The sequence below is a fragment of the Lethenteron reissneri genome, chromosome 32, assembly GCF_015708825.2.
Source record: "Lethenteron reissneri isolate LAM-NWPU_2019-01 chromosome 32, ASM1570882v1, whole genome shotgun sequence".
NCBI lineage: Eukaryota > Metazoa > Chordata > Hyperoartia > Petromyzontiformes > Petromyzontidae > Lethenteron > Lethenteron reissneri.
This window is the reverse complement of record NC_083810.1, coordinates 3067598-3139686: the sequence shown is the minus strand read 5'-3', so window position 1 is coordinate 3139686 and position 72089 is coordinate 3067598. Positions and strand designations below refer to the sequence as shown.

At 41.7% G+C, this 72089-nt stretch overlaps 2 protein-coding genes across 2 annotated transcripts in view; both read left to right on the top strand.

Annotated features, from left to right (window-relative positions):
- Nucleotides 1-13987: 13987 nt before the first annotated feature.
- On the top strand, nucleotides 13988-61046 carry LOC133349892 (polycystin-1-like protein 2). The gene is made up of 28 exons (XM_061563732.1): nucleotides 13988-14013; nucleotides 15258-15333; nucleotides 15654-15828; nucleotides 17568-17755; nucleotides 23223-23542; nucleotides 24626-25740; nucleotides 27035-27189; nucleotides 29820-29990; nucleotides 31236-31489; nucleotides 33859-34026; nucleotides 37458-37580; nucleotides 37865-37952; nucleotides 38649-38749; nucleotides 40302-40547; nucleotides 41708-42179; nucleotides 43150-43256; nucleotides 44347-44607; nucleotides 46350-46520; nucleotides 47847-48001; nucleotides 49950-50102; nucleotides 50285-50759; nucleotides 52362-52506; nucleotides 52746-52936; nucleotides 54704-54872; nucleotides 55578-55754; nucleotides 58985-59179; nucleotides 59691-59969; nucleotides 60333-61046. The coding sequence occupies exons 2-28, from the start codon at nucleotides 15276-15278 to the stop codon at nucleotides 60737-60739; spliced, it is 6519 nt and encodes a 2172-aa protein (XP_061419716.1). The 5' UTR covers nucleotides 13988-14013; nucleotides 15258-15275; the 3' UTR covers nucleotides 60740-61046.
- A 3260-nt stretch (nucleotides 61047-64306) lies between these two features.
- LOC133350127 (uncharacterized) overlaps nucleotides 64307-72089 on the top strand; it is a 12697-nt gene continuing 4914 nt past the window's right edge. Inside the window, exons 1-8 of the mRNA XM_061564155.1 lie at nucleotides 64307-64397; nucleotides 64518-64587; nucleotides 66493-66646; nucleotides 67640-67827; nucleotides 68055-68374; nucleotides 68597-69714; nucleotides 70845-70999; nucleotides 71757-71930. Of these exons, the coding sequence (XP_061420139.1) occupies nucleotides 64395-64397; nucleotides 64518-64587; nucleotides 66493-66646; nucleotides 67640-67827; nucleotides 68055-68374; nucleotides 68597-69714; nucleotides 70845-70999; nucleotides 71757-71930 (2182 nt within the window). The 5' untranslated portion in view covers nucleotides 64307-64394. The remainder of the gene's footprint in view (nucleotides 64398-64517; nucleotides 64588-66492; nucleotides 66647-67639; nucleotides 67828-68054; nucleotides 68375-68596; nucleotides 69715-70844; nucleotides 71000-71756; nucleotides 71931-72089) is intronic.

Sequence of the window (72089 nt, the reverse complement as noted above, 5' to 3'; positions counted from 1 at the left end):
TCCCACCTCTGCCAAATACCAACAACAACCGCCATTCGCCACTAAGCGGTGGTGACGTCACCACGGCGCTTGTGCCAGGCTATGTGCACGTTGAGGCCACGTTAAGTGTCGAACGCCCGCTGGCAGGAGGTCACGGGACAGACCCAGGTGCCATGGGTCGACTGACTGAGATGACTGGCCGATGCACCACCTGTGCCCCTACTGTATCAACTTGCTGTGCTTTAGCCACCCGGCGCTCCGTTCATTGTTATGAGTTAGCGTAGCTTCTCTGCCCTCCGTTGTTGTTGGAGGGCGACTGCCTCCAACTGCCCAACAGCGTCCTTCACGAGCCTCCTCCACAGAGGCTGATCTTGACACCGCTGGTACCAGTCATCGGCAAGTCCACTCAGCTCCACATCCTATTGTACCACATCACTCCATATCTTCTCTAGCCCATTCCGCGCCCATCTAGCCCTCTCTATCCGGTCGAACACAAGCTATTTAGGCATGCAATGGCTGGGCATGCGACCCAGCCAATGCAGCCTTGCCTGCCGGAGCAGCTCACTGGTCATAAGCACACTGTCCAGGTATGGGAAACTCTCCACTCTCTCCACAACTGCCCTATCACCAATTGGGAGTTGTGGGGGTGGAGTGTCTGATGGTACAAAATACCCAGGCAGGTGCCTAGTTTTGGTGGGGCTGATGGTAAGGCCCATTCTCTTAGTGGCACGTTTCAGGTTCAGCAGCAGCACCTCAAACTCCTCCTCTGAGTGAGCAGCAATTACCAGATCATCGGCATACATAACATGGTTGACCAATAGGGAGCCATTCCTTGACCGCACCCGGGCATCAATCAGCCTCCCATTGTATCTGTACCAGATGGAAATTCCTCCGGTACAGCCATATAAGGCTTCACGAACTATGTGGTCGAAATATATGTTAAATAATGTGGGAGCCAGAGGACATCCCTGTCGCACCCCAAGGTGAACAGGGAATGGCTCCGACTCCCGGCCACGTAGTTTTACCTGGGCCCGCTCACTATCATGAAGGTCCTTAATGATCGTGAGCAGAGTCAGGGATTCCGAGAGCACGAAGAACAACCGAGAGCCCAGGCCTACTGATGGTATCATAGGCCTTGACTAGGTCAATAAATTAAATCACGACGTTTCGAGTTAGAAAGGGGGTGTGGGGTAGGGGGAGTGGGGCGCTGCTAGAGGGATTAAGAAACGAGCAAGGCAAAAGTGAGAGGGGGGAGGAGCCAAGGAGGAGAGATAGAGAGGGGGTGTGGGGTAGGGAGAGTGGAGCGCTACTATCTATCTCTCCTCCCTGGATCCTCCCCCCTCTCTTACCTATATAGCCTCTTGTCACAGCAGCTCTTTTGCCCACTTCAGCAATTGTTTCTTGCTGTGGTTGTCCCACCTGATGACGGACGCTTGTGTTGCGCCCAAAACGTCGTGATTTAATTTATTTTATTTTATACCTACGTGACTTTACCGAAAGAAAACTTCAAATCTAGATTAGGTCAATAAAGCAGAGATGTAGGTCTTGTTGGAATTCTCTACACCTCTGCTGTAGCAGACGGACAGAAAATATGTCATCTGTGCAGGACCGCCCTTTCCTGAAACCACATTGAGGCTCAGCAAGCCTCTCCTCAGCGGGCCTGGCAAGGCGATGTTAAATAATCCTTGCCAGGACCTTTCCCAGCACACTGCGAAGTGAGATGCTCCTGTAGTTGTTTCAGTCTGTATTGGTCTCGCTTCTTAAAGAGGGGGAACACCAGAGCATCCTTCCAATGCTGCGGAACCCGTCCAGTGGTCCAGACTGTTATTATAATGTAATGTAGGGCAGCCTGTGCACAAACGCCACCCTCCCTCAGTATTTCGCTTGGGAGATCATCTCTGCCCGGTGCCTTTTCTGCTCTCAGACTCTGAATCGCCTTCAGTACTTCCTCAACAGATGGCATCTCAGCCAGCCACATACCACCACCACATACACAGAGCACATTAACTCGAATTGCTCTGCCCACCGTAAACTTTACTCTTTTGATTTGTGACCTAACTTTCAATTTGTGTGTTTTATAAACTTTCATGAAACCTGCCACAGATATGATTACTAACTTGAAGGAAAAGTTACTTTAAAACGATGTGTTGTATTATTTAAATTGTATTGCCTGGAAGCATGAATACATTTTATTGTGTAGTTATACAAAATATGCATGGTTTTATTTTTTTAAAACAAGCACACTTTGAAGATTGAGTACATTTAAACCACCACTTAAACGCCTCAAACACAATGAGATAATACCACCAATGATTATCAATCCCAATGCAATACATTCCAAAAGCCAATAGGATTACTGGGATTCATTTGCCTTACTACTCTACTCTGAATGCAAACAATGTCTAACTATTTGACCTGAAATGCACTTCAAGGTATTGTATTTTGTTAGGCACGAGGCATTCCTCAAACAAGTCAATAATACGGTACAACCACATTATATAAGAGCATAACATAACAATGACAAAATGTCGATGAGGCACATTCAAAGCATTGAGTTGTTTTTCTTTTTATAACCATGTTCACTGTCAAAACATTTACACACTCAACATAATTCATGTGTGCAAAATAGAACACATCTAGTGCGAGTATCTGCGAATTTTAACGACTAAAACATTCTGGATTTACACGGGAAATGGCAATGTCAAGTGTTTATTCCCCTTAGAAAATGTAAGAACTCTAATCAATGTGGAATTTATAAATATTAAATATTTAGTATTTTTTTTTAAAGATGGTCCTTTTACTTTTGTTCACGGGCTTCTTCTTGTACAGCTCATCTGTAGCGTACATAAACGTACGGGAACAATTTTACCCTCCGTGTCTCAGAAGAGACGTTCACTAGAGATCCGATTGCACTCTGATATAGGGGTTATAACCCCAGTGGCTCAGTCAAGTGTCCCCCTCCAAAAACACGCGTTTTTGTAGACCTGAACCAAGTGGAAAACATGTCTATGGTTGGAGCCATATATTCCACTAATGGTCAATCATGATTTTGTTAAACAACATGAAAAGTAGCCAACATTAACATTTGTAAGAGCAGAAAATAAATATAGATTGAATGCATGTAACATAGGAGATAACATTGTAATGCTAGTGTCTGCCAGCTGGGACAAGGGAGAACAAACCCATTTGGGCTTGTGCAAAATGGAATTGTCTTCTTATTCACCCACTTGCTTATGGCGAAATGGGATTTATGATTTGTACTGTGGATATTGCATCGGTGTGTGTATAATGGACGATGAAACAACATGATACGTTTCTCAATAGGTTCATTTCAAATATTATATCCTGTTACGAAATTAACCACTTTGTACTGAATACCTCGAAATGTTTTCTTTACGATTTGATAAACATTCCACTGTTTTGGTGTGTATCCACACGCGTTTTATGCATTTATTTTGATCTAAAAGCTTACAGATCCTACACGTCTTGGTGTGGCTCTTAAAATTGTGGACAGGTAAAAAAAAATCATCATAGTTTCAAATGTGCATTACATTTTAAGTCTGAAAGTTTTCATTAAACCCGAAAAAGCCTAAAGACGCTTTAATATTCATGATTTGCACACAGCACCTAAGTATGAATGTAACAACAAATTGTGATCTCATTAATATTCACTGTAGTGCTCACACAATCCTTTCAATGTTACTCAGCACGTAGCCATACATTATCCTAAAATATGGCTTGCATGAAAGCATTGTCACAGCCCCAATCCAAATATTAAACCAAATGATAATTATTTACACGCCTCGCCAAGCCAAGCTAGATTTAAACTCCATGGGATATGAAATACATTTTCTCGATATTTTTTAAATTACAAAATTTGCACACTTGAAATGTTGGTATGTGCAAAAAAGTGCACCAACTGAGGCAAACAAACGGTATGACGTTATACTATAGAATACAATGTCTGTGAAAATTCAACATCTGACGGTCATGAAAAGTGAATACTGAACAAGTAAACCCGTAAAAACAAAGTTTTTCACTCTAAATCCTTTATATGCGTGGCGGCTAGAGTTCTCTCGTCCTCTGGCTTGAGATGGCTGCAATCTATGGATCAGATGATTCCCAGTATTAAGCAATTGGTAATTAAATATTTAATTAGTTTTCCCTAAACAGTGTAAAATTTAGGAAAAAAAATTTCACGAAAATTAATTGTCACACACAACGAGTCTGTGTGGAAAATGTCAGCTCGATTGGATCACGGGAATTGGGTTAAAAAACGAGTGAAAGATTTGCACGGTCCTAAGCAAGCAAGCGAACTTAATATAAAGGATTAAAAAATATATTCGCCTGTGGAGGACGCGGGGATCGATCCCGCGACCTTTGGCATGGGAAGCGATGGCACTACTAACTGCGCTACTCCACCACGGCCTGTGGAGGGGTTACGCTCTGGGCTCTTGCACTGTGATGTTCAGCCAAAGCCATGAATGCGTTCTATTTGAATATATGTAAAATAATTTTTTTTGCCTAAAAAGTGTAAAATTTTGGGAATTTTTTTTCATGAACAATAATTGTCTGGCACAACGAGTCTGTGTGGAAAATGTCAGCTCGATTGGATCACGGGAAGTGGGTTAAAAAACGACCGAAAGATTTGCACGGTCCTAAGGAAGCAAGCAAGCACGCGAACTTAATATAAAGGATTTAAAAAGGGGACGCGCTACTTAAAATGGCGATTAGAAGGTGCATGCCACGTAGTGGATCACTTGGCGTGTTGCAGTTGCCTCAAACCTGTGCTTGTGTGCGACTACCCTCTGCCGGAAGAAAATCTAATCTCTTGTCTTTCTGTAATAGAGGTTTTTGGGTTAGATCGCGTAAATATGAATGTGCCGTTAAACCCGCAACCATCCGACACAGCCAATTTTGCACGTAAACAAAAGTGCGAATTCGTTTCTAGTACAGCACACCGGTGTGTTGGAGAGTAAACCCATACCATTTACGATTCCAGTACGACGTTTCGCCAGTAATTACAACTAGCATCATCAGGCGGCAGCCAGAGTTATGGAGACATTCTCCTATACCGGTCTTAACTAGAGGGATAGAAGTGATGTCGTCACTTGTGAGCCAAAGAGGTGCGAAGGCCAGAGGGAGTTGGTTAATGTATTCTGTTCACTTTATTAGGTTTCTCAACAACAACAATTAATGACATGCCCTGTAAATTAATGATATTGTTACTGTATTGGACTTTGTTAAAAACAACAATTGTGTGTATGTTTTTTGTGTATTTTTGTGACGATGTAACACACTCTACGCGCACAACGCAAGTGTTCACATTGCTGCATGTGTAATGGGTTCTACGGAGGCACACACTTGACTTTGGAGGCCACACGTTTATTATAACACCCCAACAGGGTTTCTACATAAACGGGTCAGGTCAGTAACACACTGTCTGACCCAGGAACGCAATCATATTTTTCCTGTAAGGTCTATTATTTGTCGAAGGCGGTTTTTCTGAACACGGCATTTTCCAGGAACGTAACCCACACGTTGGGCGAGGTCTGCCTAGTATTATATAACACAAGTTTATGTTTTATGTATGTGGCTTTGAGTAATTTAACCACAGGATGAAACAAAGGGTCCATACATCGCTTAAGATGATCTCAGGGTAACCGCTGTTCATCCATAATTGGCTTAAATCTGGGCTGCTCCCCCCGTTATCTCAGAAGATGTTAGGCTGAGTTGACCGTAGAAAATCTTAGGACCACTTTATATCTCTATCTTCACTCATTGTCACTCTGCACGACAGCTCTCAGGAGAATGATCCGAAGCAGTCACTCACAATGACCCCCTCTCTACACCAAAGACGCCGAGCTATTCATGTTTTGGCGTTTGCATCTTCCTTGTGCTGTTGGTCTTTTGTCGTTTTTTTTGGTGTCAATCACTGGTGAGACAAATGCTTGAAAGAGGCTATTTCTGGCGTAGGCCAATCAGTTTCAAGAACAATGCCCACATTATCCAAGCACATTTGTTTGCACGTTTAACAAGTATGATGCGTGGTTAGTGCAGACTTGATGCCTTGTAGTCGGTGTCTATTTGTTGTTTGAACATTATTGCCAGAAATGCAGGTGAGTGTAGCAGAATAAAAAAAAACCTCTGCTGGACTAACACGTCGCAGAGGAGGAAATGCGTTTGGTGTTGCAAGCTCAGAGCAAATTCGTAATGTAAGACGGGGCTTGGTGTCAGGTGTGTGGGATTTAAGTGAGATGAGCAATGCGGTAATTTCGTAATTAAGGATGTAAGAGTTGTTTGCGGAAACTTACACAGTCATGTGCTTCAATTTGCTTTGTTCATTTTATTATGTTGGTTTTGTTTTGATGGTTAGACTTAGGAAGAAAAACTGTTTTTAGGCGGAGGTAAGGTGGTCCTGTGTGTATGGTGAGCGGTAGAGTAGCGGTTAGTGCGCTACGCTACGAACCCGGCGACGCGGTCTCGATTCCCGCTCAAAAGCAACATCCAGTGAAGATTATCTGAACCGGTCCCATAGGTCGACTCAGCCTCAAACGAGTACCTAGTCCGGTGTGTAAACATCGCCACTAGGGAGACAAAGGCGGCCAGGCGTGGTGCTGGCCGCCCACTCCGTCATAGGTGCTCGGTAACAGCACTTGCCCCAATAGTCTGTTAAGGCTTTACGGGGGATCTTTGTCTATGGTGGTGGTGTGTTGGGAGAAAATTATACAGTATGGTGTTGTGACCCCCATTATTTAACTGTGTAAAACTTATGTATTTTTTTGTAAGTATGGTTTATTTTAAACCGAACTTAATATGTAAAGGGAAAACAAATTTGGGGTCAATTAATCGGGGGTTACAAGACATCTGACCCACCACCGTGTATAGCGAATGGTAAGGTTTTTAACATGAGTGGTCAAAGTTTAAAGTTTATTTTGTTTAACCACGTGAGAGCCTGAGGATGTCTCACATGCAACAGTGACATAGATGTGGTTTGAGTGGTAGTGTAACGCCATGACAATGTGGGCGAAACTAAAATACAATCATTATCACTCACAGTTTGGTTATAGTAAATTGTTAGCCAACACATATCTTATTTTAAAAGACCTTCACCTGTATGTCTCAAAAACCTCTCGGGTACTTCCCGACATGGTAGAAAGCTTAAATTTGGTACATAGGTAGCTTTTATAACAAAAACAACAGGAAAATCAGAAAATTCGAGCTTTTTCATTTTAAGGCCCCAAAATATCGATTTTGAGAGACTATTAAGTTCATATTTTTTTGTTCTATCCAATTAAAAAAAGAACGGAATCTTTAAATTTGAGCGGTTTCTGATGGGTACGTCTTTAAATATAAGAAGTTAAATCAAGTCGTCAACAATTTTTGCTTTTTTTGTGGAAAAATACTAATTTTTGGAGTATTTGTTAGTGTCTGATCATAGATAAAAATTGTGAAAAAAAATCATATTAGGTTAATTATTATATTTATTGAAAACTTATACCTGGCGAAGACAGGCTTTTTGAACTAGTATGTAATATACATATGAATTAATCACTATATTTTATTTGATCAAATCCTAAGATACATTAATATTATGCAAAAGAGAGATGATATATAGGTTATGGTAGAACTTCTTTATCTGTTCAAAAAGTGAGGAGACCCCGTCATCATCATTATCATCATCATCAGTCATGATCATTCTACTGCTGGATGAAGGCCTTACCAAGCTACCACCACCTCTCATAATGCTGCGGTGTACTAATCCACCCAGCTCCTGCACACGTAATAATGTCACAATTCCATCCCCTCAGTGGACGCGGAAATCCTTGGCTGCCACTGCATCACCATTATTTGACCATCATCAATACCTAGGCTAAATAACCTCGGCATTGATTTATAACTTGTGTTGCCATCTGACCAATCAGTTGCTTATCTCTGCAATACAGTATACCCCACGATAAAAGAAGAATACAGGTAAACATTACTGGCACCAATTTGTATAAAGCAATTTACAGGTGTACAACATCGACAACAATAATACATTGGGAAGTTTTTTTTTAATCGTCATCGTCTGATACTAAGCCACACAAATAAAATACACTTGTTAAATTTTACTGGTTAAATGTTACCCGTTAAATGTCTACTGACATTATCTCCTAGAACCACATGGATACCTCTTAAAATCCCAATTTTATACAAGTTTGTTCAAAGATGAAGGGTCAGGCAATCGACCAGCTACACAGGAGAACTGAGTTTAATCACAAACAGCTTAGGGTCTCAGACACAGGTATTAGTACTACGAGCTATGTGTAAAGTGAAACTATATCCTCTGTAACATGAACAATAAATATGTCCGGGCAAAGCCAGTTAATACTATTTGCCAGAAACACATGTTTGCATTCAAATTTTAATACAAATGTTCAGTGGACTTGGCTTAGTTATAACAATGAGACTTAACCGCAGCCATATCATTTGCAACGGGACTTTTTACGGTATAAAAAACACATTGACATGAAGCACATGGTTAGAATATATTAATTTTGTTTGTCGCAAAGAGGGTCAGTGGCGTAGGGGGCATTGTGACATCAAAACACCGCAGACATAGAGTTTTTATTTATTTCACATTTGCATTATACTGCATACATAAATGAGTAATTGACATGCATAGCAGTCGAGTATGCACCAAGTAACAATAGAATGCCCAGCCATCATCATAATGATAACAGTAATAAACGATTTCTAGATTTGAAGCTTTCGTGACTGCAAGGATCCATACTCTTTGATTTTTTCGGTGAAGTCACGTAGGTTAAAAAAGGGAAAACAAATAAATTAAATCACGACGTTTCGGAGGCAACAAACATAGACACAACTTCAACCGAGAGGATGGTTTTAAATTAAGCAATCATTGGAAAGATGCCATCAACCAAACCAAACTTTAGCTGCCTCATGCTTACGCCATCTATATCACAATGCTTCGGCTGCAGCTCAAGCCGAGGCTGCAGCGCTGGTCTTTACCTCTCCACCTCAGGACCCCCCTCCCACGGCCCATCCTGGCTCCTCCCGCTCTCCCTTAAAACCAGCATTTAAGGTCGTATCTCTTGGAGCTCTCTTCGCCTGTTACAGTAATTTTTGCAGTGACGGTTCCACCTGAAGATGGAGGCTTGTGTTGCCTCCGAAACGTCGTGATTTAATTTATTTGTTTTCCTTTTTTAACCTACGTGACTTTACCTAAAAAACCAAAGAGTAATAAATGATTTATCCACTTGGGAAAGTCTCACTGACTATTGTGCGTTCATGCGGTGACGGTGCTCGTGTGCGACGACGGGGCTCATTTCTCATTATACTCGTTTACATTAACATGCCAATCTCTCCCTTTAACGCAGCTGTTGTGCGTGCGTGCGGCGACGGGACTACTTGCCATCTCTGACCCCGCCTACTTACCCTTGGGTGACACCCACCTCAAACCTATATAATATAACCTCGTATTGCAGCAGCCCTTTTTTGTTCAACAGTTCTACTGCTGTATCTTTCCACCTGATGACGATTGCTTGTGTAGTGGTGATACGCGCTGGGATTAGGGATCGTATGCCAGCGCGTAATGATTGGCTGTGTATGTGGTGACGCGCGCTGACGGTGGAGGATCAGGGGTCAGCGCGGGGTCGTGGGTTACGGGGTGCTGATTGGCTGTGTGCCGGTGACGCGCTGAGAGGGAGTGATCAGGTGACAGCGCGGTGTGATTGGTGGTGTAGTGTTAACACGCGCTGGGGGAAAACGGATCGTAGAGAGAGCGCGTCGTGATTGGTTAACTAAGGAGCGATGCTCACGTAGACGTCCGCATCAGCTCCGTCTCCCGTGAGCAGGGGCTATAAAAGGGGATGCACACAGGCGTAAGGGCAGTATGTAACCAGCGAAGAATGAAGACGGGGATCGAAGAGATAGGGCCCTGCGGTACCTAGTCCCGCTGTCCTAACGGGACCGGGACTCTGTGTAACCCAGAGGCGAGTGTATTGTGTGTAGCCATAGGTATAGGGTCTACACGAGCCGAATGCATTGTGTGTAGCCAGAGGCATAGGGTCTACACGAGCCGAATGCATTGTGTGTAGCCAGAGGCATAGGGTCTACACGAGTCAAGTGTATTGTGTGTAGCCAGAGGCATAGGGTCTACACGAGTCAAGTGTATTGTGTGTAGCCAGAGGCATAGGGTCTACACGAGTCAAGTGTATTGTGTGTAGCCAGAGGCATAGAGTCTACACGAGTTAAGTGGAGTGTATAGTACAAAGAATAGAGACCACACGTTGTATTGTGACACGTCAAGGTTTAATAAAAGTGTGTTACCCGTCAAGAAGTTCCTGCCGTCATTTCCAATACTTCAACTGGTGTCAGAAGTGGGGTCGTCTCCAAATGGCGGACAGTTCCCTGCTAGCATTGCGCCGCAGGACGGGGGGTTCCGAAGGTGACCATGAACGAACTGGCTCCTACGTACTTAAGCAAGGCCTGTTAATGAGATGGGACAGTTTGTCCCGGCGGCACGCGATTGTGGTGCCTTCTGCTGTGAGGGGGAAAGTTGTCTTGGCCGCACACGAACGCCTCTTGCATTTGGGAGTTAACAAAACGCTTGCCCTGCTTCAGCGTGACTATTATTGGCCGGGAATGGGGAGTGACGTGGTGAATATTCTGAAGGGTTGTGTTGAGTGCGCCAGACGGAAACCACCGCCTGTGGCAGCTAATCCACCGCTGCAATCTATTCAGGTCTCGCGCACTAACGAGCTCTTTGCACTCGATATTCTGGGGCCTTTTCCAGTCACGCCTAGAGGTAATAAGTACCTGTTGGTGGGGGTCGAATATTTTACCCGGTGGCCTATGGCGTGGCCACTCGCCAACCAGTCGGCGGCGGCTGTGACGGACGCCTTTGTCCAGGGCTACGTCCTGGACAAGGGGGCTCCCGAACGCTTGCTGACCGACCAAGGGAAAATTTTTCGAGTAAATTACTGCAAGAGGTGTGCGACCTGTTGGGTACTAAGAAGGTGCGTACCTCCCCGTACCACCCGCAGACGGACGGGATGGTGGAGAGACTCCACAGGACATTGACTTCTATGCTGTGCCAGCAGGTGTGTGAGGCACATGTTGATTGGGACCTGCAGGTCCCTGGGGTCCTCGCCGTGTATAGAATGGCCCCCCATGCAGCTACGGGATTTTCCCCGTTCTATCTGATGTACGGTCGGGAGGCCGACCCGCCCATGGAAACGCAGCTGGGCCTGCCCGCACCACGAACTAATTCAAAATTGGCAGAGCATATTAAATTTAATATTCATAAGCTGACAGAGGCGAGGGAGGCCGCACGGCTTAATTCGCGGGCTCGCCAAATTGCAAACGAGCGGTTGCGTGCACGAAAGGTGTCCGTGCACAACTGGGAACCAGGTGACAGGGCCTGGCTGCATTGCTCTCAGGCACCTTTGGCTACGTCGCCTAAATTGTTGAAGCCATGGCGGGGACCCGTGGAGGTCGTGCGGGTTGCACGCCCCCAGTGCGTTCAGATAAAATGGGGAAAACGCCGTTGGTACGTCCACCCCTCCCGACTGAAACCGTTCTCGCCTCCACATGGCCTCCCCTTGTGTCGTGAGGGCCGAGCATGTGACGTGACCGACGACCCTAAGGGGGAAATGTCTTTGCCTGATCCTCACATGTCTCCGCCTGATCCGCTCCCAGGTGTCTCGGAACTGACAGCTGCCGACCATCGGCGGCCGGATCTTCGCGGCGGGGCCGGTCCTTCCAGGCCCGATCCGCGCCGTCTAGAGCTGCCGGAGCCACCGGACGGTCGCCAGCGTCCCGTCCCATACGACGGACCGGCCAGACGGACTCGCGCTAGGTCGCGCTACTTTTTATGACCTACCACGTGAGGAGTCGAGGCAGCCGGAGCGCCTCGTCACTGCGTTTAGTCACAGAGACACTTGGCGCGTTCGGTTTCTGGAGTTCGCTTTTATTGTGTTGTTCGTCGGGCTGTATATTGCTTCTTATTTAAGTGTTGTTGTTGTGTTGTCGTTGTTGCGTTACGGGGCACACTGGGGGGTGGGGTTCTTTTTTTTTATTATTGCGTTGATGTTGGGTTGTGTTGTTGGTTAACAGCCGGGCCGGCTGCAAGCTATGTGGGAGGGGGTGATGTAGTGGTGATACGCGCTGGGATTAGGGATCGTATGCCAGCGCGTAATGATTGGCTGTGTATGTGGTGACGCGCGCTGACGGTGGAGGATCAGGGGTCAGCGCGGGGTCGTGGGTTACGGGGTGCTGATTGGTTGTGTGCCGGTGACGCGCTGAGATGGAGTGATCAGGTGACAGCGCGGTGTGATTGGTGGAGTAGTGTTAACACGCGCTGGGGGAAAACGGATCGTAGAGAGAGCGCGTCGTGATTGGTTAACTAAGGAGCGATGCTCACGTAGACGTCCGCATCAGCTCCGTCTCCCGTGAGCAGGGGCTATAAAAGGGGATGCACACAGGCGTAAGGGCAGTATGTAACCAGCGAAGAATGAAGACGGGGATCGAAGAGATAGGGCCCTGCGGTACCTAGTCCCGCTGTCCTAACGGGACCGGGACTCTGTGTAACCCAGAGGCGAGTGTATTGTGTGTAGCCATAGGCATAGGGTCTACACGAGCCGAATGCATTGTGTGTAGCCAGAGGCATAGGGTCTACACGAGCCGAATGCATTGTGTGTAGCCAGAGGCATAGGGTCTACACGAGTCAAGTGTATTGTGTGTAGCCAGAGGCATATGGTCTACACGAGTCAAGTGTATTGTGTGTAGCCAGAGGCATAGGGTCTACACGAGTCAAGTGTCTTGTGTGTAGCCAGAGGCATAGTCTACACGAGTTAAGTGGAGTGTATAGTACAAAGAATAGAGACCACACGTTGTATTGTGACACGTCAAGGTTTAATAAAAGTGTGTTACCCGTCAAGAAGTTCCTGCCGTCATTTCCAATACTTCACTTGTATTGCGATCGACACATCGTGATTTATTATTTATTTTTCTACTACGTGACTTTACCGAAAGAACCAAAGAGTATGACTTTCAAGAGTTTTTTTTTTCTGGAGAGTCTTGCTTTGCGGTCTATTACTCTTACTATTTCAAGGAGCATGTTGAATAAAGCTTACAAAAGTTCCTGTTGGATTCCTAGCATTAAATGTGAATGCCAGAGGCTTATAGAGCCATATGGCACAGATTCCTAATGGCACAGATTTGGTCAGATCATTATGTGGCCCCACCCAAAAATTAATCATCATCATATGGTTTGGTGCCGAATTTTCCACAGGGAATAGGTGGAGTTCCATTCTTCACAAAGCAGGAAGGCCGGGCGTGTGTCAGGGAGGATCGGCTGCGCATGCTTATTGCATAACACATCATTCATTACCTGAGTGGCAACTTGAATGCATTTTCTAATAATGAAAATGTGTTTACAAATTTTACAAGACATATTCACATCGCACAAAATACAATCACCTATTTGTAAACAGTAATTGCCAAGACCATAAAATATATCCAAATTGAAACATAAACTCCACCCTTGGTTGACATTGCGTCTGAATTAAATTAAGCCCATAATTGGAATTCCTCGCCTAACTCAGGGCTGTTGTGTTAGGATGATAGTTTTGTTTGTACCTAATGTTTCAAATATTGAACACATTCTTGCACCTAAAAGTTACCCCAAGCACAGGCTGAGATGACAAAGAAATACATAATCAGCTAGACATTGTGGTACTGACGTCCAAATACATTGCCTTGTTCCTGCTGTCTAAAGAAGCTAAATGGAAGTGATAATATCTTTCAAAACTGCAAGGAACGATGCTTCTGTGTGTGCCCAACCCACTGAGTATAAGGTTAATCTAAGGTTTGTAAAGAAGCACACTATTTGGTACTCTGGTGTAATTTGACACTCCGTATACAGATTGTTTTCTCCGCAAATAGGATGATGGGCTCTATAAATACGCACACCTTACTGAATTGCTTCTAAGACAGAAGACTGGCGTAAGGAGTCCATCACTAGAGGCAAGTAGACACATATGTTGAACTTACCTCGCACCGTACGTAGGTAACTGCACTATTCGGAGATATATCCAGTGTGTTGAAATATGTGAACTACAAACACATTTATTGGGTCTCTTATGGGGAAAGTGTATAAGTGTTATACTGTAGTTTAAAATAAAATCACGTGCACATCTGGAAATTATTTTAATGAATGCAATGTTTTCAGGCAATAATACTTTCTTAACTCGGAAAAAGGATAACATGCATGCTCTCATGACCAATATTATAATTCACAATTGAATTATTAAACTGATACGAAAATAATAAAATCGTGATAGTTTAGCATTTTGCACTGTGCTGACTGAAGATGAGATTCCACATTTACAAGAGCAATATTTTTAGTGTACTAAGATGGCTTTATGTTGGTATATTTAAAATGTAATGAAATTATTTTACGAATAATTAACATGAATCCATTAAAACGGTATTGTGGTCTACACATAGCCAATTCTTTGCTAAATAACTAATACATTGAGTGGTTCTTTATATTTTAAGCAAATATATTTACGCGTCCAAAAGAGTTATTTTAACCAACAAATAACATACCAACCAATATTTAAAAACATTTTAAAGCAAGGAAATACAATAGGTGTGCAACAGTTAATCGAAAAACTATAGTAAGTGTGTGTTTCATTGAACCTATAAATGTTTCTTTTAAATAATATATTTAAAATGACTTATCTGGCCTCCTGCAACTGCAGTGGTCACGTGAATACGTTACAAATATAACCCTCCACCACCCGATAGAGACAATCAAATCAGGTTTGTCAGGTGGCCACATTCCGGTTTTGCAGGTAAACCAAATCAAATTGACGTGTTTACCCACGTGACAATTTGATTTGGTTGGCTCTGTTTGGTGGTGGAGGGCTATCGCTAAAATTTGTCATTGTAGCTAAACAAGGATCTAACCCAAAATAACCTAATTATGAATCATGATATTGGTCGGTAAAACCTCTTTAAAATTAACTATACTAACAACAGAAACACAAATACGAAAGTGTCACTTCTCGAAAGTGCAATTCGATGCATAAAGAACCCATGTTAATAATCATTTTACATTACACCACAAATCTATATTTAGTTGCCCTGTAATTTAGCTTTCATACAATATATGCATAATTAGCGAATGTTGTGTATTGATGTCTATGAAATATCTTGTGTTTTTTGCATTCATTAAGTCAGCTTTTTTTCTCTCCATATATAAGAATCACGACTGAACAACAATGAAGATGGAACATCCATGTGCGCTTGTCAAAATGATCATTATTATTTTAACATATGGTAAAGTCCCACTTTAATTTTCATACATTATTATAACATTTGGATGCAACGATAGTGTTACAAAAATAATGCTGAGTGTCATTCATGTACTATATGTTAACTTAAGTTATATATACCACGGAATTATAACGTAGGCATAAGATACAAACCATTAAAGTACATCTATTGTTGTTCACGTTCAGCGGACAAAATGGTCAAATATCAAAAAACTTTTTTTTTACGTGAAATAATTTTAATATATACGATTGCCCTGCATTTTTAATCGCACTAATGCATTTTTTTAAAAATTGCTTTTGGTAACGCGATTGATTCTATTTCAGAGATAATGTGCCCAAAAGTACAGGGGAAACCATCCAGTGGAGTGTCCATCACTACTTTGCAGGGATTTATCACCAGTGACAACTACCCGAGTCCATACCCCAAGCACTATGACCGTACCTGGACTATTTCAGGCCCTTCTATGTCCAAAGTCACAGTAAACGTTTTAGATGTGGAGTAAGTAACATTCGCTCTGTTCTCTATATGCACGTGGGAAACCTGTTTTGTTTAATTTGGCATCAACTGATTGTTATATATTTCTTAAGTCATAATAATGCTTTGTTAAAACTTGTTAAACATTATATCTGGGCAATGCATATAACTAATGAGTACGGTGTTTTCTTAATCCATGTCCAAACCTGTAAATGATAAGAAACCCATCACAATGGAGCAATGTATGTTATTTTGGCCTTGTTGTTTCATGACAGCATCTGTTTAGGCAAGCAGTGTCAATCTTCTAAGGTCGCATCAGCAGAGTTAGACTTGTGAAACAAATCGTGTTATGTTATCAGATATGAGAGACTGAAGCCATCCATATAAACCATGGGGCCCATCAGCACAAACAAAATATGCACGATACAGTATTTATTTTGCTCTGTTGATGGCATTGGAATAAAAAAAAAACAATCTTCTGTCTCATCCACACAAAATATAATAGAAATATTAGTCTGGAATGCACAGAGGCTGAGAGACTCAAACAATATAATCCTTATTACAGGTCGATTCTAGTATTGTCAGTCCGTTAAGTGATCAGGCTCAGTTTAGTGCAGCCCAGTCACATGTGTTTCACTTAATACAATTCCAGGCCAGAGGCATTATCATCAGAAAGGAAAAGTTACAAACATCTCACTCATCTGCACAGTTACTGGAACTGTACGCATTTTAACGTGTCTGCTTAATGTTCCTCGCATGGCTGACGTTGAGATAGAGCAATAACTGAGACTTTACCTTTACGTGGTTGAGCCAGACGATTGCGTCAGGAGTAACAGAACGATGCAATTTTCTGGTTCAGCCATCTCCGGTAATGAGGCATCGAACGCAGCCGTGTGATGTAAATGGAAGGTCATGTCACCGTCAGACATGTTGCTCCAATTGTCATAAGTAGTTCCTGAATCAGAATAAATAGTTGTTCTGCATTCGTAGATTAGTTAAATAACATTGCGATTCATTGTAATAATTGAAAAATATTAAATCTAAATGAAACAAGAGAGCTGTGCAAGATGGCTCGATATATATATCACCTGCTCCGATCTATTTCAGGCGTCGTCTTCGACCTTGGCCCTAGTGGTTGGCCACGGGCGTCCAAGGTCTAACGCCTTCTAGACTTGGGGTGTTTAAAACTGGTGGCGTGAAACTCATATTTAATGCCTTAGCTCTGTCTGTAGTGTGACGTGGTTGAGGGGGGTCACGATAACTCTTGTAAAGATAATCCAGCATACATAACAAGTTGAGCATTACGTTGTATTACCATCAGAAACATCGCCTAGAGGTAACCAACCATATTTATCAAATTATTGTCCAAAACCTGAACTTAATAAGCCTTGTCGACCAAGGCAGCGATGCGATCTCACGACGCCACACGCCACGGTGGGCCTTGGCACTTGACCTTTGTCTGGGCGTGGCGCTTTGGCTACAGGCCTTGATTGACCTCATCCTTGGCGTCGTTGTGGCTCTGTCCTTGAATGAAGACTGCCAAAACGAATAGTTTTGCCCCAATGGGAGAAACAAAAAACCCGTGATACACATTCAACACTCCACAATGTGAGCAGCCTTCATCGGCAAAATAGGGAAGGTACGTAGAGAGTACTTAACTGGATTAGAAGTTACAATGCATGCCATATGACCCCCGGCTGATTTGTGTGCATATGCCTTGTATACAGTGCTACGATTTTTAATCATATGATTTGTACCCACAGATTGAATGTGCAAAGTGATAACATCTACATTTATGAAACGAATACAAATCCTCAATTAGGGATTTTGCAAGTATATTCATATCGATCATATCAAAACACTTTAATGATCAGATTTACGGGTGGCAATAATCCAACGCATAGAGGCTTACATGCTAATTATACTATAATTACACTTCTTTTGGAAGATGGTAAGTGTTATTTTAAATACAAGTATGCTGGATAATACTTTACTGTTACCATTATGGACACTGTTTACTCGTCTGTGGCAATACAACGTTTTCCAATTACCTTGCTATTCATGTCAATTCATAATTAAAGAGCTTAAATGTGAGGAGGTCATCCTGAGTGTGTGATCACCATCGTAATTATAAAGCAGAAAATACATTTGTTTTTTTGTGTGAAGCAGCAAAAACTCTCGAACGCTGAGCTCTGGCGTCATGAAATTCGCACAGTTGATGCTATCTGGAATTTCTAAGTCAACGCGACTATTTTCAGTTCGCTACGTCATTCCCTTCCCGAGTTTCCAAAATCGACCTTACGTATAAGTGGGTTAAGGTTGAATTTCCTTGAGTGAAAAACATCCGATTTAGAAAAAAATATCTCGCGACGTTCATTCTTAAGAATTTGTTCAGTCAGAGATTCTTATAATTGTAAAAGTGTTCTCATGTTGTTTCCTCATCGCGTGCTTCATTCGTGAAAGATTTACAATTTAAACTTGATTTGAAGCTTTCGTGACTGCAGGAATTATTCTTTGGTTATTTCAGTAAAGGCACGTAGAAAGAAAATAAATTAAATGATAGAATACGACGTTTCGATCGCAACACAAGCAACCGTCATCAGGTAAAAAACAAACCTAGTGAACTTATAAATACAATGCAATACAACATAGAAAGTCGGCTAACACAACAGTCAGCACCTCACCTAGTTGATTACGTTCTTCCAAAGATTGCTAAATTTGAGAGAGAGACAAAACACAGACACGAGGACACACAGAAAGACACACAAGCAGTGAGAGAGACAACACAACATAGACACACAGTGTGTGTCTATGTTGTGTCTCTGTGTCTCTGTGTCTCTGTGTTGTATCTCTCTGCTTGTGTGTCTTTCTGTGTTTTTACTACGACACGTAACACTGCCGAAATTGATTAAATCCCGGAGTACCAAGCAGGCCAGTACATCTCCAGTAATGAAGCTGCATGGCGCATTTTCGGATTTCCGATCCACGAACGATACCCAACAGTTGTGCATCTTCATGTTCACGTCGAAAACGGTCAGCGTATCTATTTTAACCAAGGTAATTTGCAAAATCTTCTGGCAAATCCACCAAACACAACATTGACAGGTTTCTTCGAGCTATGCAAAACAGACGATTGTGCAAAAACACTGCTTTATTGCGAAATTCCGAAGTATTACGATGGGACAAGTAAAAGAAAGTCTTCAGTCGACGCAAACAAGGTGCAATTGTTGAAGGACATGTCTGCATTCAATCTGGCGACGCTCTTGGCCGTGTTTACACAGTCCACATGATAAACTTCGATTGCTACTACTTGAGAATGTTGTTGCACAAAGTCAAAGGCCTAACTTGCTTCAAGAATCTCCGGACAGTCGATGGAGTTGGACACAACACGTATCATGCAGCTTGCCTGGCATTGGGACTACTAGAGAACGACAATTAATTGGACGAGACATTGAAGGAAGCGAAGGAATTGGATTCACCATCAAAAATTAGAACTCTCTTTGCAGTCATCCTGTTGTTTTAACCATCAAATCCTAAAGCACTTTGGGAGAGCCATTAAGACTGCATGTCTGAAGACTTTTTTAATAGACTTCGACGAGATAATCCTCAAATGACTTTGGAATTCACTGATGACATCTATATTGAGGCGCTTATCATGACTGAAGATAAAGTGAGTGAAAAAAGTATTTGATCCCCTGCTGATTTTGTACGTTTGCCCACTGACAAAGAAATTATTAGTCTATAATTTTAATGGTAGGTTTATTTGAACAGTGAAAGACAGAATAACAACAACAAAATTCAGAAAAACGCATGTCAAAAATGTTATAAATTGATTTGCATTTTAATGAGGGAAATAAGTATTTGACCCCTTTGCAAAACATGACTTAGTACTTGGTGGCAAAACCCTTGTTGGCAATCACGGAGGTCAGACGTTTCTTGTAGTTGGCCACCAGGTTTGCACACAACTCAGGAGGGATTTTGTCCCACTCCTCTTTGCAGATCTTCTCCTAGTCATTAAGATTTCGAGGCTGACGTTTGGCAACTCGAACCTTCAGCTCCCTCCACAGATTTTCTATGGGATTAAGGTCTGGAGACTGGCTAGGCCACTCCAGGACCTTAATGTGCTTCTTCTTGAGCCACTCCTTTGTTGCCTTGGCCGTGTGTTTTGGGTCATTGTCATGCTGGAATACCCATCCACGACCCATTTTCAATGCCCTGGCTGAGGGAAGAAGGTTATCACCCAAGATTTGACGGTACATGGCCCCGTCTATCGTCCTTTTGATGCGGTGAAGTTGTCCTGTCCCCTTAGCAGAAAAACACCGCCAAAACATAATGTTTCCACCTCCATGAGTTGATGCCAAAGAGCTCCATTTTGGTCTCATCTGACCACAACACTTTCACCAAGTTGTCCTTTGAATCATTCAGATGTTCATTGGCAAACTTCAGACGGGCATGCATATGTGCTTTCTTGAGCAGGGGGACCTTGCGGGCGCTGCAGGATTTCAGTCCTTCACGGTGTAGTGTGTTACCAACTGTTTTCTTAGTGACTATGGTCCCAGCTGCCTTGAGATCATTGACAAGATCTTCCCGTGTAGTTATGGGCTGATTCCTCACCGTTCTCATGATCATTGCAACTCCAGTTCTTTCGTGTTTCTTCCATTTGCGAAAAATCGCACCAACTATTGTCACCTTCTCACCAAGCTGCTTGGTGATGGTCTTGTAGCCCATTCCAGCCTTGTGTAGGTCTACAATCTTGTCCCTGACATCCTTGAAGAGCTCTTTGGTCTTGGCCATGGTGGAGAGTTTGGAATCTGATTGATTGGTTGCTTCTGTGAACAGGTGTCTTTTATACAGGTAACAAGCTGAGATTAGGAGCACTCCCTTTAAGAGTGTGCTCCTAATCTCAGCTCGTTACCTGTATAAAAGACACCTGGGAGCCAGAAATCTTTCTAATTGAAAGGAGGTCAAATACTTATTTCCCTCATTAAAATGCAAATCAATTTATAACATTTTTGACATGCGTTTTTCTGGATTTTTTTGTTATTCTGTCTCTCACTGTTCAAATAAACCTACCATTAAAATTATAGACTGTTGATTTATTTGTCAGTGGGCAAATGTACAAAATAAGCAGGGGATCAAATACTTTTTTCCCTCACTGTAAAGTTTTGGAGATGATTGGAAAGTCTTTGTCAGAGATCGGCATTAAAAGTCCTTCACGATAGCAAGCAGTAAACATGACTTGAGAAATGCTTCGAGAGTTATCATATGTCTCTGACAAAATGCTGAATTACGTCGTGCAGAACGAGCCACTGTTGAATGCAGAGCAAAAAACAATTTATCAGGAGGTTCCACGACGACATTATAGAAATGAAGGCGGAGTACGGTAATTTTCATCGACACACCTGGAGGAACTGGAAATACTTTTTTTTTATCAACTTTTTTGCTGGCCCGCATCAAAGGAGAAAAGAAGATTGCACTTACTGTTGCATCTTCTGGCATCGCTGCAACGTTGATGACTGGTGGACGAATATCGCATTCAACACTTCAAATCCCGATTGACTTGGTCTATAATGAAGTGCCCGTTTGCAACACCAAGAAGCTAAAGCGTTATTCTGGGATGAAATCTCGATTATGCATAACCACGGATTTGAGGCAGTGAACAGAACACTGCAAGACATTCGTGGCGACAAAAATCTTATGGGCGGTTTGATTGTTGTCTTTGCTGGTGGTTTTCGCCAAAGGTTACCAGTGATTCCAAGAGGCACGATGGTTGATGAGATCAAAGCCTGCCTGAAATCATCTTAGCTTTGGAGAGACGTCACAACAATGAAGCTCACGACCAACATGAGAGTTCAGCAATCTGATAGCTATGACTCCAATAATTTTCTCAACATTGGCAACGGCAAGGAAGCAACAAGTGAAACTGGATAAATCCAGCTTTCCTAAGAATTCAGCAAAAACTTGTCTTACTCTGAAGAGTCTCATCAATTGTTTGTATCCAAACATCGGAGCAAATCTTCTGGATCGCAAATTGCTTAAGGAACCTACAATTCTGCCACCACTAAACGTCAAAGTTGAGGAAATCAACAAATCCATTCAAGAAATGATTCAAGCACTTTCACGAACATTCTTCTCCATTGACAAATGTATGAAGACGAAGCAAAAAGCTATCCGGTAGAATTTTTGAATTCTTTGAATCCAAACGGAATTCCGCCACACAAATTAATGCTCAAACTTGGATCTCCCATCATGCTGTTAAGAAATTTGGACCCACCAAAACTGTGTAACAGATAAAAACTGATGTGAAGGCATTAAATGCTCATGTCATCAAGGCATCGATTCTAACTGGTCCATTTGAAGGCGAGCACATCTTCATTCCAATTATTCCATTGAATCCAACTGATTTGCCATTTTCCTTCAAACAATTACAATTTCCTGTTCGGCTTGCATATGCAATCACCATTAATACATCGCAGGGATAGTCACATAAAGTTACGGGCTTGGATTTGAAAGACGAATGCTTCTCACATGTTGGAATGTCAAGAGCAAAGGCTCCAACAAAATTATACATTGTCACCGATGAAGAAACAAAAACCAGAAATGTTGTGTACGGCCAAATGTTGAAATAATCACTCTATGAATAGATAATTTGTGATGACTGAATTAGTTAAATTTATTTGTTTCTGCTTTTTAATTTCTTGCAAGCATCAAGTTATTTCATGGTTTTTCAGTGAAATATAAGGGAATATGAAATTAATCCAACACAAGAATCCAAGTCCCGGGCGAAGCCGGGTAGTAAAGCTAGTTGACTATACAATTTAGTAAGGTGGTGAATAAGGACATAGACTACAAATGTAAGGAAGAAGAGATCATACCTGTGAACCCCCTATCAGTGCATATCGTATTATAGACCAATTCAGAAGTTATTAGTCATCCGGTGCCCTTATAAATCTCAACGTTCATCCTACAAAGTCCCATCACAAGGGAGAAACACAACGATAATGACAAACACGTTTTTTTTCTGCCCTATTGAAATGGCTGTACGCCGTATGGACCTAAACACTCAATTTCCCTGTACAAGAATACGGTTAAACTGTATGGGTTGACAGGTATAATAGATTGCCGTTGTTGCTTGTTTAACTTTTTTAACTCTGTAAAATATATCACATAGATAACAATGATTGATTGGCTTTCTTTAAAATGCTGTGCTGCACACATTAATTGCATTGAAAGTCTTACTGCTGATCAGTTTAGTATTCTTAAATGTGATCCCTTAAAAGTTATATTGACAGTACTTGTAATCATCATTAATGAGCAGGACATACAGTATATAGAAATCTGTAAGGTATGAAATGAGTATGATATGGAATCTTAATTACTTAAACGTTTAAGATAACTTGGATTGAAATGCCTTTCAGACGACACAAGGCCTATCGGATTGGAATCTGGTGTTATACCAGACAGTCTTATAACTGCCTCATCCACATTCGGTTCCACATTTACACCGCAAAATGCCCGCTTGAATAGCACACTGGGATACTGGAGACCACAAACTCTCAACGCCAATGAGTACCTGCAGATATTGTTTGAGGCCAGGCTTTCTGTGACAGGACTGATCTTGCAAGGGGCAGTACTGCAGGTGGCCTCACTCAATAAGTTAACTCCCGGTTGGGTTACTGCCATCAACATAGCCATCATGGACCCAGGAACATCAGCGTGGAAGAACACAAATACCATAGTAAGTATTTAATAAGACACTGCACACAAAGGTTATTAAGCATGCCCAACCCTCTGCTGGTCTGAACTCACCTCATCAAACTCTATTTGGTTTGCATTATTTAAGGACCCCAACCATTTTGTCCTTTTGGAAAAAGAAAAGTTCCATCCAATATTTCATCCTCAAAACTGCCTAATGTAATAATGCACCCTCAGACAATTTTTGGTAGAGAAACCGGTTGTCATCATCCGTAGAATCACGACATTCATCAAGAATATCATCATCGTGTTCATCGTCTTTGCCTTCATCATCACTGGCATCTTCACGTGCCCATATACCTCCGTTCTTCTTATGTTCTACAAGGATTAGAACAATTAAAACTAATTTGACAGTTTAAATAAAAATGCTAAATAAATGCTGTGGAATGGAGGTACCACACATTCACGCGTGACTGTGCAGAATGGGTACCCATGCTTTATCTCTCTACTCCTGGCACAAGTCATGCCCCCAGAGCTTGTTTGATGCGATTCCACAAAATGTTGGAAAATTTTCCACGTATTTCCAGAAACTTTCTGTCATTTGAGGCCATGTTGCCATTGTGTCACGAGTTGTGTATGTAATATATGGAATTTTACATGAAATCAGCTTGACGTAAATCGCAAATGGTGGAATGGGGCAGTTCTCCTCCCCCCCACACATAAACTGCTGTCTTTCCACCAGAAACGTGGTGATACGATACCCAGAAATAGCTACATGAATAAGGCACTTTGTCTCATTGTCCCAGTCATATCCTAAATCCGTCTGTTGACATACTTTGATAAATAACAAATCATTTGCAATGAGCTTTTTTGTGTAAGTAGCCAGAACCCCCCCCCCCCTGGTAAAGGAGGTCTTGCATTTAACGCTTGTGGGGTCGTCACCTGGTTATGAATGAAAATGTTATCTTAACAGAGCGTATCATATAATTTAGTCAGGGGTAATACATTGATTTTATTTTTGCAACACTTATTTTTTTGTATTGGTGTGTGATGCTATGTCCATTTATCTTAAATATTATGTAAATAACTACATGGGTTGACCCAATGTTTACTTTTCTTGTTTCAGTATTTTACTGGCATCGATAACTATCAGGACCCAAAGACCACATTATTTACAAATCCCTTGCAGTGCACGGGAATACGGATCAAGCCCACCAACTGGCAGAGTGACATAGCCCTGCGAGTGGAGGTTCTTTCACGCACCTCCAGAGCCAATGCCACTAAAATAACATGCGTGGCGAGCAACACGAACATGATTGCGACTCTGATGGCGGAAAACGTCTACATGGGATTTGCTTGCTACCTCTGGGACCTTGGGGATGGTCACACAGTTGCCTATGGTGCCGAGTTCTGTAAACGTTTGTGGCCAAACGTGGCCACGGTAAACGAATACGCGTCAGACACTTTGACCTTCTCATATACCTATTCATCCTTTGGAAAGTATTCAATCCAACTCCAAGAAATCACCGGGTTTTCCCGCAGCAGTTACAACACGACTCTGTACTTAAACAGTTATGGCTGTACACCTTATACGTTGATAATTGGAGATGAAACGGCAAATAAACCCAAGACGCAGTTTTTAAAAGTGCCCGAACAGTTGGATGTGATGGCAACTTTGAACATGTCTTGCTTGCTCAAATATGAAAATATTCAGTACATCTGGTCCATCACAAACCAGCAAAATGGGAACATAAGAGCAATAAATGCAAACAATAATAGCTTGCAACATTTCGATCCCTTCTATTTCACCCAAGGCACGTTCTTAATACAGGTCACCGTCAATCTCCAACCACTCGGCTTGCAAAATTTGTTGGACAATATTACCCTCATCGTTGATGCGACTCCATTACAAGTGCAGATCACTGGTGGAGACACCAGGACTGTTGGCAATGAAGCTGATGTGCAGATCGATGCATCTCTGTCTTATGATCCAGACGATCCAGGCCAGAGCAACAGCGGGATTACATTTAAGTGGCGATGCACCAAAGTATCTTATGATAACAAATTGACAATCTGCACGTATGTTGACTTGGGCGCTGGCATCATATCCATCCCTCAGTCTGAACTGCAAACAAATTCTGTCCTACAAGTTGAGGTGACGGCAACTAAAAATATTCGTGTTGCAAATAAAACACAAGTTATTCACGTGATAGAAGGAAATCCTCTGGACATATACATAAGGTACAGAACGCATTGTGTTATGTTCCACTGTGCACCTGTATCAGTGGCGTCGTGGCGTTCGTAGCATGGGCTATGGTGCAAAAAAATGAAATGGGAATCCCCCGTTCAATTCCGCCCCCTCTCTTCGTAGCCCGGACCTTGAGCCCCTCCGGCTATTGGCCCTGGTGCAGTAGCACCACCTGCACACTCAAAAGTCGCTGGTTTGTGTGTGTGTATACGTTGTGTGTGGAGGGGAGCAGTGGCACAGCGGTTTGCACACCACGCTACTAGCCCAGTGGTCCAAGTTCAATTCATGCTCACGGCCACCAGCACCAGTGACGATTATCTGAATCGGTCCTGGCCCTCACCTAGGTAGACTCAGCCTCAAATGAGTACCTGGTATGGGGTGTAAAAATATCGTCACTGGTGGTGCTGGTCACCCACCCCCTTGTGTGCTTTGCTGGCTTTCATATGTGCTCCCTAACAGCACCTGCCCGAACGGTATTTTAACGCTATACGGGAAATCTTTGTCTTTGATGGGTGCACACAGTGATTAGTGCCCAATATTATGATATGTAAGACTGGGTAAACTCCTAACCAATGGGTATTTGTTATTTGATCTGGTATGAGCTCTCAATAAGTTGGGAATCGACAGTTATTGCATCAACACTCGTGAGGCAAAGGCAGCTAGTTGTCATTCTGGACACACGCCTCACTCGTGTGCAGTGTTGGCCTTTAAGAGTGCTCACAAGAATCACTTTGCCCCAACAGCATATTTAGTTTTTTTTATATGTGAAGGAGGCATAGTCTGTTTATTTATTACATGTGTAATGTGTATTCCTTTAGTCGATCGTTTTTTACTTACAAATTATGAATATGATACTTAGTATCTATGTTAAAATAATGAGATTTGAAGGTCACATTGACTTCATGTTTTTTTGTTACCTACAAATTATGAATGCAATACTGTATTTATGATTTATTTAAAGATAATGAGATTGAAAGGTCACAGTCACTTCATGTTTAAATGACGGTGTGTGGTGCTCCTGTCAATTTGTGGCTAAAGCTATTGTTGGACATTCCATATTCATGTGGTCGAGTTAGACACTCCAAAGTAGAAGCACTGCTGATGTCCCACACATGAGTATTTCATTTGTTGACCTCAAGAGAGTTGACCATCAACTGAGCATTATTTCAAGGTGTCCCCTATCCCAATATTTATGCAGCTGTTGTTACTAGATAAGCACGCATCTTTGTTTGACTGATTTTGTACAATCACAATTATTTATTTATTTTTAAACTGTTTTCTTTCCAGTTGTGAATATATTTGCAGTGAACATGTGACCACGACGGAGCCACTTGTACTGTCAGTTGAGTGCGTCAACTGCAATGATGACGCCGTGTCTTACCAGTGGGAGCTGATGTCCAGGAATAACATAGTCAGCAACTTCGCAGCCATGACATCTACCGGTACACATTTCATTGGCAAATTTGATTTGATATCTGATTGCATTGCAAAGTGTCTAAAATATGTTTTTTCCCAGTACTAAACTATTTGAACTATTTAACAACAAGGGTAATGTCTTCATCCATACACTCTTGTAAGGCAGTGCGTATTTGTATTTGCATTCCTTAAGTCAGTGGTGGAAATTGCACATTACTGTGGTCGGCCCAATTTATTCTATAGAACAGCCACTAATGACCTATCAAAATATATTACTCATGTTATTGACCCTTTGCGGGATGGTGCAATAACCGTGGTAATTTACAATAACAGTCGTTGAGAAAACAATAACAACTAACCCATGCCACAGTTTTCTGCAAGCATTCCTAGAAATGTAGCTCTGCTGAAACGCCATTAACATTCTGATGAAACGCTGGTGTATACTAATGTCATCCCAACTTGCCAAACTTGCTTAAATTACCGCATTGGGAAGCACCGCGTAGAGCAACATCAACGCCCCGGTGGCAGACGAATGTAATGCGCACTTGGCAGGGCGGTGCTGGGCCCACCTTCGTGCCACGCAGGGGACAGCTTGCCGCTGGAGGTTCCATCAGGCTCGACCAGTGGCTCTTTACTTGGGGTGCACGCACCCCCTGGAGGTGTGAGATGCAATTTCTGGGGGTGCGAGACATGGCCATATTTTTTTAGAAGGTAAATCATCGAAACACAAATTAAGCATGGGCACGTAAGTACAACTACCTTATACCATTGGAACCTCATTTGTCAGTAAAAATATGATAATTGTTTTTTTACACTTCTATTTGGCAACAAAACTGACACCTTTTTTTACAAGGAGTCATGTTTGCATACATTATCAGAGTTTTGTTTGCATTATGACTGCAGGTATTGTGGTCTATGCAAACATGACTTGTAAAAAAGGTGTCAGTTTTGTTGCCAGATAGAAGGGTAAAAAACCAATTATCATACAACTACACTATGGGAACCTCATTTGCCAGTAAAAATATGATAATTGGTTTTTTACCCTTTTATCTGGCAACAAAACTGACACCTTTTTACAAGGAGTCATGTTTGCATAGACCGCAATACCTGCAGTCCTAAATACAAACAAAAGACATAACTCTGATAATGTGCACTGTCCTTGAAGTTGATTGGTCCACACCCGAGACAGCTTTCCTTAGAGCCTAGTCTCACATGGGTTGGACCAGATGACGCCAAAAGGCGCACAACTCAAAGACAATGCACCATCAGAGTATGAGAGCTCGGGGCAAGCATCTACACTATGGGAACCTCATTTGCCAGTAAAAATATAATAATTGTTTTTTTACCCTTCTATCTGGCAACAAAACTGACACCTTTTTACAAGGAGTAATGTTTGCATAGACCGCAATACCTGCAGTTATAAATACAAACAAAAGACATAACTCTGATAATGTGCACTGTCCTTGAAGTTGATTGGTCCACACCCGAGACAGCTTTCCTTAGAGCCTAGTCTCACAAGGACAGTGCACATTATCAGAGTTATGTCTTTTGTTTGTATTTATGACTGCAGGTATTGCGGTCTATGCAAACATGACTCCTTGTAAAAAGGTGTCAGTTTTGTTGCCAGATAGAAGGGTAAAAAACCATCTTCTTGGTTCTTTCGGTAAAGTCACGTAGAAAGAACCAAGAAGATGAATCCCTGCAGTCACGAAAGCTTTAAATGGTAAAAAAAACAATTATCATATCATACAACTACTTTGTTTCATCAAACATGTATATTTTTTTACATTATATGTTTTTACGATTGAGAACCAAAGGGGTGCAAGGCTGCAGTCAAGGTTAAGAACCACTTGTCCAGACTGTAGCAACGCAATGGAATGGTGGAGAAGAGGTGCTTTCAATTGTCGAGGCATTTGTTGTCCCCAACAAATTATTTTTTCCGCAATGTTGACAACTAATTTACTTACCATCCATAATTGTGTCTGAGTTTGAGCTAATTGCACAGTTATTGGTTATCTGCAGTTTACTCTTGTAAAGTTTATATTATACATGCAGTGTGTATATGACTACATGGGCTATGCATTTTGTAGGTATCTCAAATACACCGGTGTGCTGAACTAGTAACTAATTGGCACGTTTTGTTTACGTAACAAACGTTACTAATTGGCTGTATCAGGTGCACCTGATACAGCCAATTAGTAAATGTAAATCAATTTCACCCAGATCATTAATAAATATTAATCAGATTCCACCAGATATTTAGTAAATCTAAATTACCATTGCTCAGATATTAAGTAAATATAAATCACTTTTCCTTGTAAAATCTATTTGGATTTACACAAATTTTTTTAGGCTATATAACTCATCATTTGGAATCATATTACTAAATCCAACACATTTTAACTGTTGCTTTTATTACCATGTACTTATTTTTTATTATTATTTTTTAGTTAATTTATTCAACACTTTTTATTCAAAGTTGTAGTGCTTAAAATCTACTCAATTATATTACGTGTCACTTTGTTGCCATAATTTTTTTAAGTAACAATGTGTCACATTTTTTACAGTGTGGTGGCGGGGTTAACGACACATTTATATTTACGCGATCTAACCCAAAAAAAACCCTTTATTATGTGCTATGTATGTTTGTTTTAAGGCACCGAGGATGGAGGCTTGGTGGTGCTTGAAGACATGCTGCAGATCGGGGAGGAATACCAGATTAGAGTGAGAGTTGGCACTGCCAGTAGAGCTGCTGCAGAGGCCACGTACTCATTTTCAACCAGCATCCCCCAAAGCAATGGCACGTGCACATGCAACCCAGAGTCTGGTCAGTATTACACCGTGTCTCGCAACAGTACACTGTCTGGAACCAGAACTGATGCATATGTACGTATTCATATATTTTGAACTTTTGTCGCATCGTACGTAGTCTTGCTTATCGGAGGTGCAGGGGACAGATAATAAACTAAACACAGATGCTATATGTAACTACGAGTCACTAGGTCGGCCCATGAGCCCTCTCTTCGCACCCCAAACTCCCCTGATCCCACAAACCTGCTCGGAATAGCATTCAATTCTAAGAGTGTAATCACGATTCCGGACTGTAAATTGTGAGACTTGCGCAGCTGTACTTTTCATTACCGAACTTTATTCTTGGTAGCCTTGTCACCTTAGTTTATTCGTGTTAGGTGACAAGGCCACCAAGAAGGTGAATTGAAAGTTGGTATTACACTTTTCAAATCTCATATTAAAATGTTTCACTGCCCCTTGAATATATACACTATGTGTGAAAGTATGCTCAAAGGCTGCTTTATTTCCAAAACTAATGCTAACGCTGTACTTGAGCTTATTTGTTGCTTGAAGCTTAACAGATATTCATGCTTAATGAAATAGGTGAAGCTCCATGAAGTTAAAGCAATTGTTTAACAATGCACTTAGTTACATATCATAGTGAACAGAAATGGAAATGTGTTGCCCAGGTAGTGCATTGACGGTTGGTTTTAGAACAGCGACTTTTAAAGCGTCCTCTGAATGTGGTGGATGTGTGCTGGGGGAAGATAATTTCTGAAATAATCATCAATAGATCATAGACAATCTGTAATAATCTGGCTGGATACAATCACATTTGCAAATTTAATTTGTACGTTTGAGCCTTACCACTTGTGTATCGATAGTTACATTTTAATGTGTAATGTTATTGAGGGAATGTGTGTTGTCTTGGTGTGGTCTGTGACAGTTTTTTGTTATTCTTTTAGTTGCCTTGCCCAAGCTTAAATTTAGCGTTGAAAAATCTCCAGGAATGTTATACTTACATACTTTATTTATGTATTAACAATCTATTTATTTAGCGTGACTTGCTTACCTTGCACTCATTTCGTTTGTGTTTTGTCTACGTGTTGTGTTTGTTGCATTGCAACTTGCTGACACCGTGCCCCTACTGGACATCTGTGAAAAAGAACACCATCGCTCATCGGATTCCTTCAGTGTAAATACATATTCTGATGTGTCAGTCATAACTAATGCTGCTCTACAGGCTTTTACATTTATATTCTTTCTCGTAATTTCACTCAAGGTTTTGCAGCAGTGACGCTCTTCCAGCTCTCATGCAGTGGCTGGACGAGTGAGAGTAAGTCCCGACAGCAGCTCACCTACACGTTTAAGGCCGTGTCGAACCACACCGAGTTCCTGCTCTCCAGCTCTCAGCTGAGCCAGACTCCCTCTCTGCTGCTGCCCGTGGGAGACCTCGACACCCAAGGGACGCTGGACCTCAGGGCGAGCGTGTGCAACTCCGCGGCAGCTTGTGCGTCGGCCCCCATACATGTGTTGGTAAGAGTTTGTATAAATACACTAGTTTGTGAACATTTTTTACAAACGTAAAAAAAAATTGCTGGGTTTTTTATTCTAATAGCCTCTTTGGACAATGAGAATACTCAATGTTAAACAATCTAGAAAGGCAGTCATTTAATAAATCATCTCCATTGTATGAAAAAATAAGAATAGGTTTTATAATTTCTGGCAATAAAACAGGTGTTAAAATGTTCAAACACCAAATATAAACCTTTTGCAAGGAATCAAGTTCTCATTAACCACACTTACTTGTGATGAACTAGCAAACAAGCATGCTCCGATAATATATGTATTTTATTTTAAATTGATTGGCCTTCACCAGAGACAGCCTTAAATTTCGATTTAAAGCTTTCGTGACTGCAGGGATTCATCTTCTTGGTTCTTTCGGTAAAGTCATGTAGAAGGGAAATAATCAACTAATAAAAATAAAACATAATAAAATAATTCTCACGACGTTTCGGCCACAACGCAAGCAGCCGTCCTCAGGTGAAGAACAGATCTGCCAGAAAGACAGCATCTGAATGAACACCATCAGGCTTAGCAGCATATATTTAAGCTGGGTTGGAGGGGGAAGAGCGCCTTGACAAAGGAATTTGCATATCAAGAGGAATTTAGCATATTTATGGGAAATGCAGATATGGGATTAGTCAGTACTTGTGGAATGCGTAGGAGGTGGGCGGGGAGGGGTACTAAGAGGAAGCAACGAAATATGTCAATGGGAGAGTGTTGGTAGGAGACTTGCAGCGGAGCAAAGAATCCTACCACCACTGTCCCATTGACATATTTCGTTGCTTCCTCTTTTGCAACCTCTCCAGAAATTAAAAAGATCGTTGTAAGTAAGGAGTTGTCCCTTGCTTTTTATTCAACGCGTGTGCGGCGATGGCACAGCTATCGATTGAGGGTCGAATTCGAACCGTGTGTGATCGGCATCACGCCTTCAGGGAAGTCATGTACTGTATACAAAACTGCGCACAATTCTGTGAGTCACTTATAACTGCTTTGCCGTTACTTATTGCAAATTATCGACTCAGACTATTGTCCGATCATCTCATAGAGTCCCTGGCATGTAATAATATGCTACACAGTGGCAGTGAGTGTAGCAAAATGCCGATTTATTAATAACTAGCTTATATACCCGGCGTTGCCTGAGCCAAAAAAATATTTCAAAACTACTCTTAAAAATCTAACAGCAGGGTGTACTGACTGTGGTGGTACCTATGATTACAGCAGTGCATACCGACTGTGGTGGTACCTGTTATCAATATATTTATTGATTCTATAGCATAAAGTACTCACCTGACAGTGTGTTGTGGTGAGGCCTAGTCCGGTGCAGAGCCTCCGGCCTCGCCTAGAATGTCCAGCCAGCCGAGGTGGCACCTTGGCAGGCTGGGCTGCTACCCCTGACCCCCCCCACCCCCCCAGCCACGATCACCCCGGCCGCTCTGCAGTAATATCTACGGCCTATAGTGGTAGCATCTAGCGACTGTATATATTAGTAACTGCACGCATCGGGGTGGGGGGGACATCACACAGTGAAGATTTAAGCTCAGCGTTTAGTGTATTTTTAAAGCATTTTTTACGCGAAATAAAATGTCCCCCTCACTCCCACCGAAGGCATGCCACTTGGCATGGGCCGTTCCCCTTACCAATAAATAAAGAAATACATAAATAGATAAAGAGATAGCGCTAAAGAATAGCACTAAATCGCTAATTTAACTTATTAAAAGTTGACGGAAGTGAAAAAGGAATAGCGCTTGCTCACGGCGGGGCTTACGGTGTAGTACCTGTCTATTTTTATTTAATATAAACCCCACCATTGGAGAGCCAAATCCTTCGCAAGCACGCGAACACACACAAAGCCACAAACTGACAGACAATTTTTTACTTTTATAATAAATACAAATAAAAGATAGATAAACCCAAATAATCCGATCGAAATTAGGGATTTCGATCATTGGGGGGGCACGTGCCACCCCACCCCCCCACTGGCTCTGCCAGTGCACCCTTCTACATCAAAAATAGATTAATTGCAGTCAAACAAATTGATCAATAAATGTTTGTGACATTAGGTGCAAACCTAATGAAAAATGTTTGGTTACAGTGACTAGGTTAATACCATCAACTTACGACATTTGTAATCCCAGTTTAAACCTGGACTGGTGCATGGATTCGGATCGAGGATCTGAGGAGATGACAGCTTAGTGATCCCATCTTGATCTCAGCCATATCGTCACGTCCGAAGAACTTTTGACAAAAAGAATACGTTGAATTAAAATTGCATTGCGAGATATGTATCACAGTTCACCGTTTATAAAGGGTTTTATTGACAGATGTAATTTGTTTTTCAGGTGACACGTCCTCCAGCAGATTTGTTGGTAAACAACACGCACGCAATGCTAGCATCTGGTGGCAAAATCCAGCTCATGGTGCAATATAGAAATCCAATTGTCTCTACATTCATCAGCATTACAACAGCAGCCTTGCAAGACATTGCCAGTGAATATGATGTGACGCAGGTACTTTCGTTAAACAAATGTGTTAATTTAGTTTTCCGATTTAAAGCTTTCGTGACTGCAGGGATTCATCTTCTTGGTTCTTTCGGTAAAGTAACGTAGAAGGGAAGTAACAAAATAATAAAAATAAACATAATAAAATAATTCTCACGACGTTTCGGCTACAACGCAAGCAGCCATCTTCAGGTGAAGAATGAAACATTGCCAAGCTTGGAGCGTATATATAAGCTGGGTTGGAGGTGGAAGAAGAGCGCGTTGACAAAATAATTTGCATATCAAGAGGAATTTATCATATATATGTGGGAAATGCGTAGGAGATGGGCGGGGGGTGGGGGGGGTTCAAAGTCACATTATGCCCATGCATTATGCAGGATTAGCAGTATCAAAGGGAGGGGGTAGGGGGTAGCATTAACAAAGGGAGGAAATGTTAATAGTATGTAGAAGCAACGAAACATGTCAATGGGAGAGCGGAGGGACTGAGACCCGCAGCGGAGCAAATAATGCATTCCCTGTGGAGAACACAAGATACAGTCAATGCCAGTGAGTGGACTGCGGTCTGAAAGTCACCGTAAACGTGAACAACAATCAGTTAAGATCCGAAATGGTTTATTACGTAATTCCAATGATTGCTGAGCCAGAATCCATCTTCTCGGTTGAAATTGTCTCTGTGTTTGTATATGTGGATCGCCTCATGAACGAATATCTCATGGTAGCCATATGGCTTGCAGAGAACCTCTGTCTTGGAGAAGTCAATGTCATGTGAGCCCACTGAATTGTAACAGTGATCTGCCACGGCTGAGGTGTTTGTCCTACCGTGTTTCAGGTCTGTTTTATGTTCACGGATGCAGTCCGAGACATGTCGTTTGGTTTCTCCAATGTAACTGCTACCACAGAGGAAACTTAGTTTGTAGACGCCAGGGTACTGTATGTCTGGAACTATGTCTTTTACAGACGGGACCAGATCACGGATTTTATGTACTTTGTTGAATCGGACCTGGATGGCGTCAGTCTCAAATTTCTCCATGAAAACGTTGGCTGCATCTCCGACCACGAACACATTGCCAGTGAACTCAAACACGTACGCCAAGCTCATAAGGCTAATGGTTACTCCGACTACATAATCCGCAAAGCCATCACTCCAACCATCAAGAAGGATCCTGTTGAGGAGCCTTTCAAGACCATCACCTTACCCTACATTGCTGGGGTCACAAAAAAGATCTCCAAAATCCTGATTAAACACAAGATCCAGGTCCGATTCAACACGGTACATAAAATCCGTGATCTGGTCCCGTCTGTAAAAGACGTGGTTCCAGACATACAGTACCCGGGCGTCTACAAACTAAGTTGTCTCTGTGGTAGCAGTTACATTGGAGAAACCAAACGACATGTCTCGGACTGCATCCATGAACATAAAGCAGACCTGAAACACGGTAGGACAAACACCTCAGCCGTGGCAGATCACTGTTACAATTCAGTGGGCTCACATGACATTGACTTCTCCAAGACAGAGGTTCTCTGCAAGCCATCTGACTATGATGAGAGATTCGTTCATGAGGCGATCCACATATACAAACACAGAGAAAATTTCAACCGAGAAGATGGATTCTGGCTCAGCAATCATTGGAAAGACGTAATAAACCATTTCGGATCTTAACTGATTGTTGTTCACGTTTACGGTGACTTTCAGACCGCAGTCCACTCACTGGCATTGACTGTATCTTATGTTCTCCACAGGGAATGCATTATTTGCTCCACTGCGGGTCTCCTGTCACCGCTCTCCCATTGACATGTTTCGTTGCTTCTACATACTATTAACATTCCCTCCCTTTGTTAATGCTACTCCCTACCCCCTCCCTTTGATGCTGCTAATCCTGCATATTGCATGGGCATAATATGACGTTGAAACCCCCCCGCCCACCTCCTACGCATTTCCCATAAATATGCTAAATTCCTCTTGATATGCAAATTATTTTGTCAAGGCGCTCTTCTTCCACCTCCAACCCAGCTTATATATACGCTCCAAGCTTGGCAGTGTTTCATTCTTCACCTGAAGACAGCTGCTTGCGTTGTAGCCGAAACGTCGTGAGAATTATTTTATTATGTTTTATTTTTATTTTATTACTTCCCTTCTACGTGAATTGTCTCTGTGTTTGTATATGTGGATAGTACTGTAATAGTGTTCCAAGAGACTTTGACACCGGGGTTGGAGGCACACGTATTTATTCCGTGTCAGTACAGTACAGCACTGACATACAACACTGGAGGGGGTATCGGCCCCCTCACCCGTCTAACTGGGGATACACTTCTAGCTATGCCTAGCCTACCCCTGGGTCCTCCACTAACGGACTAGGGAAGGCTAGCTAGCCCGACACTGGTAAGTCGGGCTCACGGTACCCGGAGTCCCAGACCAGCTCTTACAAGAGCACCGGCTCTGGCTCTCGGGACCACGCCGCTGGCCCGATCCTGTCCGGCCCTGACAAGGGCGGCGATCCAGGGGAGTCCAGGGCTCTATCTATGACGATCTTCGATCTTCACTGGTTAGCTTCAACATCTCTCCCTGAGCCCTCCGGCTCATCCCCTTTTATACCAAAACCCCCGCTGAGGGGTGGGGCCCCGGGGGATCCCAGCTCCGAGTCAGCCCCCCAGGCTGCCCGATGCGGACGTCGCTGGGAGCACCTGCCTGTGCACCGACATAGCCACGCCCACTGTGTTTCTTTCCCATCTGATCCCATTGTATACAGCCCCTCCGTAACACCCCTACAGAACCAAGACAATGTTAATTTAGTGTTCAATGTTAGCAATGCGTTTCTGTATTGATCAAGAATGTTCGTTCGTTCATTTCTCATTCCGCTTGTCCTGGCGAGGGTCGCGGCGAGAGCATATTGAGTAGGGCGTTCCAGACCTCCCTTTCCCTGGCGACACACTCGAGCTCTTCCTGGGGAATTCCCAAGCGTTCCCAGGCAGGTTGAACGATATAGTCCCACCAGCGTGTCCTGGGCCGGCTACGGGGTCTTTGACGTGCTGCCCGATAAAGTTCCAGGTGGAGTCTATCAGGGGCCATCCTTACTGGGTGCCCGAAACACCTCAACTGGCTACGCTCGATCCGGAGAAGCAGCGGGTCGACTGTGAGGCTCTCCCCGATTGCCGAGCTCCTCACCCGATCACGGATAGTAAGCCCGGCAACCCTGCGGAGAAACCTCATTTCGGCCCCTCGTACCCGCGATCGAATCCTTTCGGTCATTACCCAAAGCTCATTAACATAGGTGAGGGTGGGAATGTAAATCAATCTGTAAACCGCGAGCTTTGTTCGAGAACTCAGCTCCTGCTTAACTACCACGAAACGGTACAGTGCCCGCAGATGTGAAATTATTATATTTCAGTTGCCATTGGCGTGTGTTTAATCCTTCGTTGGAACTGCCGTTTGTGTTTTGTAGCTCACAACAGCGCTCGTAAAGGCAATGGGCAGTACAAACATGTCCCTCAATAGCGCAAGCGCGATTTTGCAATACACTCGTGGTCTGAGCCAGATGGCAGAGTATTTTACAAACGATGATCAGGTATGCACCGCCGTGATACACCACACATTTGCAACAACCAATATTCTTGCTACATTTTATTGAATAATATGTATTTCTCAGTTATACACAAACTGTACGAAAACATACCATAAATTTTAAGTTATTCATAATCCCATTTTCCATCATTATATCACGGTTAAATGAGTACATAATGATAGTTTAAGACTCAAGAAGATATGTTGGTAGTTTGCAACGATCAAATACTATCCCCCATAGTATACGTGTATTTGTTTTATTGTCATTGTTTGCTTGACGTGTTTCAGAATGTTTTGTTGGGAAGTGTTACCAAAGCACTGGAGAGCATGGATAGTCTGACAACTGGGAAAAGATCCGTAATGAAAGTAACCAAAGGTAATGTAAACAATAATAACACTGGTCAACAAAAAAACTTTTTTTTCTGGCCTGGACTTTTGCAGCTGTTTTAGACTAATTTCAGGGTGCTGATTCCAAATCTGATCTCAGATTTGCTCTATCACATTTAATTTTTCATTGATTTTACCCGAAATTAACTCTGTCACTTATAATTGCAAGTTGTTGCGAGTCAGTGACTGCTTTAGTGTTAATATATGGTGCTGTATTTTTAGGATAGTGTGTTTATAATATCATTTTATGTAGATATCCACATCTATTTAATATTTTTCTTCTGCAGTTTTTATTGAAAATGCAATATTTGATATCTAAACAACCTGATGTGATAGACAAAAACTGATGCCAGATTTGGAATCAGCACCCCAAAATTACCTTAAAACCGTTGGAATACCTTATGCCAGAAATGGTGTGTTGACCAGTGTAATGTACTGCCGCATCATATTTGTATACACAGATATTAAACGATCAAAGCAAAGTGCAGTAAAAATGTGCACAATGACTACTTATCCAGTTAAAATATTACCATATTTCACTATTTGCGTGGACTTTCTTTACGACTTAAATGTACCGTAACTGTCGACACAGAGGCAGATACCCTTTGATGAATACGATTCGAACAATATTTTTGCGAATGCTTTCTTTTCATTTCACGAGGCTTATCTATCTTTCCATTGGCAGATGCTTTCTCCGTGTGCACAGCGGTAATCGAGAAAATGCTTGCAGAGCAAAGTAGCTTGGACAGAAATAGGACAAAGAGGTCCTCAGCTTACACTCAGGCGGTACGTATTGCTCATGAAGTCTGGATATCCATTGAAGTTATTTTTTACACGTTTGCTTTTTGGAATCGTATCCAGATCATATGCTATTTGTTAAGCGGTAATGTTGACCTGTTCTGCAAGCTATTGGTATTAAAAGCCTCGAGCAGCTGCTGTGCAGTCTCATTATCACGAGGAGCTTTGTGGGATTTGCCTTGGCTTGCAAACTGAACCCGCTTCGTCACTGCACAGCTGCGCTATGCTGACTGGAAGAAAAAAATAATCTACTCGTGCCGGTCAATCAAACAAGTGACCAGTAATTAAGTGAACAACTTTAAAAGCTATAGTGTCATTCATGGAATGCATTGTGATATTCTTTGTGATATTTGCCTATCAGCTGGTTTTGAACATTTACTTGACAAAATTCTTGCCACCCTATTCAGTTGCCCCCTATAAAATAATCTCTCAACATATAAAATATATGTAGTTTTACCCATACTATCAGCCCCATGGCCTTCTGGGAGTGCACAATGTCAGCAGCATTGATTAAGTACAAACAAACTTGAGACCCATTTTGACATAGCATCTCTTCAGTAATCAGGCTTTCTTGAATCAATACTGGTAAACTACCAGATTCAGTCATCGGCAAGGACCATCTTTTTAAGATGTGTTTTAGTACTGTAAAATGTACTGCATTTATTAGATTGCTATGTTAGTGTAGTTTTCATTTTAACCTCGTGCATTTTCAGCTTAGTGTCTGGCATTATTTTGGGCAAAGAATAGCCCTGTGTTTAGCAGATACAACTTTGTACTGAAATGCATTGGCAGACACGCAAACTGTCATGTTTTATAAATTAAACATATTTTTTTTATTGCTGGGCATCTCTGAAACTACTGGGCATCTGTGAAACTACTGGGCATCTGTGAAAAAGAGCTTCATAGTTCATCAGATTTCTCCATGATGAATTGAGATTGGGATTCTGATCCTTGTGATACAATTGTACTATTTTATTCCAGTGTCACCATGCAAGTTTTAAAATGTTATGATGCAGCAAATAAAAAATAGTGAATGACTAATTTAGTATTAATACAGCACATCTTATCCTTATGAATAGCTGAATGTTTTTAATAAACAATAGGCAACGTGTAAGTTTGCCGTTCCAGAAAGATAAAAAAAAACATTTTGTTTTTAGGTTTTCCTCGCTTTAAGCGAGTTTGGTTTGTGTGATTTCGTGAATATGCGGCTAATCTATTTCTACCTAAAATTTGCGATATGTGATTTGAATTCGCTCAAATACGGATATGTGGTCGGACGTGGGACATTGCTTGTGTACTGCGTGCACTACTCGGCAGGCGGCTGTCTCGTGCTGTTTCGCTTTGTGCGCCCTTTTTTTGGAATACATCTATGACTGCCGTATAAAGCGAGAGGAAACAGCGTATAAATTAATGACATATATAACCATTTATTTGATATTTAGGCATAATGGTAAAAGTACTCTTCTTGCCACACAAAAAGATTGACCCTTGCCGTAATCTGCACCGCATATTTATGTTAAATATTAATTGTTTTTCTCAGTATACACTCTTTGACAGTGTTTACCAAACAATGCTTTTGCTGGGAACGCTGCAAAACAAGAAGTCCGAACCTGGTGAAAAAGCAGTGGGTCTCAGCTCAAGGTCTGTGTCCACAACAACCCAGAAGGTCACTGGCCATAAATTATTCAACTCATCGTGGGAGACACAAGATGGGAGCAGCGCTTCTCTCTTTCCAATGAATGATACTAAACAGTCTACAACACCTACCATGAAAATGAATGTGCAGGTAAACATGCAAATGTTGTGCTTTATTTGAATACTTTAGATATTACTTTCATAAATTACAAGGCCCAATATTTAGAGCACGTACATTTTAGAATTATACATATTTGGCCAAAATATTTTTTCGTGAAAATTGAAATGGCCAGTTCCAATCGTGCCTGGTGCATTTCTAAGTGCTCCCCATTTGGCTAGAAAAGTCAGAATTACATTTTGCAATTGGCTGTCCTTTAAGTGTGTGATTTAGAAATATATCCTTGTCAGCCTGCCTAGAACAGTGCGCATATTGAGTATATATTTGATCTGTGATTAGCAGACTGCTTTGCGATCCATGTCATCTGGACCTGATTGCGGGCCATGCACACCCGGGGGCCTGCAGGTATCCAAACTTGGCTTGAGACAGAGTTTTTTTTCATGATGGAATAATTCAAATATACATCTTCGTTTAATAACAGAAAATTAAAGATGTATTTTTAGTAGATCACGACGTTTCGATCGCAACACAAGCAATTGTCATCAGTTGAGACAACCACAGCAAGAAAAAACTGCTGTGGTGGTCACACCTGGTGACGATTGCTTGTGTTGTGATCGAAACGTCGTGATCTATTATTTTTCTACCTACGTGACTTTACCGAAAGAACCAAAGAGTATGGATTCCTGCAGTCACGAAAGCTTTAAATCAAGAATGTATTTTTAGATTTGTTGTCCACTTAATTGTCTGTTCAGAAGCAGAGTGGATCTCGTCCATTCCTCCTTTGAAGGAGTTAAGACAGCAGCGGAGTATTTACAATGCGGTCGATGGTTTGAGATTCCGTGGCCGCACTCGTCGAATCTTTGATGCACCATTTATGCATTGGGAGGCCTCTTCGGTCATACCCGGTCCCGATTTGGTCGATGGTCGACCATTGGCGGCGTGGAAGGTTGAAACGGGGAGGTTCGACAGTAGGGTCCTGTATGAGATCTTTATTTTTGACATTGGCCGCAGTCCAGGCTTGTTTTCATCTCTCGCCTTCATTTGTAGTTGTGGTGTGGAGTATACTTACTGATGATAATTAACTGAAAAGAAACAGCTGGCTATTTATTTAAATACATTTGAAATAAATGTTGACCAAATAACTGTTACAATTATACACTGTATAATAAACGTATTTGTTGTATCTTTTAAAGATATCTGCTTTCAAGGAAAATCCATTTGCATGGAATAAAGATTCTCCTGTGAACAGTTCAGTCGTCAGCCTGCAAGTGAGCGGGGAAAATAAAAATGTGAACACGTTCACTTTGATGACGGTTAGAAATCATAAAATTTCAGGACCTGAAATAAACTTTTTAGTAGAAACAAATAACGTTTCAGCCTGTAAATCGTTTATCGTTAAGGACGGTGGCTTTGCAATAATAGTAGACATTTCAAATTCTCGTGATGTCAATGGCAGACTGGACTTATATTTACGTTACAATCAAGCCCCAGCGGTTGACCTTCCAGAATTTGATTTTCACTTTGCCATGGAGTCGAGAGAAGCGGCAAGGAACAAACAACGACGTGAAGGAACAGGTGATTCTGTGATTCAGACAGAGACATCATTTTTCATCCCTAGCAATGAAACCGATGCTGGGATTTATTATATTTTACTCAAGAATACTGGTAAGGCGTGCCTAACACATTTAATGCATGTTTTATTGAGCAAATGTGCTGTATATATATTAAAACACCTGCTCCAGGCTGGATGACGAGAGCACTTGGGGATCACTGCTGAAATCCTGCATATGAATCTCATGCTACCTTTCCACCTTGATTTGGCATAGGTGCTTGGGGTGGTTCATTTTGGACCCAAGAGCAACCCCCCACAAGCCATGAGGCTCCGTGGGTTCAGCCACGCCCTTCATTCCCTCACCCCACCCTGACCCCCTCCCTCACAACAATCCCTACAAGCAATTGTGATCTTCATACCACTTTTTTAAAAGTGTTAATATTAGCTTGGGTTAGGCTATGCTATCCCAAACTCTTCCGTTGTTGTAACCTTTCTGCTGTGTATTTTAAACGAACACATGGCTCTGAGCATGCACTCTGAGAGGGATGCCAATGAAGGATGCATCTGTTTCCGTGTCGAGCCCGTGACATCGCAACTAGTTTGGAGCGGCAGTCCAAGTAACAGGAATTGGCACCTCTGATCGGGTGGGAGGCATTTATTTGTACACATGGTACTGGTATTGTATTGTGCTGAACTCTTATCACAGTGTACAGCACAGTTTTGCTAGACCTGTTCTGACTTGAGACGTCCGGGTTTGGTATGCCAAAAAGGTGGCTAACCTGGTCACAAATGATAGCACAACATACAATTATACTTTATTTATATAAGTCAAGCCCAGCTCTGAGAGATTATCTGTCAGATAGACACAAATGTCACTCGTGTACAGCTTGAGAGAATTGCAGTGGATAGATAGGATATGCTCTTGAAGAATGTTGATTTAAAAATTGTTTTTCTTCAGTTTTTTACATTTTAAAATGTTATTTTTTCATGAGGTTTCACAATGAGAAAACACCCGAATCTTTACCTAGATGCTAGCAAGACATATGTTAACTTATGCTTAATATTCTTTATGCTCTTTGGCAGGAAATGAAACTGAAGGCAATGCCACAAATGTGAAAGTCAGAATATGGACAACTGCCTGCAAAGTGTGGGATGATGTTAATGGCCAGTGGAATTATGACTTGGCACAAGTACGTGTTAATGAATTAAACAGTGACACATTAGAGCCCTTTGTCACTCCACTGCTGGATGCATGTTGAACTTCTTTCTCACCGTACGTAGCCAACCATGGTAGTCGGAGGTGCCGGAGGAGGACAACAACCTAAGGCCTTCGCACATGCTGTGATGGTCATGGGAGTTGATTTGACTGTACCTCATCACACTGGCCAGTGGTTGAAGTATGGTGGAATAGAATGGGCAGTGTGGGTGGGGAAAGGGGCAGGACCATTTCCAAAATTATCTGTCACTGTGGCCAGGAATACAAATGAGGTCGCTGGTTTAATAGCCAATGCACCAGGGTGGAGTGGGTGGTTAGTGCATTCGATTCCCTGTCACAATGAACACAAGCGAGGAACGATGTGTCAATCAATCACGAGCATGACTTGAGGTCATCCAGCAGTGGCCTGAGAAGCGCTGAAATATCTGAAAAAAATTACACCTAACAAGCGAAAATACTGTTTGTTTAAAAACAAATGAAGTGGTACATGTTCTGTTGGAAGTTTTATAGAGTGGAATTCCTCTTTCAAAGAGCTTCAAAGGCAAACTAATGAGCTGAAATAAAAAAATGACATAACCAAAAAACTTCCACTTTATCTAAAAGTGTCAAACTATTGTAAATACATTTTGACAGGCGCTTTGTGTCATTTACACTGCACATGATAATTAACTTGGTAATCAATATTAAAGCCATATTAAATAAAAATGCCAAAACGTGTACTTATTAATGTTTTTGAATAATGGAAAAGGTGCATTCTAGCGCCACCGTAAATGAAACAGTCTGTGTGATACAGAGCACCACCAAAACGAACGGACTGCATTCACAACAAGGTTAAAAGAGTATCGTTGAATCAAATCACAACCAAGAATTGTGATGCGTGTAACAAATCACGAGATGCCGACTTATTTTATCTGTTTCCAGTACTTAAAACAAAAATATACACGTAATCCTTTTCGTGTCATCAGCTAGTTGAATGTATTGGATTAATGACTCATTCACATTGAAGCAATCATTTTTGTTGTAAATTAATTTGTAATGGCTTCACCTTGATATTCCTTACACAGGTGCACCCGAACTCCACAATAGATAGCACTGTTTGTGTGGTTGGTGGAGGTCACAAGGCCACCACAACGAACGCCGGTCGCGAGCGAGTCTTCGTGGCGGCAGAGGTGTTGGCCCCAAACACCATCGACTTCTCGACGGTGTTCACGAAGTTTGACCTGGTGTCAAACGGCGCCGTGTTTGCCACTGTAATTGTGATCATCTTGCTCTATCTCATAATGCTGCTGTGGGCAAGGAAGGCAGACATCAAGGATAACGAAAAGGTAACTGGCATGGTATCATTGTAAACTTATTTTATTTGTTTAGTATGCATAGTGGCCTTTTATGACGACGGAGAGGGTTGACTTGAGGCAACACGGATTTATTACAGATAACTTCAAATACAGCAGAGTAGTACGACCCTGACACTCGAAGAGGTAATGGCTTCTTCACCCGTTCTATTGAGGGAAGTATCCCCCAAGTTAACACCCCACGTTAACTCCCTACGTCCCTCTATTCTAGACCTTCACAAGGAGGCTAACTGACTTGGCTCAGCTTTGGCACAGGTCTTGACCACCAGCCACACGAGTCCGGCCCTTAGAAGGCCATCAGCCCTCGCGGCTCTGGGGTAGCACCACTGGCTTGCTCTGCCCGGCCTTCAAAAGGGCAGCAGGTCAGGAGTCCCTGGGTCTATCTAGCTAGACTTCAGTCTTCACTGGTTCTTCGTCTTGACTTGGGTCGAACTCTTTCTTTGTTCTCCGGGTCCCACCTTTTATACGATTTCCCACTGAGGGCGGGTTTCTCTGGAATCACAGAGACCCCCCAGCCCCCTCCCCTCAGGAGGCCCTGGGCGTACATCACACCAACTGCCCAGAACAGGTTTGTACCGCTTCCCACAGAGAGGCGGGGCTCTGTGGAATCACACGCACCCCCACAGCCCCCTTCCCTCAGGAAGCCTGGTCAGAGATGACACAATCACTTACACCGGTAAACATTGTAAGTCGGCCGGTTTGGTGTGTGCGTGCTTCAACATCACCACCACTTATGCATAAACTAAAATAAACTACTTTTAGCTTCCATCATAGAGGTTTTCTTGGTTAAATCACGTAAATATAAAGGTAAGGTCCACTGAGCTCTACAGAGACTCCTCTACTTACGAACGAGTTAGGTTCCAGAGGTCTGTTTGAAAGTCAATTTGTTCGTAAGTCCAACTTTAGTCCTGTTGATTCCAAACATGTTGTATGGCATGTACACTAAACACGGAAAATGGCTTTAAAAGTTGTATAATCTGTAGATGCCACTGGTTCTTCATGTTCTGCAGATGCAGATGCCACTGGTTCTTCAATTTTCTGGAGATGTATATGCCACTGGTTTTTCATGTTCTGCATATGTAGATGCCACTGGTTATTTATGTTCTGCAGATGGAGATGTTAATTCCCTTTGGTGCTCGTGTTTCCTCTCTACTCTCTTGAAAAACTGAAGAAATGTCTGCACAGTTGCTCTCTTCTTCTATTCATAAATAAATTTGTAATAGGCAATAGCATCATGAACAGCTGCTGACACCTTCGTAATCCTTTCAGTGTTTGGATCCATACCCAGCATTGCCAGCAGAAATGCTGCGAATGCTGGGTAATGATACCGAACTTACGATTCTCGGTCTGAACATGCATCTGGACATAGTTCGTAAGTCGAATGCTCGTAAGTAGAGGAGTACCTGTATAGCACTTTTTTACAAGCGACCTGGTCAAAAATTATATTTCAACGAAGTGGCTTATCATATGAAAATTTATAACAGCCAAATACTCTAAATGCATGCTTATAAATGTGGAAGAAAAAACTGGAGGACCCGGAGAAAAATCCAAGCGACCATGTGGAGAGAGACATGCAAACTCTAAATATACAGGCATTAGGGTTGGGTTCGAACCCACGATCCCATTGACACATAAAATAGTTACAGTATAAGACATTTAATTGATTGCTTATGTTTTTGCATCTTATTGCGTAATGTGATATATTAATTTCGCAGAACAGGATGTTCTTTCTGTTCGACGTGGACGATGAGAACCAGTGCTTGCTCGTGCTACGAGTGGCCACAGCGAAACGACAGGATGCGGGCACGCGCTGTGGGGTCTGCTTCACCCTCTACTTTAAAGAGTTCGACACGGGGATACGAGAGCTCGCTCACCCAGAGATAAAGGTGTGTTTGGATCACTGCATGGCCGTAATTATAATATATATTGGGACACATCCCCCACCAATATTCAAATATGCTCAAAATGTCCCCCCCAATATATTACTATCAACAATATATATAAAAATGTTTGCTATGCTATGTAAACGAAAAAAAAAAAACAATTTGCTAAACCTTGGCCACAATATCTGGACTTGTCTTCATATAACAATGCATAGATTTCTGTTCATATGATTGTGGTTGTACTTTATTAATCCCTAATCTCTGCCATTACATACAATGAAACAAGAAAAGGTAAAACAGAAAAAACAGAGCAATGTAATACAATACACTATTAGACATTATTGTAAAAAAAAAGTCCATCCCATGTGTTAGTGATTTTTTAAAATATTTTAGGCAGGAAATTCGTTTTCAAATTTAGATGTTTTTTTCTGGGGGGGGGACGCCTAGACCCCCTGGAAGATTTGCCCCCCCCCCCCCAATGTTGACTCCATGCTTACGGCCTTGGATCACTGAGTGGCCAGTGTAGAAAAAAACTGAAAATTGTCCTGTGTTGGCCTGTATAGTCCCGGTTAGGAAAAGGCTGTCCTGGTGAGTAATTTGCAAACATTGGGATGTTGTACTGGTTGAGAATTTTCTGGCCTCATGCTTGACAAATTATAGGGGAAAAAAGTGGGGCCTACAAGCTGTAGGCAGGGCCACCAACAGAAAGGTTGCGGCCATTCGCTGTAAGGGGGGGGGGGGGGGGGTGGTGCTAGTGGTTCAGTGGGCGTGGCTGTAAGTGGGCATGGCAGCTCGTTTCTCCCTGTTTGGGAGTTTGTAGCCAACCATGGGCTCAAATGACCTTCAAGCCTAAAATTGCTAGAGCACAATAAACATGTTCGATGTTCATATTCTACATTATCCATCAGATATAAAGATTACATATAAAAGTGGGCTGATATCTGTTGATGTTGTTAACATTCTAGATTGATTGCAACGTAATAATGAAGTATACCCTTTCAAGTTGTAAATGTGGTGCCGGATGATAACGCTGTCGTGGATGTTAGCAATGCCATGGAGGGAAGGCCAATTCCAATTGGCTATACCGCTCATAACGCTTGGAGCCACAACAGCAGCCAAATAGGGGCGCTGGATGGGTGTAAGGGGCTGGTAACCCCTCCACCTTCAATTTAACTACCACTAAACGACGTGGAAAAAAATCTAACTAAGACCTTTATTATGGACGCATGTATTCAAACACTTTTTTTGACAGAATATGATAAAACCACCCCTCAGGGGAATTCTTACATTTTGTTGAACATTTACAATTATGTACCATCTTGTTAACAGGAGTTTAAAAGAGACAGCATATACAACTTCCTCTTCTCTGTGCCAAAAAACTATGGGTACCCACTGGATGTTAAACTGTGGCTCAAAGATGCAGATTCCTTTGACTGTTTGTTTGTCAGTGAAATCTCGGTACTGGACCTAGAAAAGCAGCAAGTGTAAGTATAGTGCAACACCACAAATTGTATAATTACACTAACTGAAAGACACCATGCGGTAATCAAATTCACTTAATAAATTAACAAAAATTACGCATCAAAGTGTTACCTGTTATTATGTTTTTGCACGAGGCATGATCAAAATATTGTGATTAATTTGCAAACTCCAACCATACTTTTATCTTTAGCCCTTCATACATGAGCGCAAGTTAAACATCCGTATGGGACAAGTGTTTCCGCCTCGCATGCGCGGGTTTTCTCCAGATGCTCTGGTTTCCTCCCAAATGTAAACACTCATTAATGTGCTGATAACACCTTAGTATATCGAGAACCGCAGAACTCGGGTAATTGTCGGCATTGGATCATAGTGTGGCTGCTGTCTTCCCGTTCGTCTGTGGTTCTGTCTCGCGCCTCTGAGTCATTCTCTATTTTCAAGAGTGCGCATTACAAGTTTAAATTATTATTTCTAGATTTGAAGTTATCGTGACTGCAAAGATCCACACTCTTTGGTTCTGTTGGTAAAGTCACGTAGGTAAAAAAATAAAATAAAAATTAAACTAAAAAAATATTATTATTAAACATGTTAGCTCTCAAAACGTGGCGATTGTATTGGCAATGTTACAGGTAGGAACAACAGGTTCCACACTGCCCACCAGGGATTATTTGTCTGTCGTGCATACCACGGCCCCGCCCCACCAGAGCCCTCCCATTGGCTCAGGGGCGCCGAATACAATTATTTAATTAATCGAGCTCGCGGGGTTTCGCCGACCAATGGGAGCGGTGGGTTGGGGTTGGTAGAGGGGGGGTTAGTGGTGGGGGGGGGGGGGGCACCGCCGCGACTCGGGCCAATGAGGAGATAGGTGATGTTTCATTCACAAAATGGAACTGGGGGAGGGTGGCTCCATTCATAAAATGGAAGCCTTGAAAATAAAAAGGCGGATCTTTTTCCTCGTGTTTCTTTCAACATTCCCAGCCTTAAGGTGATTCAGTTTGTCCAAAAAAGCAAATGCATTACTTGTAAAAGATAAAACTAATTAATGCATTTTAGGTTAACATGAAGCATATAAATTAACTCCCCCCCACCCCAATAAAAAAAATACTTTACGGAGTATTATATGACAATGCATATTACAGGTCGGAACAACAAGTTCCACACTGCCCACCAGGGATTATTTGTCTGTCTGTCGTGCATATTTGTCTGTTGTGCACGAATGCGCTATCCAACCAAGTTCCTACCTGCCCACTCCGAAGGAACATGTTTTTCCATGCTTTTACAGCCTTGTTGCCTAGCAATGCTGCCGCAAGGCTGCATGAGAGTAAAGATGTATTGTTCACTTCCTGGTTTTTCAAGCATAATAAAATACATTGCAGCTGCACTCACTGTAATAAAGTACAGCTGTATAACTTCAGCTCCTGCAGAAAAGGCATATTCCTGTTATGTACTTGTGCAAAATAGAATCACAACTTAGTTACAAAAATATTCATTCAGCGCCGTTATAAAGAATGTTAATAACAATATAAATTACGCCTCCTCCCCATATTTGTCGGTTTACATAAAATTATATAATTGTGCATTTGTATCAATTGTGAGGTAAACAAATATCGTGCTGCCCTGCCCTTAGCAAGTGTTGTGCTGCTCTCTTCCTGTTTAAGTGATAATAAATATGCATGAGTTCAGCGAATACAATTATTTGTATAAAATACATTTTAACAACTGCTGCTTGTGATGATATGACATATTAAAAAAGTTTAATGTGAAATCATGATTCAAATAATTCAGGTAAATGGCCTGTCGGTGCCAGTGAGCATGACTTCATGAGGTCAGCAGATGCAGTACAACTTTTATAACCTGCTAGCCACGTAAAAACGAGCATTCATGGGCTCAAACCTGAAATGATTTTATTTTCTCATGTAAAACATGCTCTTACCACTCACTGTTCATCGACAGGCATTTCTTTTGTGTGAATTCAATGGAATCATCGGACATGATCATAGGGCATTATGGAAAGATATTTCAGGTAAAAAATGATCACTTTTCATTCAACAATTCATGGATGGTCCATGAAGCACTTAAGGGAAACTTTTCTGAAGGTCATCTCTGGTGAGTAAAAGCCATAGAAGACGATAGTGGTATATGTGAGACGCCTTTCTTAATTGTTTTTTACAAGGTTATTAAGTTAACATTAAGACATGCTTGTTTAAAACTACTTTGGAAGATCATTAAAATATATGAATACATCTAGGAATGCTTTCTTTTAGTAAAGTTTGTTTCTGTTCTGGCAGGTTTTCCGTTTTCTTTCGCCCATTCAAGACCAACTTCTCCCGCGTGCAGCGCATCTCCTGTTGCGTTACGCTCCTCTTCCTCATGATGATCGCCAACGCCATGTGGTTCGGCAAGAAGCAGGCAGCCAACGAGGCGGGAGGCGGGGTCGCGGTGGGGCCGCTGTCTCTCACCGACGTCCTAATCAGCCTCCTCGGCAGCCTGGTGGAGGTGCCCGTCAGCCTCGTGGTCGTGCTCATATTCCGCAACAGCCGCTCAGAGAGCGAGCGGCCTCCAGGCCAGAAGAGCTCCTGGAGGGGCCCTTGGCCCGGTGGCTGCAGATTCGTGGGTTGGTGTCTCATAGTCCTGACTGTCCTGAGCTCTGGCTTCTTCACGATCCTCTACAGCATGGAGTGGGGCTCAGAGAAGGCCAACCGCTGGCTCTTCCGATTCCTCTTCTCTTTTGTCTTGTCAGTCATACTGATTCAACCCATGAAGGTAAAATGGTGAATAAAGTCACATGCCCCATTCTGAAGCGAGGTGATGTAATATTTTGGATGATTTACAAGACAGTTTTTTTATTGACATCAACATATTAAATATTTACAAGGTGTCCTAGTGATGCACGCCTCTAGTTCAGTAATCAAGAGTTAGCTCATGCGTATTTTAAGTGGGAGTTCGGCCTTGACCCTATCAGCAGCACATCGGGGTCAATCTGCAGGATGATTGCTCAATGTTGGATATGGGGGAAGAACACATGGACAGTTCGGGAGGAAAGCAGCGGGGTTCATCTGCCATCGTTGGGTTAGAGTCGGTGTTATCTTGAAACTTTATATTAGAGGGCATATTTATTGTTGCGATGTCCTCTATTCAGAGGGCTGGTGGTATGTAGAACCTCCCACCACTTATATATGTCCTCTGCCAGTCTCATTGAAAGATTTAGTACGTTTCGTATTGGAGCTCTGAGGACATGTACAGATGGTTTGAGATGATCCGGTCCCATTTTTTGGGGGGAAAGTCAATGGAGGAAAATATTTCTCACACAAAGTACACAGCCCTCAACTGTACTATATTTTACTTCTTCAAGTAATTTTCAGGGATGATTTGTCTTACATATGTTAAAGTTTGAATTGGAAGTACAGGCAGACCTCGCTGAACCTGGGGGTTACGTTTCGGGAAAATGCTGTATTGACCAAAACCGTGTTCGACAAATAACATGCCTCATGGGGAAAATAGGGTTGTGTTCCTTGGTACGAAATGATCACCCACTTCCTCTTTGTTTGACAAATTATGCACAATTTCCGCCATTTTTATTGTTCTACAGGATGCTGAGTCGCTCTCCATTTCGTGTGTATAAAATCTTTATTTTTCAATTTAACCTAAACACAAAACCCGCATCTCCATTCCTCTTCCTGCATCGCGGCACTCACACCCAACACTCGCCCCTAACACTGCCACTTGAAAGTCAATGTTTCGCCATCTAGGCGTCTTTCTCATGTCCTGAACAAGTGGACGGCTAAATGCATGGGGAAATAAGGGTATATTTGCTTGTGTCGTTGTGTGTGTTGAGTGTGGCCTCAAGGTGCACATGACCTGGCACAAGCGTCGTCGTGACGTCACCGCCACTTAGTGGCGAATGGCGGTTGTTGTTGAGTGTTATATTATCACCCAAAAACAAACGCACGAAAAAACATGCACGATAAATAAATCGTTCTCAGAGTCGATTGATTCCCACCTTCCAAGGGATGCAGCACTCTCACGGCACTACTTTGTCGACACGGAGATGAGAATATTTCATTCAAACTGTATAGAGCCGAAACATGACCCCAATATTCCGGAAAACCTTCCTCATTAGGTACACCATGTAGAGCCGAGACACACGGTCGATAAAGCCGCGTTGGGCAAGGTTTTCCAGCACATATAATAAGGTAAAAACATTAATTGTTCACTAACTTGATTTTTCTTTCATCATCAAATAACTTTTTCAACCCCCGTGCTGTGAAATGCATTGTTTAATACTGTGAGGTGTCCATTGGAGCTCGCAAAATGTTTTTTGCATGTTCATATGTGACTGTAACTTACGCATTGTGTGCATTGCAGAATATCGTGTTTGCTGTGGGTCGAGTTTTAATGTGGAAAAAGAATGAAAAATATCAAGCAGACGAGATATTAAAACCGTACACGGAGAGTTATGAAATAATGGACAGCGCTGGAAAAGAAAAACTGCAAACCAGCAATGTACAGGGCAAGGAAATTGCAATCTTTGTGACATGCTCATGGAAGAGAGCCATATAAGCCGTGTTGCAAATAATGCTCACAATATACACACCAATAGACATCCTTCAAAAGCAATATATATTAACACAGTACTTAAAAAAATAGCATTTGGAATACGACATTTTTTACTGAGAATATATTTAAATGTTCAAGTTGCTTAAAGAACATTATAGAATGTGTCACAAAGAATGTATTTCCTCCCAACAGAGAAGTCTTCTCCAATCCCAAGACAAGGTGCTTCCGAAAGTAAAAGACAAACGTGTCTCAAACCGACGCACGTTTTACGCGCTCTGTACCTCGTGGCGCTGCTGTTAGCTGAATGCTTAATTATAGGAGATTATACAAAGTCTCTTAAAACTAATGTAGAGAAAACCTTCATCGTGGGAAAATTTGGAAAGGTAACAAAAATGCATTTCATAGTCACTCATAACACTTTTTTTCAGTATGTGTAAATACACCTGTCAGTCTAATTTTCTTTCATTGGGCACGTTAGTCTAACACGTTGATGAACTTCAGAACGTAGCGGCCCTCTGTAAATTTCTCTCTCGCCAATCACATGTGAGCGGTGGGTTCGTCATCACATTAAGCCAAGCGCGATGGGGTCCAACCAACTTGCGCTGAGCCACCTTCGCAAAGCATTGTGCTCGTTGTGGCACACATCACCCTCCCCCTGCTCCCTGGTATGCCTGCTGACAGCACCATTGATGGCTGGCCTCCATAGCTACCAGCATGGTAGCAACATGTCACCGTTAAACATATTTCTTTAGAACTAATTTTTGTGTTGAGTTTGTTGTCCCTCCCTCGCACCTCCGATTAGCACGGTTGGCTGCATAAGGTGCGAATGAAGTTCAACATACATACATAAAGGGTCTGGTGGACCAAGGATCAGGGTGAGCAGGTGCTGGGTGCGCGGCTAGGAGCATGGCCGTGTCTGTGGGACACCAAGTGTGAGACCCACAGTGGATGCGCCACCATCTTATGCCTTGCTGTCAATCCCTGGTGCCGCTTCCAACTAGCTCAGAGCCAGCACGACTTTGCGATGCATGGAGGTGGTGTGGGCTGGCATGGGAATCTGTAGAGTGTGCAAACTCTCATCCGTACGCTGTCAAATAACTGTAGCCATCCAAACTTTAGCAGCGGACAACGTAGAATGGCAATGACAAGACTCGTAAATTATCTTCCTGGCAAGATATTGATTCTGCCCATTATATATTTACCCTTACAGCAAACTTGCTTTAACAATAAATATACAACGAAAATGCACAAATCTTACAAACGATATCGCAGGCACTTAGATATACAGGTATACGTCGGTTTACGAAAGGGATGTGTTCTTAAAAAAACACGTAAAACGAAATTTAGTAAATCGGAATGGCTATTCCCATTAATTGAATATTAAAAATGAGGCATGTGTTTCAGACAGTCATTTCAACTCTACTCCTAACCTAAAAATGTACACCTATATACATTTTCACAATGAAAAAATATGAATAATAAAGAACGTAATATAAACAATTGAATAATAATTTTAATAAAAAATAATTAACCTTTTCACGGAACTCACCAAAAGATCTGCTGCATGTTGGAATGACTGGAAAGGCGATGTGGAGGCGTTACTGTTGCACTGCAGGGACACCGTGACGCTGTCGCCGATGGATGATGCAGTCTCCTGGGTGGCTCTTGTTTGATGATCTCGTGGCACGTGCCGTGATTAACTTTCGTTAATTGAAAAGTGCCCATCATTTGTCAATTGCGTTTATGCAAAATTTAGTGAATCGAACGTTCGGAAATAGATACCTGTACATAATATGAAAAACAAGAATCGGTTTTACCATTTCTGGCGATAAAACAGGTGTTAAAATGTTTAAACACCGAATAGAAATATTTTTAAATATATGCATGTTTGTTTGCACGTTCACCACAACCACATTTGGTTAATGCGAACTTGATTCCTTGCAAAAGGTTTATGTTTGGTGTTTGAACATGTTAACACCTGTTTTATTTCCAGAAAGGGTCAAACATATTCTTGTTTTTTCATACTTTGATACTGACAAAAAGGTCCTACCTGCACATAAGCCGTGAGAATTATTTGCTAACTTTTATACCAATTCAGTGGACACGTGAAGATTGCACATTGAACGAACGCATGCTGTTTGTGCATTAAGGTTACCGATGCCCAAAGCTACTGGGACTGGGTGTCCAACTCACTCTTGCCGTACATGAAACAAACCGGCAGCAGCGCGACTACGAGCGAAGCTCCTGGAAACGAGATGAATCGCTTTCATTTATGTATTGTTGGGCTTGTACGTCTGCAACAGCTGAGATACACCAAGGGTAAATTTTTACTATTAATTATGCTAACAGTATGGTTTACTTTGGTTTTCTATGTAACAAGGACATGTCTCAAATGGCTATCATGAGGTGTTAATGCTACTACATTAAAAATATAAGTATGAAAAAAAACTGCTTATTATATCACGAAGGCTTTCGCGACCTATATTCATCATAAAGGTTTTTGTGCTAGATCCCATAAGTACATTTATATTCACCCGATCTTACCCAAAATCCTTTATGATGAGGCTTTATTACATCTTACTAATGAATATAAAAGTACTTTTCATTAATTTTGTTTGAAATCACTTATTTCTATGGATTACTTAATTGTGTGGGTGATAGTCATGTAACTTTGAGGTTTGATGATAATTATTATAATATATGTTCTGGATTGTATTTGCAACAAAAAAATAATTTTCAAATGGAAACGTTGTGCAAAGAAAATAAATGTCTTGATAGGAAAGTATGGAAATACCATTTGTAAGGCATCGGAGTATTGAACTTTGTTGATATCAGAATTCAGTCACAGGTTAATCTTCAAATTACTGACGTTTTGAAATATTGCCGCATTAAAATTTGGAAAATATCATTTGGATGATACCAGATAATGGGCACCTCCACTGCAAGTTCAACTCCTGAGATTATTTTCCAACTTAAAATATACAAACGAGTATAAATGTAACCGATGATCTATTTCTATGTTAGGATCGAGTAAGCTGAATTTTGTGGCAATGTTGAAAAATGGTCAGTACATTCCACCTGAAGAAGACACGAACAACTATTCAAAAGCCTGGGTGATGTCCAATAGTACGGGTGGAGCCGAGAGAGACCAATACTGGATATTCAAGGATATGGGAGAAGAGATCATCTCAATGAATGGTGGTAAGACCACACACTCAAATGCCATTATTTATAAGCACAACAAACATTCACTCAAAACCGTGATTATCTCATAACAGTCACCACTGTTGGATGGTATCCTTCCCACACCATTGCCATTCCACACAATCTCTCGATGCCACAATTCGTCTCGTTGCTCTATCTTCACGGCGATGCTCGTTGCTCTATCTTCACGGCGGTGCTCTCAGGCAAATTCGCTCCATTGGGTGCCATTCTGTACCATGGCACGTTTGGCACCCAAACGTGCCATGGTCATCATCAACTTGATGGACAAACAAGAAGAAGAAGTCTCGACCACTGGTCATCGTCGCTTGTAGCAATGTAGCGATGTTTTCTGTCGAGCTGACTTTTTCTTAGCAGTCAGTGTGATGTCTCTGATCTGCGTTTGTTTTCTTGATTCACGTGCTCCTCTTTCCCTCGCTCAGTGTAATTGCAAGCGTTCAATTCTCAGAGCTTCTTTGCCCACTTTTTCAACTTTTGTGTCCAATGCCTTTGTCAATGTCCATGTTTTTGATCCATTTATCATCACAGATAATATTAATTGGTCGTACACCTTCTTCTCTATGCACACTTGTACGGTGCTTTCCATGATTCAGTTTAGCTTTTCAAAAGTGCTCCAACCTACTTTTTTGTTGACAAGAGCCCGGCGTTACAAAGAACGAACAATAACAAGCGAAGGTAGTACAGAAATCCTACAGACAAAAGCCCGAACTCAGTGCTCCTCGGTTTAGGGAAGGGGAGGAAATTTGGCTCACTGCCTCACTCACGTCGGGACTACGAGCGGGAGTGTAGGTTTTTGTTTTGTCTAGGGAGGCGAATATCCAGTAAGAGGAACAAAAGGGGTGGTAGAGGGTTGAAAAGGAGAAACCTCCCCCTCTTTAATATAACATTTTGATGCCAATCTTAATTTGGAGCTTTCGTGACTGCAGGAATTACCCTTTGGTTCTTTCAGTAAAGTCACATATAAAGATAAAATAATAAATTAAATAATAGCATACGACGTTTCGATTGCAACACAAGCAATCATCATCAGGTATAAATGAAATAGCAACAAAAATCTAACCAGAAAACTATAGACAAACATATAAGCAGACAGATATCACCAAGATACATAGAGAGAGAGAGAGAGCAACACATAGGCACACAGAGAGAGAACGTCCCTGTGACGAGGCCTTAAATAGAGAGAGGGGGCGGAGAGAGGGAGGGGGTTAGAGAAAAAATTAGCATGCCAATGAGTAGGATGACGGGTGGTAAAGTACGCAAGCTTGAAAATTAGGAGAACGGGAGAGAGACAAATTAAATGAAATAACCTAGCCAAATATCGAAATGTAATGTAATGCAACACAGAGAGTCGGTCAACACACAATTAACGCATAGCCTGGTCAATTACGTATTTCAAAGATTGCTAAGCTAGAATTTAAGTGTGAAAATTCCAAAGAGAGACAAAACACAAAACACGAGGAACGGAGACACACCGACAGAGCAGAACATAAGAACGACAAAAAAACGAGTGGAGACAGAAAAAGTACACTAAATACACAGGCAGAGAATGAAAACAAAAAACCCAGAGAGAGAAAAAAAGATGAACTTAAAACTTCCCCGTAGAAGTGGTTCAATCTTAATTTGGAGCTTTCGTGACTGCAGGAATTACTATTTGGTTCTTTCGGTAAAGTCACGTATAAAGATAAAATAATAAATTACATAATAGCATACGACGTTTCGATTGCAACACAAGCAATCATCATCAGGTATAAATGAAATAGCAACAAGCTTGCGTACTTTACCACCCGTCGTCCTACTCATTGACATGCTAATTTTTTCTCTAACCCCCTCCCTCTCTCCGCCCCCACCCCCTCTCTCTATTTAAGGCCTCGTCACAGAGACGTTCTCTCTCTGTGTGCCTATGTGTTGCTCTCTCTCTATGTATTTTGGTGATATCTGTCTGCTTATATGTCTGTCTATAGTTTTCTGGTTAGATTTTTGTTGCTATTTCATTTATACCTGATGATGATTGCTTGTGTTGCAATCGAAACGTCGTATGCTATTATTTAATTTATTATTTTATCTTTATACGTGATTTTGATGCCAGTTTGCCTTCAGTAACTGCCCTAAGGTATTCGTTCCTGCGTTTCTCAATCTGCTTGTTCTGGTGAGGGTCACAGCGGCGGCATATTGAGTAGGGCGTTCCAGTCCTTCCTTTCCCTGGCTAGAGGCTCTAGCTCTTCTTGGGGAATTTCCAGGCGTTCCCAGGCCAGCCAAACAACACAGACTCGCCAGATGTCCTGGGCCGGCCCCGAGGTCTTTGGCCAGTGGGACGTGCTCGGTAGAGTTCTAGGGAGAGTCTACCAGGGGGCATCTTCATCAGGTGCCCGAACCACATCAACTGGCTCCTCTCTATCCGGAGCAGTGGCTCGACTCGGAGGCTCTCCCGGATTACCGAACTCCTCACCCAATCACGGAGAATGAGCCCGGCAACCCTGCAGAGAAACCTCATTTCGGCTCCTTGTACCCACAATCTCATCCTTTCGCTTATTACCCAAAGCTCATGACCATAGATGAGGGTGGGGACATAGATCGTCCTCTAAACCGAGAGCTTTGTTCGAGAACTCAGCTCCTGCTTCACTACCACGGAATGGTACAGTGCCCGCATCGCTGTGGATGTCGCACCGATCCGCTGGCCGATCTCCCACTCCACTTACCATCACTCACGAAAGAGACCCCAAGCTACTGAAATTCTCCACTAAGGTCTTCGTGTGTTTACTTTATTTTGTTTAGCAAAAACTTGCAGTGGATTGCTTCTTAACCCAAGTCGACTCAAACTTCCTGATTGCATTTGCTAAACGACCTTGTTAGTATAAATTGGTATGATTTAATTCCTGGATATACAATAATGGCAATTCCTAAAATGCGATGCGACAACCTGAACACCCTTGCAAACAAAAAGTTTCATCTCGAGGGAATATCCATGTGAAAATTAACAAATAAAGAAATAATTATATTACACTGAAAGTAAAATGATGTACCTGTTTGAGCTTTATTGTATAAGCACCCTGATTATCATCATGATTTAATTGATACATCAGACATCAACATATTATCCTGACATTGCAATACCGGTGAATCCGGTTCGGAATGAGACTAACTCAAGTATGCTAAGATAGAAATGGTCTATTGCACTTTATCTTACCTAACACTGAACGTCATGTTTTCAGAACGCCAGGGCAGAGGCGGCTATTTGGTGGAGGCGGCGAATGATGCAGTGAAAGCAGCCGACACTGTGGCCTACCTGAGAGAGAACTCCTGGGTAGACCCACGCACGGCAGCATTGGTCACCGAAGTCTCAGTGCTCAACGCAAACACAAAACTGGTCTGTCATTTGACTCTGCTGCTGATCTTCTCGTCACCTGGTGAGTCCCTCTGTATTCACCATTGACAATTGTGCGAAATTTGATTAAACATGTGTATTCATTTGTCAATTACAAACTTTGTAAAATTTGGTGGTTGCTTCATGCAATTGCAAGCAAATAGTATCTGTGGTGAAACCACTCAAAGTCAGACTCGAGTAAGCCAGAATGCTTAATAATGAATAAATGGAACAAATTGTTCCTAAACACCCCGTTTGGGGGTAGACTTGGCCATTAATTCTTCCAGTGTAATATAAAATGTGCACCGTATTTGGAAAATATTACATTCGTTCTTCTATTGAGATTGGTTCCAGCTATGGAACTGTGGAATTTCCACCACTGGCTCAGGGCTGTCAGTGGAGTTGAGCTCCTTCCAATGCTCCTTTGGGCGGAGGAACACGCATCTAATTTATTTAATGAAAGTGATGTGTAGAATATATAATTTGTTTTAATGGACACTTTTTTGTCAATTACTATACAGCAGTAACATTAAAATCCATACATTTCCATTTAGGTGTTGCCAAGCCACAAGTCAACGCACGGGTCTTTTCCATCCTGGAGATCGGAGAGTTGCAGTTTAATCTCAACCTGACTGCTTACGTCTCCATTTTTGTCCTTAACCTGCTGTTATTGGCGTGTGACGTTCCCAAAATCTGTAAAGAGAGAGGTGCCTATTTTAAAAAGGTGACACATTTAGTAGAACTTCTGTGCTTTGGTCTAAGGATAACCACTGCAGTGGCGTATTATCAGCAGACAATGACACTTAAAGAAACCCTTGAAACATATACACAAGGTATGTAGTTGATAAGAAATGTATGCTATGACAAATAAACTAGAATTAAAATATTACTACAGTATAACAGTGTGGTAATGTATGCTATTTAATTTCTACAATCTATGAAATAATACATCTAAATACTGTGTAATTCAGTAAAACTACTGCATGGAAGATGTTTTATCTCAAGCGGGGTAATGCACATTATGCCTTATACGTGTTGTGACATGCACATGCAATAAACTTTAATTCTCTGTAATGGCGCATGAACTTTTGTTGTCAAAGACCATACAATTTATGTCACACCTACATAACGTAAAACATATACCGGGACGTGTAATTTTAGACAATTGTTAATTTGAATGACGGTGGATCTCCCAGATGGCAATGTGACGTTTGGCAAGCTGGCCTCGCTGGACGAGCGTCTCAGGGTGGCGCTGGCGCTGTTGGTGTTCGTGGAGTCCCTCAAGGCTCTTCAGCTCCCCCTGCTCCACCGCGGAGCGAGGCGGTGCCTGGCGCTGCCTCTGCTGCACCGAGAGGCACGAGTAAAGAGCCGGCTGTTGATGGTGGCCCTGCTGCTGGCCCTGTTGCTTAGCGCCTACAGCCTCTCTCTGCACGGACTGTATGGCGCCCACTCCTGGGCCCACGCCTTCCAGTCCGTGACCTCTGCGCTCGTGCGCATGTCCCGCCTGGGAGAGGCGCTTGGTGGCGGAGGGCCATGCGCCACGCTCGCATACCTCTCCTTCAGGCTGATGGCCTTTCTCCTGCTCTACTTACTTAGTAAATAGGACATACTATATGTTGTCCCATTCCTTAGTCTCCACATTGTCGTAATGGATCTAGCCGTGGAGTGTAATGGATCTAGCCGTTGAGCGTTCGCCAGTTGAGTAATTACCAGAAAGAGCCATGTCACAGTGCTCAATCCACAATTGAGAGTTTGCAAGTTTTAATCTTGATGAGTAGTCTGGTATCTATTTGTGTTTAAAATATATATAATCGAGATATAATGTGTATCTACGCACCGTTTACGGTGGTATATAACTACTATATGTTTTGTATCTGTATGGTGATATTTGTTGAATAAAATACAAACTAGAGCGCACTTTTCGACTGGAGTATTTTTTTTACGTCCTATTTAACTTTGGTTAAGAATTTAGCTCAACAAGTATGGTTGGTCACTGAAAAGAATGAAGGTACTGGAACTGCATACTTATCAGCAACGCCACTTCATGAATGGAAAATGAAAGACAAACCACAGTGCGATTGTGGCCATGCACCACAAACTATGGGCTGTATAGTACACCATTGTGGTCTGCGTTCCTTCAATGGAGGACGAGGAACAGCAAAACTATACAAACTCTGGCTCCTGAAGCCCTCTCATCATGGCTAGCAGACCTCGGCGTTGGCATTTAACTCCAGAACATATTGCCATGCATAAGAAGTCACTCACTGGAGAAAAAAAGTAATAATGTAAAATAAAAACATTTAGTTTGCAACATACAATTACAACAATAAACAAATCGTATTTAGATGCGTAATGCTTAAATACAATTCCATTTCAAGACGCTTTGCAAAAACAATCTCATGTGCACTCAACATGTTACTTAATCTGGGGGTTTTATGTTTTCAGTTTACAATACAGCCTTAAAGAACAGGTGATTAAGTTTAAAGTTTATTTTGTTTAACCAAGTCCGAATTCAAAAGACCAGGATAGAGCCTCTTTAAACATTGGCCTGTGTTACCAAAATGACCAAAGCAAAAACATAAAACACTTTTAAGATGTTTAACACGTAGGCTTGCGTGACCAATATCCATAAGAGGTTTTTTGGGGTTAGATCGCGTAAATATATAAATATGTCATAAAACACGCAACCACCCGACACAGCCAACTAGTAAGGGTTGTCACGTAAACAGAATGTGGCCAATTCGTCACTAGTACAGCACACCGGTGTGTTGGAAAGCCAAGCCACAACATTTACAATCTGAATACGTTTCCCCAGTAATTACAACTAGCTTCATCAGGCGTTGATGTGGTGACCTCGCTTCTGCGCTCTTGCGCAAAGTGGGGGGGGGGGGGGGGGGGATTACTGAGTCAACGTACATTATGCATGCGCATTATGCGAGCCCTTCGATCTTGTCCTTCCTGTTCATTGTGTTTATTAAAATAGCCGTACAAACGGCTTATTGAAGCCTGTATAGGCATTCATTTAAACTATGTATTATTTGATTATTCGCTTCCACAAAGCACTAAGTCGGTAGCTATCTGAACGGTTATTTTATTTTTTTCAATATCGATAGATTCTCTAATTAGTCTTGGACAGTAGTAGATATTTTTGCACAGAACTTCAACATGATTATAATTAATTGAGTGTCCTTGTTAGCACGCGTGTTCTGCTACTGCTGACAGTTGTATTTGGGAGTATTTAATATTTATTTGACGTTATTTTAGTCTCGTGCTGATCATTCGTCCTGTTTGCCCAACATAGTATTTGTCACACATGTATTAATGTACACACCTTCTGTTGATAGCTTAGGTAAAACATATTTTGTACCAGATATTAATTTCTGTATTTTATGTACCATGCCAAATCTGACTCGGATGTTTTGTTTTTCCAAACATCTGGCTAGTTTATCAGTTACTCCCACAATGTACGGTATTTTGATCGTTTTAATTAGTTGGGCAGTTTCAATGCTCGTGTTATTTGATTTGGTTTTGGCATTCAATGACCTGTTGATTTGTGCACCATTGTAACCGTTCATTTGCAGCGCTTCTTTAACATGCTTAATTTCACATACCAGACTATCACCATCTGACACTTTCTTAGCTCGATGAATGTGTCTTGATAAGAGCAAATTTCTGTGCAGGGTGATGTATCACCCACAGTTTAAAAAGACAAGTAAAGTACAGTCAGTTCTCCTATAACGCAGTAGCTACGTTTCTGAAGAAGACCGCATTCTGGAAAAACTGTGTTATAATAACCATTGATTGAATATGAATTAAGGGGTAGTAGGTTTCAAAAACACCAACATAACTGACATTTTTCATGATAATTTATTGTACAGTATTATTGTTGATTATTAAGCGTTATATTATAATTACTGTGTTTTAGTTTGACAATATAATTCATTACTTTAATAAAAACATGAAATTGGCTAAACAATACATATTACAGTGTTATTCGTTAGGCGATATAAAACAAGCCATGGAGGACGGTGAAGAGAGAAGACAATGAAGGGTGTGAAGTGACTCGCTTCACATCTTTTAATGACATAATCTTTTTAAGTTAAAACATTTTTAACCATAAGAAATATGAAATGTGAATAAACGTATACAAATGTTGCAACACCACAAGATGAGATGGCTGCTTGAGACGAGTAGGGTAAAGCACAGTCCGTGATAACAGGTGAGGTGCGTATGCAGGCTGAACAAGGACTGAGGCGCATGGGTAGCATCTAGATTCTAGAAGCATCCAGCAGCATCTCGCCTTGTGCGATGCTACGCCGAGGCACCCGCACAAACGGCGTATTCCTACTCGCACGACGTAGTTCTGTTCATTCAATCGCGTTATATCCAATCCACTTCCGCCTTATAAAAATGTTTTCTCTAATACATTCATTGCGTTATATCCAATTCGCGTTATGAAAACATCACGCGTAATAACAGAACTGAGTGTCCATCTTGGAGGCTGTATTATGCACTTATTCAAAAGTGTATTTTTTCACTAAACTGGAAAGGCAGGGCTTGTTTTTAGGCTTAATGTGCATTGCTATATCCAGCCTGAATGCAAGTGCTGGATGTGAAATTCAATTCCCTAGTCAGGGTTTATTTTTCTTTTCATACGTGATTACTGTTCAAGTAATAAGAGCTTGTTTTCATATGGACCTGTGAATAGCACACGCTCTGTGCACATAACACGAGGTTTAAACAGCCTCCGGAATTTGATATGCAGCATGAATCATACGTAGTCATAATTCCAGTGTTAAATTCTCATGTTCTAAATTAAATAATAAACCATTGTTTGTTAAGAACGAGCGCTTAACGTTTTGAATAATTGTTTGCGAACATTTATACCGCTCTTATTGATGCGTGATAGCTCATCGTATCATCTGTTGTTTGCTTTCCCCCCCCTCGTGTGTTTGTGTTGGATTAATACCAATCAACCACCGTGGATGGACGCGTAAAGGAAACTAATGCTCGAGTTGCAAGTTATACAGCAAAGATCATGCTAAGCACAATGATGTAAACGGCTTCGGTGTCAAATAAAATCCTTTGTACCTAACCTGCTTAATCTATTCCTACTCATATATATATGAGATAGATATGAGAAGTGAACACAGAATAAGACAACCAATGGTTCACACTGGGCTGTTTTTAATCAAGTGCTTTCGTTAACTTTTCATATTTACCCGAGTCAATTAAGATTGTGTAAAACTATTACCAAAATGGTGAATGTTTAATCTCTCATATCTGTGCATGCAGTGCTGTGCATTCGTATTACCTGAAATATCACTTTGTAGCATGAACTGTTGTAAAATGCGTGCTGAGTTTTATATTTTAATTTGCAGGCACCGAAGGCTGTTAATACATGCGTGGTTGCAACGCTACTGATACTCCTCAATTCCTCTCAACTGTCTGGTAAGTTATTAAATACCTTCAGCATTACTATGACAGTTATTGTTAAGTGCAATATATGTACAGAATATGAACACAGTGTAGCAGCTTCTAGTGAGCATGAGGCTTTGCTTAATTCTATTGGAGGCATTTTAAGCATCATGTACCGAAAGAACCTAAGAGTATGTACATGTATAGGGACAAAATACTGGCATCTGAAATGCACTGCTATGGGAGGATATTACATCCTAGCTGGACACAAAGAGTGACACATGTATAAGTAATAAAAAGTCTGAATATAACAGAATACTTGATGCAAGTGGTAGTGAGAAGGAAACTATGCTTGTTTGGGCACATATTCAGGATGCAGAACAACAGGAAAAGAAAAACTGTATTGATGGGAATAATGGAGGGAACTGGAAGAAGAGACATATTCTGTAGAGAATGGCTCAATGACATGAAATTGGTGCCAGAGAGATTTGCATAGCCTCAGCATGTTGGCACAGGATAGAGGGAAGTGGAAACAAGTGACAAAAATGCAGTCGACACCTACGGGCTCTCTGCACATGGAGTTTGGTAGATTAATTGCCATGTACTGCTCTTTTGTCAATCCACAACTGGATAAGGGCCTCACCACTCAATGCAAGTCGTGGGGGTTATTTTACGGAAGTTCACCACGGCTTGAATAAGTTGGTGAAATTTGAGATATTTCATTTAGTCAGTACCACATGAGGTGACATAACTTTAGTGGTTTAAATTTCGTTCAATGACCAATAACAGCGAATTATGTAATAACCATTCGAAAGGAGTGAGGATATAACATAATTCACTTGTATTTGCCATGTAAATAAATTGGAATCAATAAAGTGTTGCTACCTTATGCCGTAGCATTTACTACTCTGGCATAGTTCTACAAAATCCACATTGCTATGCAAAATCCATAGCAGAACTATGGAGATTGCTCTCCACATCACCAATTGCACCTGTGTTTTGAGCATGGTGGTGGTCACCCATCCAAGCTCTATCCAGGCTCTATCCAGGCTCATTTCTGCTTAGCTTGTGTAATCTGATAAGATCAGGCACGTTAAGAGTTATTTGGTGATAGGCAGGACTTAAGTAAGTGGTGGAAGTTATACAATCCAATGGTAGAGACAGTATTTAAAGAATGAGTGCTAAAACAATTACGCTAAATACAGTCAAACCCCTTTTTACCTTGAGATTTTTTTGTCCATTCTAATGCCATAGAGGAACTTGTCATCATGCTCCAGCAAGCACAAGGTCGTGCTCATTTACACATTCCCATGGCTAAGGGCAGTATCTCTATAGAGAAACCACTGCTAGCTCCCTTCAACCAGGCCTAGGATCACACCTTGTGATTACCAGGACTAGGATCTCACTCTGTGATTCACAGTTACATGTCCAGCCAGGCCTAGGATCACATTGTGATTCACAGTTACATGTCCAGCCAGGCCTAGGATCACATTGTGATTCACAGTTAAATGTCAAACCAGGCCTAGGATCGCACTGTGATTCACAGTTAAATGTCCAACCAGGACTAGGATCACACCCTGTGATTCACACTTAAATGCCCAACTAGGCCCTGATGCTTAGGTTTCCACAGTTGTCTTGCACAACTCTTCGGCGTGTTTTAGTTGTTTCTCATGATGTTGGACATTTTTGCTTTCTGTACTGGGAGCTTTGTGTTCTCGGAGCTTCTTCAGGAACCAAATCCAGTTTCTGAAGAAGCAGAAGTCACATGGAGCATAACGTTGGACATCATACCTAGAAACTAAAAACACAAATTGGAGAGTCAATTGCTTTGCTGGAGTACCACCCACATAAGAAACTACAGTGCATGTCTAACTGGTTTGTTTGTAAATATTACGTGGTGTTATGCAGTAAGTTTGCATTTGTTATTTTGCATTGCAGAGAGCATCGTCTTTGCTGTGTTCAACCTGACAAGTCCATATGGGAATTTCACCAGCCCAAACTACCCACGTACATACCCGCTCTATTATGATGGCACTTGGATTATTAAAGGGCCACCCAATTCCATAATCACCCTGACAATAACCGATATACGGTAAGTGACAAGCACACGTCAGAGAGCCATTTCCTTTCATAAAAACATGTACAACCAACATGACAACCCACTTTTTAACTTTTTATGTAATTTACCTATGTCTGAAACTCTCAGAAATTATATTTTGTTACAATGGTATAACCGTTAAACATGTACGTGGCTTAAAGTTATCAGCTGATAAACGTTGCTTTTTAGAAGCCTTCTCAAATTTGTAAATAGTGAGTTGCTGTTGAACTAAGTGCTCCCAAATTGCCCATGGCACAACTCTAATCTTGGAAAAGGTCACGTGACCTTTTAAACCAAGGGACCTATTATTCTCAGATGTTTGCAATACCAAACCAGGCAGAACATGTATAAATTTAAAACGTTTTGCTCTTTGCTAATCATAATTTGTATAAAATGTAAACATATTTTTTGGACAGATTTGTATCCCCTTACGAATTTGTGTTAATTACACTCCTTGCTTATGATTTGAGTCAATCAAGGTCTGAGTCAACCCCCAACCCAGATTTCAAATCACAACCTTCCAATAATAGTCATGTGATCTGCCATGGTAACATAACATCCCTTAGAAATAAATCGAAGAGGTTGACAGTGGTGACATGCTAGACGTTTGTGAGAACATGATTATGGTGAATAGCCAAATGTAAATGCAGAAAAATTCCTACTTTACTGGAGACAATGGGCCAACAAGTAGCGATATGTGATGAATCACCCCTGCGAGGCATGTTTAATGTGAGGCAGGGACTGGTGGAGAATGCACTGCACTATTAATCTGGTTGCCATAACATCAGTGGTCAGTGATATCTTACACGATCCTGAACTGCCCATCCGTCCCTCCCTCTTGACCAACCCACACTGACCAGTGTGGTGAACCATGGTCAAACTCCCATGACCGACGTGGCATGAGATGGCCTTCATCCAGCAGTGGATTTACACAGGGGCGCTACAGTAGGGTTTTAATGCAGATTTTTATTTACATTCGTTTCACAGATTGGAAGTGGATTTTGATTTTGTGTATGTTTATGAGACCCAGACAACGCCCAACATCAGCGTGACATCTGCTTATTCATTCAAGTCTTACAGTGGCACCCTGACCGTGAAATTGACGAGTGATCAAAGCAGGGTTTATAGAGGCTTCAGTGCTGTCTACTGCATTACCAACAACACATCAACTCACGGTGAGTAGGCCTTTGAACCTTCAACGAAAATATACATGAAGGAGACATAGAGTGATTATCGCTTTTGTTTGTAATGTAAATTAAGTGCCGTAGTGAAACTTCTCTTATCCGATTTGTTGTCAGAGCTAGAGGAAGATTATTTTATTTGTTTCTCCACGCAAAGTACTATTCTTATCTGCGCAGTAACTATTTCATGATTGACCAAGTGTGCGAACTGTGCCTTTCAGAGAATACTAGTCCAATTGGACTGCAATCAGGTACCATACCAGACAAGCTCATCACCGCCTCATCAACATTCAACGCTAGCTTTGATGCCAAACAGGCCCGTCTGAACAACACCTTGGGCTACTGGAAACCAGCAACGCTAAACAACAAGCAATACCTATTGGTAGTGTTCCAAGCTAGGGTCATCGTGACTGGGCTAGTTTTGCAAGGATCAGCGCCCGAGATCGACACCCTCTACGGGCTTAACGCCAGCTGGGTGAAAGCCTTCAACATGGACACCATGAGCCCGGAAACCTTCTCATGGACTAGCACAAACACCACGGTAAGTTCATTTACACGTATACACTCTGTAAATTTTAATTAGACTAACACACACTGCAAACGACTGCATCGTTCCACCCTACTTATTACATTTACTTAATGTAAAATGATAAAGCTCTTAAATACTGGTCTCGCAAGATGTCTATACATTAGCAATTATTTTATTTCTGATTCCTAAAATAACATGTAATTGTATTGACATTTGTGTTTTGTGCCTTTGTAGTTTTTCACTGGCCTCTCTAGTTCTGATGAACTGAAGGTTGCAACAATTGGACTGCCCTTGATCAGCAGTGGCATTCGGATTAGGCCTGTGAATTGGCAAACTGATATAGCCATTCGCATGGAGATTCTGACTTTCTGCACCAAGGCTGGTCCCACTGAATTTACATACAGCCCCAACAACACTAAAGGAGGCATTACTTTTAAAGCAGCAAATGTCTCCATTGGCTTTGCCTGCTACATCTGGGATGTTGGGGATGGACAAACATTCATTTTTGGTCCTGACTTTTGTTACAATTGGGGGTCACATTTTTCAATAATAACATCAGCTTTTTCAGACCCGATATCATTTTTGTATAGCTATGCAGAATTTGGCATATACACATATAAGGTGAAAGAAATTACTGGCAATGGCAATAGCACATATGAACAGGTTGTTTATGTCAATGGCTACGGTTGTATTCCATATACAATGACACTCGTAGATGACATGCAAAGCAACAATAAAACTCGTGTCCTCCAAGTTTCTGAGGCAATGCACCTGATGGCTCATGTGAACATGACATGCTTGGCCCAATTTGAAGACACACACTACATCTGGTCCATCACGACCCTGCAAACTGGCAACATTAAAACAATCCCATGGTATGATGCCAACTACCAACAATTTGAGCCCTTTTATTTCACAGAAGGTACCTTTTTAATACGCGTCACAGTCGACATCCAGCCAATAAGTTTACAAAGCTTCACTGACAATATAACCATCACTGTTCATGCGACTCCATTAGAAGTACACATCACTGGTGGAGACACATCAGCTGTTGGCAATGGAGCCGACGTGCAGATCGATGCATCTGAACTGTCTTACGATCCAGATAATCGAGACTGTAGTGCTCATGGAATTAATTTTCAGTGGAAATGCAGCAAAGCGCTTCCCGGTGAAGTAGTGCAAGATTGCAGATATGTCAATGTGGACATTGGCTCCATATACATACCGCAGTCCGAGCTGACAATAAATGCCACTGTCTGGGTACAAGTAACAGCGACTAAAGGGACTCGTGAAGCCAACAGAACTAAAGTGATTTCCGTGATGGACGGGAATCCCCTGGATGTTTACATTAGGTATGTAAGCCGCTATTTATATCGTCAGTCTACACATGTAGTCTGCATGCTGCATTATTGGATTTTCTTATAAGAACAATTTCACGTTATAATATGCAACAGAAAACATGTTTGCCACTTTATTGTTTACGATGGTGGTGGTGGTGATTAACACACAGGCTAAAGACCATGTACAGAATATTATCTGATGGTGTTAAAGATGATAGTAATAGATTGTGGTTCACCCTCTGCTTCCAACGCCACTGCAGAATAATGCAGTCATGTTTTTACATCTACAGTATGTAGTAACTGCTATCATCACTGATGCAGTCATTATTTGGCAAGGATCTTGGGTGTTGATACAATGTGTACCACTCTCTGTGAAATCACTGCGGTGGCTCTACGGAGAGACTGGCTCCTGCCATATAAATGTTAAATTTCACCAGTGGTTGAGGTCCACAATTGAGATGAATACTGTACCACCAAATGCTCATTTGGTCATTGGATAAAAACGTTGACATTGGCTATATTTAATGCTAACGGTGTCGGGCATATGACCATGCGAAGGCAGCATATTAGTCATATTGTAAATGTTTATGTATGACTGATGCCTTTGCCAAACGCTGATAATTCTTGTCATACGTTATTGTCATTCAAAAGCGCCACGGTGGTGAGATTTTAACGACCTCGCCTAGAATACAGGAGGGCGTGGGTTTGATCCTGACTCTGACACCTGTATATTTGGAGTTTGGATGTTCTCCCCGTGGTTGCATGGATTTTTCCACAAGTCGCTCCGCTTTTTCCCTCCACATTATAGAATCAACATGTGTTTAGAGTATTTCGCTGCTATACATTTCCAAATAATAAACATTTCGTTGAGCTATCATTTGTGGACAGATCGCTTCTGAAAAAGAGCTACATAGCCCATATATGTTTTTAACCTAGTGATTATGTAGCTTAACATATTATTTACTACTCTTTGGTTCTTTCAGTAAAGTCACATAGAAAGAGAAAATTATAAATTAAATAATTTTATATTTTTACGTGACTTTACCGAAAGAACCAAAGAGTAATTCCTGCAGTCACGAAAGCGTCAAATCTAATATTATTGACTAATTTGTTTTGATATATCCTTAACAATTTTCTGACAGCTGTGGACATACCTGCGCTGACAAGGTTACCACTTTGGATCCACTTGTGCTCTCAGGCGAGTGTGGTAACTGCGACGATGAGAACTTACTATACCAATGGAAGCTACTGTCCAATAACGAAACTGTCACAGATTTTGAGCACATGACTTCCACAGGTATAAGTATTTACGAGATGAGTTTTGAAAATGTCTTTTTCAAATAATCCACAATATGGCTATACTGTACATCCTTAAACATGGTATTTTAAGGAAAACCATCTTTATAATCTCATATTTAATTGCTTAAAAACTGGTTATAATATCTAATCTCTAATACCTGAAACAAACAGTATGAACTTACAAGAAGCACGCAACTATATTTTAATGCAACGAACACAATATTTAAATTTACGTTTCTTATTGGAGCACTTCAAACCAGTTGTTCGCTGGAACCTCCAAAAGGCAAACTGGATGCAGCAGCAACATAGGCTGTCTCAGCCCCTGCTGCTGATAAGAAGAACTCCTGTTGCCTGCAGACCGCCAGTCAATCATACTCGTCAGACTACAGAGGTTACTTATCCTGACACGGGGCCTATAGCGCAATGTAGTTTTCTCGGACTAACTCGCAATGCTTGTTAGCATGCAGTGATATTCTGATTAGTGGTCAGATATCCACCTCAATATATATTACATTGCTTATCCACTGCATATACATTTTGTATCTCTTTATGATACACTTGATTTGTAGCAGTGCATAACGTTAATTCATACATGTACCATATGTTGAACTTCTTTCACGCCGTACATAGCCAACCATGCTAATCGGAGGTATGATTCATACTCAAAAGGTTGCATGCATTTGTTCCTGCTTGAATAATATTTTCATTATTTTTTATTGATTTTGTCGCTTTCTGTTGCTGGTGGCGATGTTCAGGAATTTACAACAAAGGCTTAGTGATCACTGAGAATTCCTTGAAGGAAGGGGCTCTATTTGACATCCAAGTCAGTGTTACTGCCCATGGTAGAGGTACCGTGGAGGCCAGCTACAGCTTTGTCACTAGTCTTGGCCCTCTCAGCGGCATCACATGCGTGAGCAATCCTCTGTCTGGTTAGTACTGAAGTTTGTGTTCTTCGTTCTTTAAAACAATCACTCTTATAGTGGCTCCACAATTCACTTTTTACACGCAGATATGATAAAATTATTGAATCAAACTCGTCGCGGAATTTTGCACAGAAATTTTAACACGTGTGATGTAAAAATGGTAAG

Coding starts and splice junctions, on each gene's coding strand:
- LOC133349892 (XM_061563732.1), top strand. CDS start 15,276: ATGAAGATGGAACATCCATGTGCGCTTGTCAAAATGATCATTATTATT. Junction 44,608..46,349: donor ACATCAAGGATAACGAAAAG/GTAACTGGCATG, acceptor TTAATTTCGCAG/AACAGGATGTTCTTTCTGTT. Junction 55,755..58,984: donor GATCATCTCAATGAATGGTG/GTAAGACCACAC, acceptor TCATGTTTTCAG/AACGCCAGGGCAGAGGCGGC.